General features: G+C 38.9%; 5 protein-coding genes across 12 annotated transcripts; 3 read left to right on the forward strand and 2 right to left on the reverse strand.

Annotated features, from left to right (window-relative positions):
- Positions 1-4,453: 4,453 nt before the first annotated feature.
- Positions 4,454-7,958, forward strand: LOC137743515 (uncharacterized). Its single transcript, XM_068483424.2, has 7 exons — positions 4,454-5,040; positions 5,147-5,313; positions 5,716-5,927; positions 6,224-6,481; positions 6,587-6,673; positions 6,955-7,127; positions 7,456-7,958. The coding sequence occupies exons 1-7, from the start codon at positions 4,700-4,702 to the stop codon at positions 7,574-7,576; spliced, it is 1,359 nt and encodes a 452-aa protein (XP_068339525.2). The 5' UTR covers positions 4,454-4,699; the 3' UTR covers positions 7,577-7,958.
- A 1,124-nt stretch (positions 7,959-9,082) lies between these two features.
- On the reverse strand, positions 9,083-11,293 carry LOC137743717 (protein LURP-one-related 7). The gene is made up of 3 exons (XM_068483662.2): positions 10,978-11,293; positions 10,655-10,867; positions 9,083-9,589 (listed from the first exon to the last, which is right to left on the reverse strand). Exons 1-3 carry the CDS (start codon positions 11,209-11,211, stop codon positions 9,467-9,469), a joined length of 570 nt encoding a protein of 189 aa, XP_068339763.2. The 5' UTR covers positions 11,212-11,293; the 3' UTR covers positions 9,083-9,466.
- Positions 11,294-12,295: 1,002 nt separating this feature from the next.
- LOC137743562 (RNA-directed DNA methylation 4) lies at positions 12,296-16,355 on the reverse strand. 8 transcript variants are annotated; one of them, XM_088678875.1, is made up of 10 exons: positions 16,147-16,355; positions 15,914-15,994; positions 15,365-15,450; positions 15,011-15,085; positions 14,855-14,896; positions 13,732-13,868; positions 13,516-13,634; positions 13,171-13,258; positions 13,022-13,092; positions 12,296-12,942 (listed from the first exon to the last, which is right to left on the reverse strand). In XM_088678875.1, the coding sequence occupies exons 1-10, from the start codon at positions 16,253-16,255 to the stop codon at positions 12,692-12,694; spliced, it is 1,059 nt and encodes a 352-aa protein (XP_088535001.1). In that variant the 5' UTR covers positions 16,256-16,355; the 3' UTR covers positions 12,296-12,691. The 8 variants fall into 8 exon arrangements, with proteins under 8 accessions (XP_088535001.1, XP_088535000.1, XP_068339582.2 ...); XM_088678874.1 differs by having other exon boundaries at positions 14,843-14,896; XM_068483481.2 differs by having other exon boundaries at positions 14,855-14,899.
- An 11,011-nt stretch (positions 16,356-27,366) lies between these two features.
- LOC137742779 (protein NUCLEAR FUSION DEFECTIVE 4) lies at positions 27,367-30,542 on the forward strand. The gene is made up of 2 exons (XM_068482727.2): positions 27,367-28,940; positions 29,902-30,542. Exons 1-2 carry the CDS (start codon positions 27,679-27,681, stop codon positions 30,335-30,337), a joined length of 1,698 nt encoding a protein of 565 aa, XP_068338828.2. The 5' UTR covers positions 27,367-27,678; the 3' UTR covers positions 30,338-30,542.
- Positions 30,543-64,439: 33,897 nt separating this feature from the next.
- Positions 64,440-65,915, forward strand: LOC137741552 (uncharacterized). Its single transcript, XM_068481248.2, has 4 exons — positions 64,440-64,590; positions 64,907-65,035; positions 65,161-65,337; positions 65,644-65,915. The coding sequence occupies exons 1-4, from the start codon at positions 64,510-64,512 to the stop codon at positions 65,752-65,754; spliced, it is 498 nt and encodes a 165-aa protein (XP_068337349.1). The 5' UTR covers positions 64,440-64,509; the 3' UTR covers positions 65,755-65,915.
- Positions 65,916-71,840: the final 5,925 nt, after the last annotated feature.

Raw genomic sequence — 71,840 nt, forward strand, 5'->3', positions numbered from 1 at the left:
TTTCGATGAAATGAAACAGATACACTGGAAAATTTCCCAAACAAATGGATTGCATGCTTTGTTCTCTCGTTAGAATAGTTATTTATTCTGAAGAAAAAAAAAATTGAGGTTCCACCATAAAATCAATCGGCAATATAGGAGTAGCCCAATTATTTATAGAGAGTTTTAACGAAAAGTCCGCGTTACTGTTCACTTTAATGAAAAACCACATTTTTACACTAAAAAGTCAAACCTGGTACTACTCACTTTACCTTTTATTTTGTCCTTACTGTTAAAACTCAAAGTTTTCAAGCCATTTTCGTTAGTTTTTATTTATTTATAAGTACATACAATATTCATCATTTTCCTAACGTGAGATTGATACTCTCTTAGCATATATATTCTCCATTTTATGTTTTATTTATTTATTTATTTTGCTTGTTTTAGTTGTAATTATATGCATTAGAGAAATTGGAGTATGGCCCCTAAGGAAGTTCTAATAAATTATCATTAGTGGTTTATATACGTGATCAACTAACTTATTCAAGTAAATTAACATTTGGTATCGCACAAAGATTTTTCCACTTGTCTTCTTAATTGCAACTTCATTAGGTCCAAGGGCCCAGGGTCTTGATTGATATAGTAAGAACTTCCTCACATGTCACTTTCCAATTTTTTACCAGAGTAATGTTAGGTAAACTAAAGTTGTAGAATAAATTTTCAAATTAAATTATGTGTCATTAATAAAAAATAAGCACGTTAATCAACGTTTGAGTAATAATTCAATCATCAACTTCCATGTCATTTAATTTATAAAACTTAATCTTTCTAGCATTATCCTTTTTATGAATGAGTAATGCTAGGTAGGCTAAATTTGTAAATTAAAATTGCAAACTAAATAATGCGTCACCAATAGAAATAAGCATGTTAACCAACACTTAAGTAAAAGTCGAATCATCAATTTCCATGTCATTTAGTTTAGAAAATTTTGTTTACAAAGTAGTTTCCCTAGCATTACCCTTTACAAAGACAAACTAGAACAATAATTGTTGGGTTTTTAGTCAAAATAGTTGGTTTGGCAAAAATACTTTTAAGTTCACCATGCAGTCGTTCACATAACAATTTAATGATGATATTGATAGATTTTTTTACAGAATTACCAAAATGATTTACGGTGAACAAATGGACCACCTCTATCGATTTTCATTTTAAAGGACCAAAGTGAGGAATTATACTAATCTCAAAAATCATTTTAGCTGAAAAGCCTTAGTCGCTACTTCAATCCATTTCCTTGACGACATAAGAATGTTTCATTAGCTTATATTAGAATTAATTTAGGAAACTATTATTAGCACTCCAAAAATCTCACTCTACACTCCTTACAAATGTATTTTTCTTTCTAATTAAAGAATGTTTGGAATGCAAAATAAGATATTGGAGTGTCAATAACAATTCTCTTAATTTAAACAATAAAATTCCCTTAATTCAAATAATAAAATTCCCTTAATTCAAATAATAAAATTTCTAAGGTAAACACTAGATTACTCAACATTTTCATATGATCAATAATCAATTATCAACATTAAATAATAATTTAATCATTAACAACTACATTATATGGTTTAAAAATATAATTTACATAGATGATCTCTCTTGCAGTATCTATAAAATAATAAAAATTTGATTGAGTGGATTTACCTAATTAAGCATGTCGGTCATTAGTGGTTTATATACGTGATCAACTAAATGTTAATTCGATGCATGCAAACGAATACCTCACTGAATCGCTGTCATTTTGTGCGATACCAAATTAAAGCGCCAAAACCAGCGGAGATTTATTGTTGAAGGGAGCACGGAATGATACATAACATGTCATTATACAAATGGTAGAATATGTGTGTTAAAAAGTTAATAACTTAAAAAACTAAAATTTCTCACCACTTATATAAAAACACGTAACGTATCACCCATATTCCAATCACAATAAAAAATTTCTCCAAAACTAGTAGCAAATTAAGCTCTATGAATGTCATTTTCAGCCACCTGGCATTCCGTTTTTGAATCTCATTACACTGGAAAACCACGTGTCTGAACTCATGATCTTAGGGTACATATACAATATGGAAAAATTGTTGGCGAATTTGGAAAGAGATCTTCTCCGAATCTCTTCCACCAAGACCTACAGATCAAATGATCCGGACTCTTGAAATTTGATCAAACGGCTAAAAACAGAGGTCCTTTTTAAAAGTTATAATAGTTTTAACTGTTGAATTAAATTTCAAGGGCCCGGATCACTTGATCCGTGGGTCTTGATGGAAGAGATCCAAAGAGGATCTCTTTCTGGCGAATTTAGAGTTTATAGTTTTCAATAAAATGAAACAGACACACTGGAAAATTTCTCAAACAAATGGATTGCATGCTTGTTCTCTCTTAGAATAGTTATTTATTCTGAAAAAAATAAATAAATAAATAAATTTGAGGTGCCACCATAAAATCAATTGGCAATATGAGAGTAGCCCAATTATTTATAAACACATCCTAACGTGAGATTGATACTCTCTTAGCATATATATTCTCCATTTTATGTTTTATTTTATTTTTATTTTTTTGCTTGTTTTAGTTGTAATTATATGCATTAGAGAAATTGGAGTATGGTCCCTTCAACTTTAGTTGAGTTGGAGGTTTAGTTCTTGAGCTAAAAATTTGTGAATATTGGTCTCTAAACTTGTCACAATGTGAAACAATGGCTCTTTGGGAAACTCCATTAGAACATCTGAACTTTCTTTTCCCTTTAAACCCTTTAGTTCAAATGAAAGTTCTAACGATGTTACTACCATTTATCCACACTATAACAAATTGAGGGACCAATTAAGCAAAAATTCAAAGACTATTTGTTTTTGTTTTTGTTTTTTTGTTTTTTTTGTGATTACAAATTCAATTATTATTATCCATGAATGCTAAAGAGGGTATGTTATGAATCCAAATTATGTTTTAGTTCACAAACCATTTGATTTAAAATATAAAATAATAGGAAACTTGGTTTAGAAAAAAAAAAAAAATATATATATATATATATATATATATTTGATCATAGGTTAATAGTCACTTTATTCTCAAGAATAGGCCGGTTAAAATAGTTCTCTTCAATTAAGATAAAAGAATTACTTACAAAATTTAACTCTTCATTATCTATCCCTAAACTGAAAAAAGTCAATTAACTTAATTCTATAATCGAAAATAATTTTTACCTGAAATGTACCCCTATAAATAATTAGGATTAAAGATAATAACAAAACAATTGAGCACAAAATATTTTTTTATTTATTAGGATTACAATGATCATGCATTCATACTAGTACTACCATTTTGTGGTATTCTTTTTATGAGAGGTCTCATGTTCAACTCGCATTAATGTCGCTAACGTAACATATTTGCATTGAGTTCGATACCTAAAGCAACTAACCTAATATGTAATGTAGCCAAATCCTTCATTCCCTTATAGTAGGGTTACCCAGAATGTAACTTATCCAGGTCATACGCATGTAGGGTGATCCAAAATGGACCAGGATCCTCTCCTAATCTAAGGATGAGGATCCTCATGACCAAGGGATGTGGACCGTTGGATTTTTATCCAACAGCTACAAACAGGGGGGTCCCTTTAAAGTTATAATAATTATAACCGTTGGATTTTTATCCAACAATCCACATCTCTTGATCATGAGGATCCTCATCCTTAGATTAGGAGAGGATCCTGATCCATCCAAAATGTGAATGATTTTCACCTGAAAAGAAATGTGAACGATCGTACACGTGTTCCACAAATCTCCTTTTTACACTATGAACCAAGCATTGTGGAGATTAATATATATATATATATATATATATATATATATATATATATATATTTGTAAGAATAATGTTAGGTAAATCTAAGTTTTTAGTCTAACATTACCCTTATACTTCAATTATTTTTAACACTAATCATCTTGATTTCTGAGTTGGATCCACTCTGATCCCATTAACTCTCTTATTGTCCATACGACAAACACCACTATTACCATTAATCTTACTATACCTAATTATCAATCACTCGAAGTCTCTTTACTTTTTTTTTATTCTCTATTTTCATCGTGCATGGAAATAATGCTATTGAAAAATGAAAAATTGACGTATTTGTTGACACAAATTGATCACCATACAATAGCAGATTTATCTCTATTAAAAGAGAAATTTTCAGTTGTCATCAATTCACTACGTAACAAGCGTTTGTTGAACTATTAATTCACTTTTTGAACATGCAGGAAGCGTTATTACACGAGTGATGTTGTCAAGATTGTGCATTGGGTGCAAGAAAGTTTCTCCTGTACTAAAGTGTTGGCAATGGTGGATTGTCTTGCTAATTAGAGTCTTTCACTTCTATCCATTTCATTTTGTGTTCAATATTATCATTCACCGCCATGGCTTAGGCATTTTTCTTCTGCTTTGGTGGGTCTATACTCCCAAACCCACAGATTCGGAAGAAATGAAACCCAGCAGAACCAAAAAAATTCGGCCCAAAATCCGACTATCAGGCTCATTTTTGAAACCAAACAGATTTAGGCCCAATTATCAATAAAATTACAATTTTACCCACCACCTGGTTGAGCCAATTTCTCAGTAGCTACAAAGTTACGCCGTCTCCTCCTCCCATAAACCTCGCAAAACCTTTCAGAAAAGCGAAATGTTTCTGACCATTCTCCGACGGGCAGCCGGGTCGGGCGGTCCAAGACCCGACCCTTGGAGGCTGACGGCGACAATGAGCTACTCGACGTCCAAGGATACCATGGCCAAGAAGGCGAAGAAGACGGGCAAATCCAAAAACGACCCCTCAGCTACCGCCGGCGACGACGTATCGGAGACCGACGCGGCCCTCTCCGGTCGAAATTCCCGCGCACGCCAGCTCCAAGCGGACGAGAGGGACCCGTCGCTTGATGTGGGACCCAACGGCCGTCCTCTGTTCACTTCCACTCCGACACTCTCTCAGCTCAGCCGCAAGGACACCTGCTCCTACTACAAGCTCAAGTAAAACCCTAAACCCTGATCGAAATCCGTAACGAAACCGATGTAGTTTTGTATCTGTGTGTGTATGTATGTATTTATTGGGATATGATATTTTTTTTATTTGAAGGATGGAGGAATTGAACAATGTTTTGCCCGAGGGGCTGCCATTGGGGATGGTGAAGGAGTTCGAGGATGCAATGCAGAGCGCGGTGCTCGTCCGCCAGAGCTTTCTCGATCTTCGTGACAATTTTCGAAGGATTGTGGACCCGCCATTGGACTCGGCTAGCAGCAAAGGTGTGTGCTTTGTGTTCCATTGGTTTTCATTTGATTGATGCTTTGCTTGTTTAGAGCTGGTGAAGTTTGGGACGAATGTTGTCATTCGGCACAGTTGAAAATGATCATCGTTGGTTGTAGCACACTATGATCTAACTCGACTTTAAAGTTCCGGTTTTGATAACCAAGATTTCCGAGGGGTCATTATGCTAGAAAATTGTTAATCACTGGATTTGAAGACTAGGAAGCTAGAAAATTGTATAAATTCTTTTGATTTCTTAATCTGATAAGGCCTCGTTATGCTTTTTGTATATTCTTATATCCCTTTGTAGACAATCGATGCTGTAATGCATATTTAGTTTCGTGTACATGTCGAATGATGGGTCACATGTAAGATGGCCTTATCCATGTGTGCCTGTTCAGGTACAAAAGCTCAAAAGCAGATTGTCTTGGACGGTCCCGTAAGCTGTGGAAAGAGTATTACTCTTGCAATGTTAGTTCAATGGGCTCGTGAGGAAGGCTGGTTGGTTTTATACGTCCCGAGAGGCAGGGAATGGACTCATGGAGGCTTTTTCTATAAAAACCCACAAACAGGTCTTTGGGACACACCTGTTCAGGCTGAAAATATTCTGAAGGTAAGATTGTGGAGCTTTTTTATTTTCTTTAATTAACATGCTATTAACTGATAGAGGATCGGTAATCTATGTAGGTTTACCTTTGAAGGGATTAATCTTTGACAATTGAAAATAGTGCATAAACCTTATCTGTATCAGTGATCATTCCTAAAAGCAATGATTATAATGGTTTATGTTTGAAATTTTGAATTAATGTGACGTAAGTGATGGTTCTCTGTTCATTATGCAGTTCTTGGATTTCAGCTTTTGATCATCTCCATGGCTTTATGTTCATCTAATGTGTCATTTTATTCCAGGATTTCCTGAAGTTTAACGAATCCCATTTAAAACAATTGCTGTGCCAAATACTTGATCCTATTCCTTTGGGAGAGGGTGCTGGTGTTGGATGGATGAGAGATGGAACTGATTCCATGGCAATGCCTGAAGGTTCAACTCTATATGACCTAGTTAACTCAGGAATCAGGCACACTCATGCAGCTGTTGGAGTAGTAGTTCGATTGAGGAAGGAATTATCTCTTGTGAAAAATATCCCCGTGCTTATTGCAATTGATCAGGTGCGACCAATCACTAGATAATTGATATTTTAATTTATTGGATGAATTTTGTTTCCGGAGCTGTGTTGTAAACTTTTGCTATATTTTTGTGCTCATTTTCTGCAGTATAATAACTGGTTTACGTTCAGTGAGTATGAAGAGCCAGTAACTGTTCGTTCTACTCGACCAATACATGCTAAAGAACTCGCAACGGTAGGTCCCCTATGTTTGGTTGAAATAACGTTGTGCTGGTGTATACTTGTAAATTGTAATCTTAATCTGTATGGACCATCAGAATGTCCATTCATCTATGTTTTTCTAGGTTTTGTATTACAGCTTCAAATAATCTTGTTGTCCTTCAGATGTGGTTCTTATTTGATTATTTCACTTATGCAATCAAGTTTGGGTGTACTAGTTGGTAGTAAGTTGTGGTTTGTCTGCAATATGTTGTATATCGGAAACTGATGTGCACATACGTGGTAAAATTCTTCCAGGTGAAGGCTTTTAGATCTATGCGAAATGATGACATGATGGTTGGCGCGTTTTCACATTCAACGGCGGTAGGAAAGCTTCGTCAAGACTTGCCAGATGTGCCCGTAGATGCTCGCGTCAACCTATCCCGCTACACTTTAGATGAAGCAGCCGCTGTTTGTCATTACTACCTTAGGTATGCTAGTTAATGCTTGCCATGCGATAGTCTTGCTGATCGCATATCTATTGCATGATTGTATGTTAGACTGCTTATATACTCCGGTTTAATTTGTTTTACCTCGGGTCAAGCAAATGTCGGTCAAAATTAGTGAAAGACAAAAAATTTTAATGGTGTAAGACATGGTTTGTTGCCCCATAATGGTAATGCATTAGAGTCTTTGGGTCAGTGTTTTTTTAGATGCTTAAACTTGTTGGGGGCATCCTTTCATGTCTAAAGCTTTCGTGATGCCTTTGGCCTGCAAACATTTCACATTCTCAGCCTTCCCTACTGTTTTCTATGGCAGACAGCGGCTTATTCGCCGTGAAGCATTCACAGAGGAAAACTGGAAGAAAGTATACTACTTGTCGAACGGAAATGGAGCAGAAATGAGATGGCTACTTCCTTTGATGCGGGCAGATAGTTAGTTCCTTTGAAGCGGGGAAATGGTTGTTCCTTCGGTAAGGTGACAAGCGAATATGATTTTTGTATCACAGCAGTTACAGAAGACACAAACTGGCAGAGCTGCTTTTTTCGCCTCACGGCCCCTTGGATTTTGATCTTATTCAATCATAATATGTTTTCGATCGAGTTTGTACTCGTGATCATTGAACTTCTCGCGTGATCGGAGAAGTGTCTGAAGACGTTGTATCATATGTAGATCAGTTCACATTTTGTAGTTTCGATGTTGAACTCAACTCTATTCATTTCATTGCATTTTCAGATGTATTTGAGAAACTAGTAACCTTTCTCGGTGTGTAGACAGAAGACATTCCTACTCGTCTTAATAAATTGATCGGTTCACAATCAGATGACGAGTGTGTTTGCTCCAACTGGACATAAAAATACCTCTTTTGAGCAATATTGGCAATTTCAATTGGGAAAATTGCGAGTTTGGAAGTAGCTAGGGATAGCATCCAAAGTAGCTCATTAATTACTTTGAATTTGCAAACCTTTGTACACTGCTCTTACATCTTAGGGGAAGCAAGATTCGGGTCACAATTCGTAATTTTATTTTTCTTTGAACAAACAATATTATCTACACTAACGGAGAGAGAATGAGTTTAGCCTCACAATAAACTAGTAATAATGCGGTTCAAATTCGCCTTTGACGAGAATCGAATCTGAGACCTCTTATTTACAAATCCATAAGCATGTGCAATCTCAGAAGCCACCTATCGGGTTAGACAAAAACCAAGATCCTGATTACACAACAAAGACGTAGCAATCAAAAATTCAGAACTCGGCTCCACTCGGCATGAAGGGCGCTCAGTACGTAGAATTCACATTCTCCGAACCAAAGTTTACAAGTCAGCAACTGATCACAATCAAAAGCCAAACACCGACACTTATACCAGCAACACATTGCAGTTAGTACAATCGAATGCTCACAACTGTACTCAAAATTCTTCGGGGCCAGTTCACGTATATTTTTACTGCAGATTATTATAAATTACTTTTTAAACGTTATTTTTACAAAAAAATTAATTAAAAATAGTCGTTTAGGCGGTTTGAAATATTATACACGGTTAACTAAATAAACTGTTTATGTATTTGTCACAGTTTAATTGTCTAACTGTCAAAAATACCCCTTTCAGTTCGTGCAACATTTTCTTTACGCCAAGTTCGCGCTCAATTCTAGCAACTGGTTTTTGGGGGACCCAAATTCTTAAGGGTTTAGGGTTCGAAAAATAAATTACTGTTGTGAAAGAAACCTTCTTTATCGACTTGTTTTTTTATTATTGAGAGGACATTCAAATCTGAGAAATCTTCCGAAAAAAAAGAAGTATCATTAAACCAAGAGCTAGTCAATAACCTTATTTATTGGCTTATTCGTTCTTCCTCTTCCTTAACTTGTTACCACTTTTTCCAGGTCACAGCTCAATGCGATATTTTACGTCCATTTTGGCTTGTGATTGCAGCTGCTACGCTACTCAACTTGAAACATATAAGTTCATAACTCAGACAAGTAAATGGAAAATCCGAGCCAGTTTCAACCCTTTGCAAATGAAGACCACAGTTCTTTGAAAGAAAAGCGAAAACCTAAACAACTTGATCATTGATCTTTAACAAGTGATGCTGAAGTACACCATATTGCGCCTAACAGCTGACAACGAAATATAATCTAACTCGTGAACGGGAAAAATGGTTGCAGAGCTCATAACCTACAGACCAACCAGTCTGTTTATACGCATCGAGGGCCTTAACTACTTCATGTCTTTGCATCTCGTTGGTTCTGCCCCTGTTAGGTTGTATTGTAGCACTGCTGCGTTGATAATTTTGAAACTGTTTGATGCCAGTTCTTCTATAATCCGTGATCAATCAAGAAATATTACAATCAAGGCCGCTATCAAAGCATGAGCCACAGGTCCAGGAAATATAGTTAGTCGAAATTTTCCTCTCTTTGGCATAAGCTGGTGCAATTTGTACATAAGACTCGTCTGCAATAAGACATAACGAAAGAATTCAGACTATATCTCATAACCAAGAAACAGCACCTTAAACAAACTTCTAAGATTCAATTATTGCACTACTAGGTCGCAAAATTGCAAAGTTCAAAAACGATATAATCTAGGAACTTCCGTTGTAAATGCTATTTGCGAATCAGATAATTACACACGACCATTCATGAACAAGTTACAACAATGCTCTTGTATGATGGTCAAGTAACAAAAGACGTTGCTCAAATCTTCATACACAGAACCACACATTTGTTGCTGAGATCTCAGAACTTGTTCATATCACCATGCTATGCAAAAGCATTTAAATTCAAAAGAAAGATGCAGATCCGAGGATAGACTGCATTGATAAATCAACTTTCCAAGTACTCAACCGTAGCAATGATCCCATTACTCAACTTCCCCATTTCTATATGATGACACTACCACACCGAAATGTAGACAACAACACTCTTTCTATACGGCCAATAGCTGTGCTACTCAAAATTTAGAAACATACAAATGGAACCAGTTACAAATTCCAATAACACACAGATAGAACTGGAGGTAAAGTACATGTGAAAGGCTTGTATATAACCGTCCTGAGATTGAACTTTCATTCTACAATAAGCCCATAAACTGTATATAATCGCAGTTGAGTGCTCCCTCCCCAGGTTCCATTTTCGCTTAAAAGTTTGTAACTAGTTCCATTTGCGTATATTTCTCAATAAACTTTAAGGCAACAGTCTTCAAAAACGTATTTTTGGTTAGGACTTAGAATCACAGAAATAGAAGGTTTATCAAGTTTTGCAATCAAATTCCCTCCTCCCAATAATCATATGCAAGCAACTCATACAACTGCTTAACTTAACTGAACTTTGTCAAATAAAACAATCCCTGGTTTGCTATGGCCCTTTTGAAAATGCTTCACAAGAAACCATTTCGCTCATAAGCGCTTTTACAGGAAGCAATTTTGGCTACCCATAAGGACTTTTGGCCATTCTAAACACACAAATTTCAACACTAGCAATGAATTCAAAATCCACACAACATAAAAGCAAATCATACCTGAGCAACTATCTCATTGCCTCTGTAGATGGTGCAAGATTTCTGGAAAGGAAAGCCCTTCACTTTGAAATCGCAGGCTGAATCTGCTGAGTTCTCACCAACAAGAAACACTTCCAACTCAGTTCTGGTGAGCTTATTTTTTGTCCTTTTCACTCTAAATTTCAAGTCTTTCTCCTCACTATCTCCCCCTTTGTATCCTTCCCAGCTTCCATGCTACAAATCCCAGAAAAAGAATCAGAACCCAAAAGAGAAAATCAAAAAGAAGTTTTTCCGGGAAAAATTATTTTCTAGGGAAACAAACAGGGGCCGGAGAGGCGACATACATCTTTACGGCGCAAAGAAAACAGAGGATTTCCGGCGGCGTCAAGCAGCACGTGCTTGTGAGAAGAAGTCTTCAGAGATTGATGGGTGACTTTGTAAACGGTGTCGCCGGAGGAATCGAGGAAACCCAATTCGCCACGTGGAAGGCCGGGATGTTTCTTGGAGACAAAGAGATCGACCGGGATTTGTGAGCTCGTGGGATGAACAGGGACTGACTCCGGAACGATGTCAGCCATTTTACAGAAGCAAGGGATTCATTTGAATTCAATTGATTTTTGGGAATTCTGGAAACCGGGTTGGGTTGATTTACAGAAAGCGAAAAAAAGGTAGAAAATTTTGAGTTTTAAGGAAAAATAACAAAATAAAAAGTAAAGTAATTAGCATCAAAATTAATTTTTTTTTATGTAAAAATATAATTTTTTATTAAAATAAATAGTATCGAAAACTTTTCATTATAACTCTTTTTTTATTTAGTGTGAAGAGAGACCGGTTCTTCAGCCGGCATTTTGAACTTTTTTAAACACCAAAAGGTCAAAAAAGCTGGTGACGCAGAAAAGAACAGGTTTTAGGAATGGACAAAGATTGTCTGCCCTTCAGTGTTTTTTTGTTTGTGTAATCATAGTTAAGTTAGGTAAACATTTTATATTACTCTTTATTTTTATCTTATTATCTCTAAAAAAATAATATAAAATATTAACGTGATTTAACTGTAACCATATAAAACAAAAAAACACGAGAAGACATCGGAAGTGAAAGAACAGACAACTTGTCTTTAGGGATGACTTTGGAAACGGAAAAATTCTTGAGTACGGCCCCTCGCGTAAGTATCCGTTGAAGATAGACTTTTCTGTTTGTTTTTTGGGTGGATGAGTGACAGGTGCAAGACTTTTTCTTAAGAATTTCTCCATGTAACAGGACCCCTGACATCCCGTTCTAGATGGTTTTTTTTCGCATCCCGTTGTTGGTAAGTTTCAACGTATCAAATGGTCTTTGCAATGGTGGTTTACCATGACTTGATGTATATAAAAAATATACAACAACCAAGCCTTAAGTCATCATGTGTCAACAGTTTATAAATCCTAAAATGTCATAGAGTTAGATTTTGTCTTAAATCTTCCGTTAGCTCTAAGTATTTCATATTCTTTCTTATAGTCTCTTTCAAAATCTACCTGAGTCTTCCTTTACTTCTTTAGCCATGCGCTTCCGTTTTGTAATCGCATCTTCTAACCAAAGCATATGTAAATTTTCAATTCACATGTCCAAACCATCTTATCCGATTCTCTCATTTTATCTTCAATCGCGGCTAAGTAATCATGCAAATTTCTTGATAAAATAAACTTCATTTCAACTTAATCAAAGCATTTTTAGATTTTCAACTCACATGCCGACAGATGCATAAATCGAGTATACAGTAACACAGTAAAATCTCTCGTCCATAATTTGGTCCATAAATCTCACATCCTCTCACTGGCAAAACAATGGAACGATGGACTTGCAATAACATAACAGAGGAAAGATTTCAATGGCCATACTAATAGATCCATCACTATTAGGCTGTACAAAAGGGCTTCATATTCACACATCTAACCACTAATCCATCATTAACTTCCGACATTGGTTTACTTGTCCAGGAGAAATTACCGCAACGTAAAAGGATCTTGGTAACCAAATCCTCGTTCGAAGAAGAAAGTAGATACATGAATGCCAAAGTTTCACCTATAAGACCGTATTCTGGTCTTCACCTTCATCACTTGGATCAACATGGTAATCAAAGTCATGGCCGTCGTTGTTTTCATCGTATACATAATCTTCAAAAAAGTCATTTTCATCTAAACCCTCAGGTTCTGATGATTTGTCGCTGGAACTTTCATTTTCTTCTGATTCATCATCGGAGTCTTCGTTCGCTGATTCCTCTTCTTCTTCTTCAGATATCTCATCCGGATAATCATTTAGCGGGTTGTTTTCAGCTGAAAATCACCAATCAGTTAGAGCAAGAATAAGGAGAACTTCTAGAAAAAGGATAAATGAAAGACTGTTTAAGATTACCATTTGAATCATCAGATTCATATTCAGACTCATCAGGCCCATCATAGAAATCCTCGTCATCAACTTGGACCCTGTACCGAAGTGATTATGATCAGTTTAGCAAGAGATTAAGGCGGAAGCTTAACAAGTATAGTACACAAGATACTTACAAGGGGAATGGGTTTGAAGTTTCTTCAATAGCCATATCACTTTCCTCCTTCACAGCATATAAGTCATACACATACTCATCTTCCGAATCTACAAACATATAAGAGAAATCATCATACCGTAACAAGAAAATAATGAGTTACGGGTCACCACTAGTATTCATATAAGGGCCGAAATCAATATTCAACTCTACAAGAAGCAATTACGAGTGCTGACTGCGGACTGTGGACCAAGGACAAAATGCTATAAAGTATCCAATTCTTCTACCTTGGGTCCAATTAATGTCACTATTAAATGGGTGGCAGCACCTACTGACACGTTGCAATCCATTTAAATGTAAAACCAACCTTGTTTGGAACTGTTAGCGTATAAATCTGATTCGATCTCAGAAGCAGCAAATGGGATGAACTCTCTCAGCAGAGGCAAGTAACTGTTCAAAAGCTTCTGATCCTCCAAAGATATCTCACTGTATTACAAATTTACCATCATAGGGGGTGTCATTTTCAACTAGACTCAAGTACAAAAGGGCAAGAGAATTCCATGACTAAAGAAAGATAACTTACTCCTTAGGTTTTTCTGCAACGTCAACACGTATAATATCATAGAAATGACACATTTCATGTAAATTCTCATGTGATGTTTCTTTGTTTCCTCTTCTGCTCCTCCATATTTGTTCAAAACGTGCATTTTTTGCTACAACCTATTAGAAAGGACTCAAAATGAGATAGTGGCCAAGAAAATATTGCAGAACAAATTTCCAAGCACACAACTTTTCATAAAAGAACGCCAGATTTATTATGAGAAACAGACAAAGAATACAAGAAGCATGGACAGACAAGTAGTTCATAAAACACCTAAAATATCAGAAGAAACACAAAAACTCAATGAATAAACCCAAACCAACAGACAGAACAGCATCCTAGAAAGCTGTCACCAATCAAGTAAAAACACACTAAAGGAATGTTCTTGAAATGTTTTGACAGCGAAGTCTGGAGAGAAGCAAGAATCTGACTCTATCCCAGATTCCACCCACTTCCCCTCCTTATTAGAATACTCAGTTTGACACTGGAGGATCATTTTTATATCATCATCATCAAGCATATAGCTACTTTAAACAACAAAAAACCCAAACAAAAAGAAATGAAGGAAAAAATTTGTCCACTCTGGAAAACTTAGTTTGGGATTACAAGTGTACCAATCTGGTATTACGTGATTATCTATTAATTAAAACTTGGACCATAATAAAATGGCATCAATAAGCCATATGTGGTTATTAGTTCTTATTTTCAATCTATCATAAATAATCCTTTACAAACACAATTTTTAATCTTAAAAAAAAACAAAAAAAAATCCAAGATTGTGGCCTATACAAATGATAAAAAACTTGACAGAAACTAGCATAGTTTAAAGTTGCCTGATCCTAATTTGAAGCACATTAGAACTCATTGTCTTACAATGGTTATTATCACAAGAAAAAGATTGAAATGAGAACAATGGACAATAAACAATAAAAAAAAAAAAGTATGAATGGGGCAACTGAATAAATAAGCTCATTATATGAAAATTTAGTGCATCGTTATCTCTCTAAGACATGAAAGAACAAATCATATTAATGGAAACACTAGGTATAACAAATCCTCTACGTGATGGACTAACAATACAATTAACTTATACCATATCACGTACCTCCTTCCTCTGTCTGGCTTTAGACAAAATCAGATCTTGTTTCTGCTATTACAATGGGAATGAAAGAATAAGTTCAAGTAATCTTAGGGCCAGTACATTAGAAAGTAAAAATGTAATAAAGTGCGTAAGACCAAGAGGAGGAGACAGATAGCTTACATTCTCCTTTCTCAAAGCATATTTACGTTCTCCAATCTTTGTTTTACGATCACGCACATCACCAGTATTAGGGTCCTAAAAGAAACAGTGAGACATTTTCACCAACCTCTTAGTAGTAGATGACATGGGAATCACACACAGAATCTTGCAATGGGAATAATGAACTTGCTGATTGAGATAGAGAGAGAAGGGAGATTGTGGAGAGGAGGGGGGACGGGGGAAGGGGTGGAGGGGTCACAAAGCCTTAAAACAATAAGCTGAGTTACATGGCATTCCCGAACACATGCTTATATAAATAGTTTACAAAACAAGAATAGTTATTGAACAAATTAAGAGATGGGCAGCCCTGCTCACCAGAAATGATTTCACAACATCAATACTCGTGTCAAAGCTGCTTACTGTCTCTACATGCTGTACCAAAAGCTTCTTGGTTTTCAGTTCTGCTGCATTAAAAATATAAGAAATTAGCACCACGTTTTGTCAGAGTTTTAAAAATTTCCATCTTCTAATGAAATCTGCAAAAGCACACAACCCTATTCTAATTCAACAGAGACAACGAAAAACTGAAAGAAAAAAAACGTAACCTTGTCAATTGCTAATCAACGGAACATAAAAAAAAAAAAACAACTTGATCATATTCAGCATACTCAGTAATTTGTTAATCAATAACTCCATTAACAACATATCCAACAACTCATAAAGGAATTTCTTTGTTGGGTATAACGAAGATCGCAACTATTTAGTGTACAATTTTTTAACAAAACGCTTACATCAAAGTGAACGAAAACAGTTGGATAACTTTGTTTTAGTCCAAATATTAGTAATTTTAGTAATTACAGTTCACACAAACACGCGCATATATAAAAACAACAATGCTTGACAAATACGAGCACCATTCGTTACCCTTTCCAGCTGAATCCAACATTGAAAGCTTCTCAAAATCCACCAACGGACGCTTCACCGGCCTCTCATTGATTTCCAGCCCTACATTGCACAATGTTCCGAAATTCGTCACAAATTTCCAATTTTTTCACACTTTGCAAGTTCAAGCAAGTTTATTTTCCACTTTCCTACAGTTTCCCGGCAACCAAACAAGATAAAAAAAGAAAAATGGATACAAACTAAGCGACACTCACAGAAAGCGTCAAGTGAGAACTGCAATGCCTTGCGTTTAACCCTAACGATCACCGGCTTGTCTTCCGGTGGGTTGGGCGAAGCCGAAGAGCTCTCGGCGACCACCGCCATCTGGAGCTGCGAATAGAATTAGGGTTTCGGTGGGAGTTGGAGATGACGGAGTAGAGGGACGAGGCGCGTACTGGGAATTTTGTACAAGCTTTTGTATTGTGGGTATTTCTGCAATTAAGAATTTGGAAACGAAGGAAACGGTCGGGTCGGATCTTAAATGAGTCGGGTTGTTGTGTGCGTTGGCCTGGTAACAAGTTGGGCCGGACTAGTTCAAGTTTCTTTAGATTTTTTTTGGAGGAATTTTTCTAAAAAAACTTTTGATTACAATAGACAGAAGACTAGCAAGAATATGGTGCACAATTATCAATTTATTTATTTATTATTAAATTATTTTCGTCCATAAAATTGGAACTCAAAACTTGGTTGAGAAAATGAGACTGTTTTTTTTTTTTTTAATTCAATTGTTAGCCACATTTATCAAGTTAATAATTGGATTCTAGAAAAACAAGATTTAAGTGTTGTGTATTTTTTTTTCTTTTGCATGGAGTTCTACCAAAATAAAAGTTGACTCGATATAGTGGAGTAGGTCCCGCAGGCTACCAAGTCTTTGACTAGGGAACGAGTGAATTCCCATTACCGCTGGCAGGCCAGCTGACCCGTGAGCGCAATGGGAACGGATTTTTCAAGGAAATAGGATAACAGATCGTCTGCTTGTTATGATTCCAATTCAAAGTTGATAAGTTGCTATCAAACCGGATTCTCACCTGCTTTAAGGATCGTGGAAACTTCTGTTTTCCAAATCCCAATTCAAAGCAGTTTTTCAAGTTGTTGCCTTATTTCCATTGGCTTGAGATTCACAAATCAATGAAAAGAAAAAACTAGTTTTACAAGGAAATAAAATGACACGAGAATCTCTAAGGGGGCGTTTGTTGCGCCGGACTATCTCGGACTGGATTAGCTTCAAGGACTAAGCTGGACTGGCTTAGACTAGACTAAACTGGACTAACTTAGTGAAGCGTTTGGTGCAGTATTGGACTAAGAAGCTGGATAATAACAAATTCTAATATTATATTATTTAATATATAAATTATTAATATTTTATTATGATCTTATCTTTTTCTCCATCTTTTCCTACCATTTCTGTCCCACTCTTTTCCTCATCTCTCATCGTCCCACCCTCTCCCTCTTTTTTTCCTCTTAGACCTCTCAATTCATGTCTCTTTCTCATTCCTGGTCAAACTCCTTATTGATTCCAGTCTTTATTTCGCTGTCATCCCTCCCTCTCTAGCTATGCGTTGTTCGAACGGAACCTCACGGCTTCAATTTTCCCGACGAGTTGCAGGTTTCCCGATGTGTTTTCTGGCCAACCCTCGTTAAATTGGATGAAGTTAGCACCGCCAAAAAATTCATCACCATCCCTGGATCGAGATCTTAGCTTTGAATGCTCGAATCTGTCATGGATTTGAAGAAGCCCAAACAGGCCGAGACTTCCAGGCCATTTTCCGGCCACATTCAACCACATTTTAGCCTCGATTCAGGTAAAATTGTAATATTGTCACTCCCAGCTTCAATTTGGTATATTTTATATGAAAGTTGGTTGTGAAATGGATCTGAAAGAGAGTCAGAAAGTAAATGATTGATCTAGGTGACCGGAGATGACGAGGAGTCTGTCGGGAGTGGTCGTTGAGCATGACGAGGACGAGAAAGAGAGGATAGTCTTAGCTAGTCCTATGGTTATTGGGGGGTCTCGCTAAGACCTCTTAGTGAAGGGTTTTGTCCATGCTAGTCCCCTTTAGTCTCATTAATGTTAGTCCCAGCATGGAACAAACACAGTATTGGACTAATAGCTAGTCCAGTCCAATCCAGTCCAACTTAGTGAGGGCAAACAAACGCCCCCTAAAATCTTTAGAATATATTAGAACATAAAATATATTATTATAATAACTTGTCGTACTATCAGCCATAAAATTATACATTCTATAAATTTCAACATGCTAGAGTAAGAAATATGTTAATTTCAACTACATCAAAACACTCGAATTTTTTTTTGTCAAACGAAAAACTTACATACACGAATGATTTGCATTTTTAACCTCATAAAAATGTACCATAAAAGAAAAATCCTCAGGTAATATCACCTTTCCATTTTATTATTGATAATTTTAAATTCCTTAAGTCAAGGTTCTTCAAGCAGCACACTTGTTGTACTACATCATGCATTACTAAATCTACCACACCTCAATCTTTCAAGAAAATCATAAATACATAACTAGCATTTGGTACCATCCTGGCTGGTCCTTCTTAAGATACACACTACTACCTATGTTTGGACCTTCAATCTTTGCCATATAATATGGGGCACATCTGCTAAGATTTTTTGGGAGAGAATTGCATGCTTTGTAGAAAACAAAAGTTACAAGATCATAAATTATAGGCAAAGAAAAATGGAAGTAGATCTGTGACGCCAATTTTTTGACACATGTTTTTGTAGCGTGCATTGATAATGTATTCAACTATCCGAGCTATCTAAATTTTAAGTCTTCCATCAAAGATCATGTCTACCAAAAATCACCTAAATCTAAAACTATTAAGACATTCATTTGTAGTGAAGAAAATGGACGAATACGATTCTATAAAGAAACTATAAACTCTTAATCCAATGGTCATATTTTTTCAGATTTTGGTGATTTTTTATAGACATAATCTTTGAGGAAGACCTAAAAGATAGAAAGTCCCAATTGTTGAAATACATTACGAAGTAAGTCCGATAAAAACGTGTAAATTATATATAAAAAAGTGGTGCCATGAAATTTGTTCCAAAAGAAATAATACAGTCAACTTTAATTAATATATGTAGTCCCATATCTGCAATGCAGCCTATGTGGTTGCCCAATGGGCCGATGTTAAATGGACCTTCAAATTTCAAGGGACTAGAACTTCAATTTGTATTGTTGTTAAATTGTTCTTTATTTTCCTTGAAAATATACTAGAGAAACCATATTATTGTATGTTTACAACATCTCTAATAACAATTTTTGGTCTGGACTGAGGCCAAGGCTAAGGAGAATCAATATAGTCAACTCCTGTTTCATTAAACAAGTGTCATTAAATAGGTATCTTGTATATAAATAGGTGTTGTTAAATAAAAGCATCACATGCGTTTCACATATAAACATATATCACGTAACAAGTGTTTTACGTATAAACAAGCGTCTCACATGTAAGTTAAAGTCAATGTCCCACTCAAGGCGAAGTCGATTTCGTCCAACTTAGGATACATTGACCCTTGCTCTTTTTTTCTTTTTTTTGATTTTTTTTTTTTTGTTTTTTCTAGAAGTCCTCCTATATAGGGAGTGCCAGAGCATTCTTGTTGGCATTGTTGAGAGCCTCAAATTCCTTGTTTTAGAGGTCCATCGATGGATGGGACCTGGGGATCGTTTTCAGGAGAATGTGTTGTGGTGGTTAAGATGCGTGTTGTTGCCTTCAAATCCTCTCAGAAACGTTTCAAGAGGTCCACTATGTAGACAGGTTGAATTTTCAGAATTTCTTCAAACCAAAAGGGCTTTCTCTTCCCTATTAGAATTTAAAGCGTAAATAAATAAAATACCAAATTATATATATTTTTTGTATGGATTTAAAGGAGTGTATATTTGATTAATGTGTAACAAATCGATCTAGTCTTATTTTATAAGCAACATTCTACTCTAAATTAATTACATAGATTATGAAAAGAATCAGGTGAGGGAGGGACGAATTTTCGAACTTGGTGGTCCTTCAGATTCTTCTTCTACATAAATCATGGTCTGCAAACGACTAGGAAATTTAACGTCTGTCAATTAGTGGTCCTTGAGCTTAGTGTACCTGTTGGCTACCCCACATTTATCAAGTTAATAATTGGACCCTAGAAAAACAAAATTTAAGCGTTGTGTATTTTTTTTTCTTTTGCATGGAATTCTATCAAAATAAAAGTTGACTCGATCTAGTGGAGTAGGTCTCGCAGGCTACTGAGTCTTTGACTAGGGAATGAGAGAATTCCCATTACCGCTGGCAGGCCAGCTGGCCCGTGAGCATAATAGGAACAAGCTTTTTCAAGGAAATAGGATAATAGATCGTCTGTTTTTTACAATTCCAATTTAATGTTGGTAAGCTCCTATCAAACCGGATTCTCACCTGCTTTAAGGATCGTGGAAACTTCTCTTTTCCAAATCCCAATCCAAAGCAGCTTTTCAAGTTGTTGCCTTATTTCCATTGGCTTGAGATTCACAAATCAATGAAAAGAAAAAACTAGTTTTACAAGAAAATAGAATGACACGAGAATCTCTAAAATCTTTAGAATACATTAGAAAGTAAAATATATTATTATAATAACTTGTCGTACTATCAGCCATAAAATTATACACTCCCTTAATTTCAACATGCTAGAGTAAGAAATATGTTAATTTCAACTACGTCAAAACACTTGAATATATATATTTTTTTTTTTTTGGTCAAACGAAAAACTTACATATACGAATCATTTGCACTTTTAACCTCTTAAAAATGTACCATAAAAGAAAAATCCTCAGGTAATATCACCTTTCCATTTTATTATTGATAATTTTAAATTCCTTAAGTCTAGGTTCTTCAAGTAGCACACTTGTTGTCCTACATCATGCATTACTGAATCTACCACATCTCAATCTTTCAAGAAAAGCATAAATACATAACTAGCATTTGGTACAATCCTGGCTGGTCCTTCTTAAGATACACACTACTACCTATGTTTGGACTTTCAATCTTTGCCATATAATATGGGGCACATCTGCTAAGAATTTTTGGGAAATAATTGCATGCTTTGTAGAAAACAAAAGCTACAAGATCATAAATTATAGGCAAAGAAAAATGAAAGCAGATATGTGACGCCAATTTTTTTACATAATTTTTTACACACGTTTTTGTAGCGTGCATTGATAATGTATTCAACTATCCGAGCTATCTATCTTTTAAGTCTTCCATCAAAGATCATATCTACCAAAAATCACCTAAATCTAAAACTATTAAGACATTCATTTGTAGTGAAGAAAATAGACGAATATGGTTCTATAAAGAAACTATAAACTCTTAATCCAATGGTCATATTGTTTCAGATTTGGATGATTTTTTATAGACATGATCTTTGAGGAAAACCTAAAAGATACAAAGTCCTGATTGTTGAAATACATTACGAAGTGAGTCCGATAAAAACGTGTAAATTATATAAAAAAAGTGGTGCCACGAATTTGTTCCAAAAAAAAATAATATAGTCAACTTTAATTAACATGTGTAGTCCCATATCTGCAATGCAGCCTATGTGGTTGCCCAATGGGCCAATGTTAAATGGACCTTCGAATTTCAAGGGGCTAGAACTTCAATATGTATTGTTGTTAAATTGTTCTTTATTTTCCTAGAAAGTATACTAGAGAAACCATATTATTGTATGTTTACAACATCTCTAATAACAATTTTTGGTCTGGACTGAGGCCAAGGCTAAGGAGAATCAATATAGTCAACTCCTGCTTCATTAAACAAGTGTCATTAAACATGTATTTTGTATATAAACAGGTGTTGTTAAACAAGGGCATCACATGCTTCTCACATATAAACATGTTTTACGTATAAACAAGTGTCTCACATGTCAGTTAAAGTCAATATCCCACTTGAGACGAAGTCGATTTCGTCCAACTTAGGATACATTGACCCTTGCTCTCTTTTTTTTTTTTTTTTGTTTTTTCTAGAAGTCCTCCTAGATAGGGAGTGCTAGAGCATTCTTGTTGGCATTGTTGAGAGCCTCAAATTCCTTGTTTTAGAGGTCCATCGATGGATGGGACCTGGGGATCGTTTTCAGGAGAATGTGTTGTGGTGGTTAAGATGCATGTTGTTGCTTTCAAATCCTCTCAGAAACGTTTCAACAGGTCCAGGTTCACTATGCAGACAGGTTGAATTTTCAGAATTTCTTCAAACCAAAAGGGCTTTCTCTTCCCTATTAGAATTTAAAGCGTAAATAAATAAAATACCAAATTATATATATTTTTTGTATGGATTTAAAGGAGTGTATATTTGATTAATGTGTACCAAATCGATCTAGTCTACATAATTAAACGATAAGGATTATTTTATAAGCAACATTCTACTCTAAATTAATTATATAGATTATGGAAAGAACCGGGTAAGGGAGGACGGACTTTCGAACTTGGTGGTCCTTCAGCTTCTTCTTCTACATAAATCATGGTCTGCAAACGACTAGGAAATTTAACGTCTGTCAATTAGTGGTCCTTGAGCTTAGTGTACCTGTTGGCTATCCCACATCGTGAGGAAAAGAAGAAATAAAGAGTTTAAATATGCTTACCCTATTCTAATTAACACCGGTGATTTTTGTGATAAAAATTGCATACCTAATAGATTGCGCAGATGGTAATTTCTAAATTGAGGATAACATTAGTGTAGTTGGAATAGGACCCTTGACCCTTGACCTGAAAAATTCAAGAGTACTTATGTCTGTAAGTTATAGCTTGACTGAGGGTGGTTGGTCCTATATTAATGAATATGTTAATATGTATGACCTTTATGGTCTGCAGTGATCGATGGATTGATCACTAACTACTAGAGGTAGTTGGGTAGTGCAACTTCCACTATGGCCAAGATATAAATGAGGTCCAACCTCCTCCGCCTAAATAATAAGGAAAATCAAAGCACTTAATGAGCATGCAGAATGTTCTTATATGTACATGCTAAAACTTCAACTCTACGCCGAACTCGTCTCATTTCTCTTATATAAAATGATAGGCCATACACGAATTTACACAAGTCTATAATATACTGATTTCACGCAATGTCAGAAACTTTTGACATTAGAATACAAAAAATAGTTGGTGTTTAGTATTATTATTGTCTAGAGTCAGAGGCAACTGTACATTGGAACAACGGTAGTTCCAGAACGGTTTAGGAAATATATTTACGAAGGTCTTCTGAGAATCATTCGAATCTCTAGTATAAGTTTTTTTTGTGCCTACCAAGTGTTTGATCTTAGACATATCTCGACTGGTTTTGTGGACAACGCTCGATAAATTATCTCGATATCACTTATCAGATTACTTTAACATTATGTCATATATGTTGATATGAGTGCAACATGGTTTGGTTAAAGTCAAAATAATCAAGTTTTTTTGGAGCACGTGGGCTTCGTGATGATTGGGGTTTCCCAATTGATGTTCTTTTTCCTTTGCGGCAAGTTTGGTTTAGTGAAAGAGAGTTTGATTTATTAGCAAAGTTAATCATGATCATTTGCCGATCCTAGTTGAGAAAACCCAATCAGCTCCATTGAAGAGGGACACCCACTTTCATTGGGTTTGGCTTAAGGTCAATGTTATGGCATTGCGTGTGGGCCTAATCAATTGAGCACCAGTATAATATGGTAGTGGCAGAGTCCCTAATCTAAAGCTTAACTATTAGTTTGGGAATTAAAGTTTTGCTTGAATTCGTCCAATATATGCAAAAAGCAAAAGAATACGGAGAAATTATTACTGTTCTTCTTAGGTGGTTATCATGATTGTACTAAAATTAAGCCGCCTTTGTTATGTTAGAAATTATACATAACTGGTGCATGTTTTTCGATAACTGTTAATATTAGTGAGAAACACTTCAAGAATCAAATTATAAATTAAAACAAACCGGCCCTTACATATCAACTGTGAATGTCAAGGGCAGTAAAATTGTGTTCATTGGTTTTTTTTTTCAAAACCGTGCTTTAAAAGTTTCTGACTGTGAAATGTGAGTTTATTTGTGAAAACCCCTAGACATAAACTAAGGCTATGTGTATTAGCCATAACGTAGGTTGTCACGTCTCAAAGAAAGAGTTCATCTTGAGCACAATGTTCTGGTAGCCAGGGAAGTATAAGCCATGTCAGTATCAAAAGACAACTAGCAAGGAGGTCCAAAGGTAATTACATAGGGGAAGGTAATTATGATTAATTAGCATCCACTTTATCAAACCCTTAATAAGAGGAAAAACTTCTTAACACATGATTGGATAATTTTCGGAAGCATGACATATATGACAACCCTCACTCAAAAATTTTAATTTTTGATTAATTTGTCTATCAAGAATATTTATTATTTATTATCCTTAAAATAAAATTAAACAAAAGGCCAAAGAAGTAATTCAGTTTTTTTTTTTTAAAAAAAAAAAGGAATTAATTGTGAGACCCATTTCATATCGAACTTCAACAATTCGAACCATTTTGTTTTGTAAGTCTCGATTCATAGATCATTCTTACAAAAATTCGATTTAATCCGAAACTATTTGCCTATTTATTTATCACAATAAAATTTCAATGTTTCTTAAAACACAGTGTTCGTCAATTTCTTTAAACTCAATTAGATGCCTCAAATATTTTCGATTTGGCTAATATTTTGTTAGGATGATCTATGAGGTGCAACTTAAAAAAAGATAATTTAAGTTTAATGTAGTGTGGGCTCATAACTAATCACATTTAAGAAAAAATGAGAATCTCTTCCGTTATAATGCTTGTCTAAAAGGTCTCTAAATATATATAGCCGTCACTACATGCCATTCTTTTTACTATGTTCACATTCTCCTCCTATTCTACATACAGTAAATTAACTAGATTATGACATACACATGGGCAATTCCCATTCTTTAGATATATATGAAATCTTTTAGCTAACTGGCCTACATGCTCTCATGGATGATGTCACGCGATTAATTTGTAACATACATTAACATGGGCCTTTCCCTATCTCTTGTCTTTAAGAAGATGCATGGCCCCTTGTCTTTTCATGGTATGAGAAGCACGAAATCTAGGATATAGAATTTGATGGCATGGTCATAACCTTACCATCTTGTCTATATCACATAATGTGTATGTAGTTGCACCCACCAACTTGCACACGGCTCATTCCAAAGCTGTACTGTACGAGATTTTTTTTTGGGTGAGATCTTAACGCAGCTATGTGTTGTAGTTATCTTCTCAAGGTTTTAAACCTACATACTTATGTTATAACTGAAGATTATATACATGTGGTTGTATAACGGTCATACTTAAAAAAATTTTAATAAACACTATCTTAAAATATTAATTGTACTAGTGTTGGCGTGAGTCAACAATTTATATTTAAAGTATAATTGTAACTTTTGTATTGTTAGAGATTTCCTTCTTGATTAATCATACAGTTACCTTATGAGGAATTAGCCGCACCCACAAATGATATAAATACTACGATTGTTTTAGCTTTGCTCACTTCAGTATAGCATATTTCTATGGGGCCTTACAAAAAAAAAAAGAATTAGGGATTCCATGTACGTAGACAATTCTACTTGTATACATCAAGCCTCATGGAGAGGATAATACACAACAATTCAAACCGTAAAATTCTCCTACTATTTTGTTTCTACAATTTTATCTACTATTTCAACTTCAACGGATTAACCAATTACAAAACTCTCTCTATGTATATGCATCATGATTGGTGCTTTGACCTCGAGAGCGAGTCGCTCGCTCAAACGAAGGTGTGCTAAGAGCCTAAGATGACTTTTGTCAACCGACAGAGTAATTGGACTATCATGTGCTTTGTTGGGGGTTTTTTTTTGTCCATTTGGCGTACTAGCAGCTTTTATTAAGTTAATTTTTTGCACATTTTCTCTTATCAATGAAGCTTATGTTTGACAAAAAAATAAAAAGAAAATTAATAAAAAAAGTTTGGAAATTTTGAGTTTTAATGATAAGGATAAAATAAAGAGTAAAGTAAATAGTACCAAGATTGACTTTTTAATGTAAAAATATAATTTTTCGTTAAAATGAATAGTACCGCAAAATTTTCGTTAAAACTCTCAAAAATAAAATCTTCTTTATACTAATTTCACGAGCTCTTTTACATCTCATTGCTTAATTATTAACACTATAATTCATTGTTTATCTGTTTCTAGCTATCACACTGAAATAAAAACCATTGATTGTGAATGTGGTGGTCATTAGAGAACCACATGGCATAAGCACAACCACTACTATACCTAGCTACTCTGCATCAAGAAAACTTAAAAAGCAAATCAACCTCTGATTGTTTTACTCTTACCCTTTTGGTCGGTTGCAAGTGGCCAAAATCAATGTGACTTTTACAAGTGATAGAAAAGAGCCATCAATCCAATATACTAGTTACTTTACCTAACTATTTTAACATTAATTTGAAAAAAAAAAAGAAGCCCTACTCCAAATAAGGACGATTCAAAAGTCTATACCGAAATTCAGTTAACATGAGAGAATCAATCGATTATATTCAAAATTCATGGGGAACTCACTTATTTATTCATTCTTTAATCTTAGTAAGCAAATGATATAAAATCAATACAAATAATACTCATTCCTTAGAAGGAACACATGCCCTCAGTTTTGTTTGAAAGAAAGTTACCCTTTATTCTTATTTGATTATTTTTATGAAGTTTGCCCTCAGTTTTGTTTGAAAGAAAGTTACCCTTTATTCTTGTTTATTTTTATGAAGTTATAGGGTCATATGGTTTTTAACCAAAATTATACCTTTTAAATCAACGATGGCAGAGGACTCAAATGTAGAGCCTCATTTAACATTGAGAAGAAGCATTAGTTAAAGTATAAGATGACTAGATTAAGGACACTTTTGGTTAGAAATGTGTGTTGGGCGGTGCACTCAGGTTAGGGATAACCTGGATTTTATAGCCTTCGTTTTGAAGCTTTGTTTGGATAAGAAGCAATGAGAAAGTCAAGGTCACAAAATTGGGAGGAAAACTTACTTCACGAGTAATGCGAAATTTAGTTAAAGGATGATGTTAGAAAAATTAAATTTTGTAATTAAATGATACAATGGTTGATGATTGAATTATTACTCAAATGTTGATTAACGTTTTTATTTCTTATTAGTGACACATCATTTGATTTGCAAATTTGATTTAAAAATTTAATCTTTATTTTATTATCCTTAGATAAAATGTTAGAGAGAGAAGGCGAAACAAGCGTGTAGAAGTCTCTTATACCTCTCTCCGTTCTTTCATATTTTCTGTTTCTACATGACTTTGAAAGAAAATAATTGGGAAAAGACTAGACCAAGAAGAGAGGAAAGATATATTTATAAAGTAAATACAAAACCTACCATTTTTTTTTCATTTTAGTTTTTCCATTACTAATGGGTTGATGAAATAATGAAAATAAAATAAAATAAACGTTCAATTTCCCTTCCTAACAAAAACAAATTTTAGAAGAAACCCTATATAGATGGTTACACACTCACCCTTCCTAACCCCAGTTAGCAGTCAATTTTGTAACTCAGAAAACGAATGGACATATAAACTCCTATGGTCCTCCTCAATTTGCCAGCATTTCTGACAGTTGCTTGCTCTTTTCACACTAAACCCCTCTCCTCGTCCTACCACCTCTCCAAAGCCTAACATATAGGTACACGACGCTTTATAAACCAATATTATGCACCTGCAAATCACCAGTAAACAAACAGAAATCCTAATTGCATCAAAACCCACCTCATATTTCGTCATGTCATCATCATCTTCTTCTTCTTCTTCTTCTTCTTCTTCTTCTTCTTCTGCTCTCCAATGGCTAAGCCTTGTGGGAATCATATGGCTTCAGTCCATCAATGGAACGAACACCAACTTCCCAGCTTACTCCTCCCAGCTCAAAAACGTCCTCTCCATGTCCCAACTACAGCTCAATAACCTCGCCTTCGCCTCAGATGCCGGAAAACTCCTCGGATGGTTTTCCGGCATTGCTGCCATCCACTTACCCCTGTGGATAGTCCTCATGATCGGTTCGCTACTGGGGTTTATCGGGTATGGCGTCCAGTTCCTCTTCATCACAAACCAAATCCCATCGCCATCCTATTGGCAGATTTTCCTGTTAACTGTTATGGCTGGAAATAGCATTTGCTGGATCAACACTGTGTGCTATGTTGTCAGCATTAGAAACTTCCCATGTCATCAACAAATTGCCGTGGGGATAACAACAAGTTACCAAGGATTGAGCGCCAAGATTTATACAGATATTGTTGGCGCTGCATTTTCGTCTTCGCCTCACAGAAGAGCCAAGGCCTACTTACTTCTCAACTCTCTCTTGCCACTTGTTGTGTGTGTTATCGTCGCGCCATTGGTTAGAGACATTGATCTGATGGGAAGGCAAAGTAACATGGAAGCCGGGTTTGTTTTTATGTTCGTCATAACAATTGCTACAGGAATCTACGCGGTGATTAGCAGTTTAGGGTCGATTTCTAGCGGGTTCTCTCCTTTGCATAATGTAATAGGAACCGGATTGTTCCTATTAGTCCCATTAGTAATCCCGGTTGTGGATAAAATGAGAGAAGTATTTTCAAAAAAATGGAACATAAAAAGAGAGAGAAGAGTGTATAATTTTACCATAGATGAGAAGAACAACGAAACGGGGAGCTTAGAGAATGTGGGAGTGAAAGAGGGAGAAGAATTAGATGCTAGACAAGTTCTTGAAGTTGGTTGTAGGGAGGAGATTGGAGTGAAGTTGATGGTGACAAGGATTGATTTTTGGTTATATTTCTTTGTTTATTTGTTCAGTGCAACACTTGGGTTGGTGTTCTTGAACAACTTGGGACAGATTTCAGAGTCCCGGGGATCGTCTAGGACTTCTTCTTTGGTCTCTTTATCCTCTTCATTTGGGTTTTTTGGCCGTCTCATGCCTTCTCTTTTGGACTACTTCTTCTCAAGGTATTCCCTCCCTCTCTCATTTATTTTTACTTTAATAATTTTAATAATGTTTTTTTAATTTATCAAGCGATATATTTGTTAGATGCTAGAACCCACGATGTGTGTAAGAGCAACACTCTTCATCATCATTGTGGTAGATGACCACTTGCATAATTTCAATATTTGTTGAAGGACATCAATTATGCTCTATATATTAAGACTATCTTTAACCCTTGGAGAAAAAGCTTAAAAATTTAAGTTAGAAAATTTTAAGTCATAACCCAGAAACTGCTTTTTTTCTTTAACTCTTGTGGCTTAAAATTTTAGTTCGAAAATATTAAATAATGATTTTAGCCTAACTTTTTTTTTCGGTAACATTTTTTGAAAATAAAATTTATATAGATTATCCTAATTTATTTTGATGAACATTTTAATCTAAAAATATTTAAATTCTGATAAGTAATTAAAAATCATACAATTACGTATAGTTATAAAACTTTAATTTAAATTTGATTTAAATTATTTTAGACATTAGATTTAATTTTGGACCGTCAAATTTTTTTTTTTTACCATTAGATTTGATCTCATTTGATCATAACCGTTAGATTATAAGTAAAAAAACAAAAAAAAAATGTTTGAAATATAACAGTTTGGTGGGTTCAAAATAATTTAAATCAGATTTAAATCCTCAGAAGAATCTAGCCCAAAGATATATTTTTTTCTTGAACTTATTTTAGCCCAATGGTTGGAGAAGGAGTGGGGGGAGGGTTTAAAGCTTATATTTTAATCTTTATCTCATGGGTTGGAAATAGTCTATTCATGTTCACTTGTTCATAATTCACATATTTGACATGTTATATTGTCCCACGTAACAGTGGTTGAGATTCAGACTGTGTGACAAGCGAATAATTTGATAAATTGAAAAGACATTTGATATATGTGGGTGATGTAATTTTTTTTTTTTATCGTTCCATTTTTGCAGGAGTAAGTATATGATTTCAAGGCCAGCATTAGTAGTTGCATTAATGACACCAATAGCAGGAGCCTTCTTCTTGCTTCTCAACCCAGCCAACCTCTCACTTTTCATCAGCACAGCAATTATAGGAGTCTGTACTGGAGCTATTACTTCAATCGCAGTGTCCATAACCACAGAGCTGTTTGGGACCAAGAGTTTCTCAGTGAACCACAATGTGGTGGTGGCCAACATATCAATCGGGTCTTTTGTGTTTGGATACTTGTCTGCTATTCTTTACCGCAAAGAAGGAAATCATGACGGTGACGGGAAGTGCATGGGAATGGCTTGCTACAGAAGCACTTTTATTATATGGGGCTGCCTTTGTTTTCTGGGAACTGGCTTAGCTTTAATGCTCTATGCACGAACACGAAAGTTCTACTCCCAAAGATCATTAAATATGTGATTTTTAGGGTTTTAATGCTTTGGCATTTTTCTTTTTCTTAAGAAAACTTATTGGTAAAAAGAAAAGAAAAGAAAAGTACAGATACTAATACAGTGCAGAAACCGGTTAGATGTTGATCTAACTTTGTAAGCTGTAGATTAATGACAAACCAGTATTGTAACTATTGTTACACAAATATTATTATTTTCTGCTTATATTTTGACAAGTATATATTGTTGTTGATGAACTCCTAAGAGTACTGCATGTACTTAAAGAATTCATACTGCATAGCCAAAAATAATTGACGATATTTGTTGAGAATACGAATATCATTTCGGAAAAAAAATTTAACTTTTGGTTTCTCTGACAGTTGAAATAATTTTGAACTTTTTTTTCTTTTATTATCAATTGATTTTATGATATTAGTTAATTTGACGATGGATACTCGTATTTTAATACATGATAGACTTAATGGTTAGGTAAAAAAAAATTTCCTTTATCTAGTTATTATGGTTTTGCAGCATTATTGGAATAATTTGCACGGTTGCAGTTGTAAAATCGTGCACGGCATTAACTTCACTTTTGACCCTAACAATGTCATGATTAAAAGGCCCCATGTCTGCTATCTCAAACATTAGAGAAATTTTTTATTGTGTTCGAAACACATATGGTTTATCATATGTTTGTAGAAGTGGTGAAAAGTTTTATTTTTAAGTTGTTAATTTTTAACACAAGTATCTCACTACTGGTGTAATTTGGTGTCTCACTCCATATTCCGAACACACTGAAAAATCTCTCTCAAAATTATACCTTCTTTATGTTTTCATTTTAATTTTTGTCATGTGTTCCTCAATTTAACTCCTTATTTAACCTTTTTAAAGGTTTTATAAATAAAAACTACAAATTAAAGAAAACAAGCATCGAACAGCCTCCAAACTCCAACGCCAAACTATGCTGACAACCACCCACCCAACCACACCATCTCGTCGGTGACGCTGCCCTTATGGCCAAAAAATCCATCTTACTTTTCTCTCTATTTCTCTCGTCGTCCTTTCTCCCTCTTCGTCTCTCTTTGAACATGCAAAATAGATTGTGATCGAACCAGCCTGTCATAGAATAAAGATTTTCTGTGAATTTCGGAATTTAGAGATGATGAAGAGATCTGATCGATAGAATCGAGATACGAATCGACATGTCAACGACAAACGCCAAGACATGAATTGACGTGAAGAAACAATCGAACATCCAAGAGACTGATGCGGCTTTGCCGGCGATGGAAAAATAGAGAAAGAAGAAAAAGAAAAAAAATTTGCCGTTGGTGATGAAGGGAGTTGCGGCCGACAAAGACGGTTGGGGTGAGTGGTTGTCGTAGCTGGTTTGGGGATTCAACCGACAAGACAATAGGGTTATGGACATTGCCTACTATAAATATTAGATGGCAAAGAACAAAAAGTGGAAAGAATTACCACAAAAACAAGAGTGAATTTCCTTTATGAAAATACCACAAATATTGCATGTACACGATACATGCTTCAAGACTCAGAAAGAGAGATGCATGCGCGGACCTACTTTTTTCCTTCTCTTTTGTATTCCGTGCGCGTTAAGGCAGTAGTCATAACGTAACGGAGAATAGGGCACGTGGTCTCTTGGCTCTTGAGTACTATCTGATGACAATTTACATGACACAAATTCGTGTTAATGAACTAAGGATAGAACATTACTTGGCTGTTGCAAATTTAGCAGCAATATTTCTGCTTCTACCCAACCACATAGATGGACATGTGCGCAATTTGTGTTAAATTTCAATTATTTAGACACATGGTCATCTGTAGTTAAGTAGAAACAGGTGTTGTTGATGAATTTGCAGCAACCAAGTAATGTCCTTAAGGATATGTAGACAAAATTTTTGATATTTTAACATGGGACGCTAGTGTGGTGCGGTCGGTATGGTATGAGTTAATGGACATGCATGAGAGGATCCAACAATTTCTGTACAATGGTCTAACGATATTGTTGCTTATGTATTGACTACATCATCAGTTGGTAATTTCTTGTTTCCATGAATTTTTGAGGTTCGCAATTTCCCAACACCTTCCATTTTCTTACTTTCTTGTGGCTGATCGGCTGACCTAATGATAACGCCATCTGACCTACAGTAACTCCTGAGAGTCTTACACAGACACGAGGAGCAACAAACGGCCAAGGTGTCTGTAGACAACCTAACCTAATTGTACTTCTATCCACACTAATACACTGCGTTTACATTTCACAGTGGCAACATGAGCTTACCTGAATCCGTTCCGTTGAAACAAAACATGTAAGATAGAAATGAAGCAATACATTGCAAGATATATATTTGAACTCAACCTTATTAAAGAGTGTCTAAACGACATATCATTCAGATACTGAGAATGTGTCAGCTTTCATATTTTTCATCGTGTTAGCTCTTCAAAAATTAAGTATAGGGTTCTTTTTCGTTAACTACAAAAAGGAAGGATAAAATAAATCGATCTTCGAATGTCAAAAACAAGTCAGAGTGACACCCTAAAAGCCTTTTTATTGTTAGCGGTATAAATAGTTGACTAAGATTCTCCTTATTGTTAGCGGTATAAATAGTTGACTAAGATTGCAAATAATAGCTGATTATAATTGCTGGATTAAAGAGTTAGATTCACACTACCCAAAAAACCTTAGATGGAGGATTTTGGGAGAAGGATTGAATTGAAAAAGGACAAAAAAAAAAAGTGATGAAGAACTCAAATCCAAGAGAAAGACTTAGTCACGACAAAGAGGACTATTATTCACCACAATAAATTAAAAAAAAAAAAAAATGACAATGAGCGTTGTGGGGGCGAAGAGAAAAGGAGGGGAAATAGCATAAGTGCTACTCCTTCCTCCTTCCCTTACGATGACGTTTTCTTTAGATTTTCACAACATAAGGTTCAAAATTAAAATGTAAGCACTACAATTGCTCTTTGGTTAACATATGGTTTTTCATTAGTTGCTGTATCAACACCATATAGCTATATAATTAAACAACACGCGGAATGTAAGTAGAAGACCCGAATTACTCTAATTAAAGCATGTATTAAGCTCATGAGTTTTTTCCCTCACTTTTATGGAAACTATCTCAAAGATATACAAAAAGTAAGGTATGGTACACCATCAATCAACATCCCAAATATAACTACTACCAACTTCCTCTTGTATATAGTAGTGAGCCTTTTCTCTATGAATTCTATTACAATCACTCCTTATAATTGTGAGGTAACAGAAAATTCATAAAGAGTTTCACTTTTGAGAGAATCCCCTCAGAATTTCTCCAATCTAAAAAGAAAAATGATACAACCACTCGGTGCCATCTTCCATCCAAATTTAAAGGTTCAACAATCTATAACCCTGATTTCTTTGAGTATTGTAATTTCATACCGCTTGTTTATTCTCCAAAGGAACATTAACAAACTATGTCGAGCTATGAGATACTCTCTCTGTCTCTCAGATAGTAAACAACGAATAATGGACTCAAAATATTCTAGCTCAAGAGGCTAAAATATTTTCATCAAGAAAGAGGACCGGATCTCGTTTGGCAACGAATGAACTCAAATTCTTATTGCAAAGCGTCTATCTTTGTGCCGAAGGATTGTCGGCGTTGATTGCTCAGTATGAAAACCAAGGTACCATCAAGGGTGTCAAAATCTGTGTTGCAGCTCCATCGGTAAACCATTTTATTGGATGTGTCATTATTAAAAGTAGGGTGGATAACAACTCAGCTGCTGTTGGTGTTTAGCTGTTGCTTTCGGTCCTCCATCATCTATTGTTTTTATCCATTACTTTCGGCCCTTCTTCACTGTAAAGCTAAAGTTAGATAATAGATTAAGATTAGTGGGATTGGAGGTCATCATTATGTTGGCTTAGCTGCCATGGTCCTCCTTTCTTCTTCACGTTTTTCTTCTCCCATATATGTTGCATCGTGTAATGGTTTTAGATATGAAAAATACATCAAACATTCAACATGGTATTAGAGCGGGCATCATCCTGAGCCAGTTCTGTATATCGAACCTGCTGTGTTTATTTTTCAAAAACAATGGCAGATGGAAGTATCATTGCTTCTTCATCTGGAAGCGCTTCTGAAATGGATATCAATCCAAACCAACGACTCAGTTCAGTATTATTGAATGAGTTTAATTATTTGCCATGGGCAAGGGCTGTTAGTCTTGCTCTCGGTGGAAGATCCAAACTCAGTTTCATCAATGGCAGTCAACCTGCACCAGATGCTTCTTCTCCAGAATATGGAGGGTGGCTATGTAAAGATCAACTGGTCATGTCATGGTTGTTAAATTCTATGGAAAGGAATATTGCTGAAATCTTCAGCTATTCCGAGTCGTCTCTCATCCTTTGGACCACCGTGAAGGAGATGTATGGAAATCAAAACAATGCAGCTCGCATCTTTCAACTCAAGAAGGATATCTCCAACATACAGCAAGAAGGTAAAAGCTTTGTTCAACATCTTGGTTCTTTGAGAAGCATGTGGAATGAGTTAGATGTGTACAGACCTCACACAACTGATCTCTCTGTGCTCCTTAAAAGAACTGAAGAAGATAAAATTTTTCAATTATTGTCTAGCTTGAGCTCAGAATATGAGGATTTGAGAAGTCACATTCTCATGAACTCGGAGCTACCATCCTTCACTAGTATCTGTGCAACTATCCAACGTGAGGAAGTAAGGAGAAAAGTCATGAACAATGGTATAAAAACCAACGTGACAGAAGCTAAGGCTTACCTGACAAATGAAAAAAGATATAAAGGAAAAAACCCTCATTTAAAGTGCCTACATTGTGACAACATCGGGCATGTGAGAGACAAGTGCTGGATCCTACATCCAGAACTCAAACCTGACTTCATGAAGGATAAATCCGCACCAAAGACAAGTCGAGCACACCCTCGTGCCAACACTGCAACATCTTCATCTATCAACAATGTTGATACCTATCAACAGTTCACTGCAAATCCTGCCATCCTTTTAAATGAGTTCGCAGCGTATCTCCAACAAAAGAAGGGAAAAGAGGATGGATCGGTTGATCATGAAGATGGAAGTACTACTGCATTGATGGGCAAATTTGCAGGTTTTTTAGCTGATGCTGATTATGTACCTCAGACAGACTTGAAAGGTATTGTAACTGCTTTCCAAACTGCTCTTAAAATAAATGAGTTACATGATTTTTGGGTTGTAGATTCTGGTGCCACAGACCATATGACTAATCAAATGTCAAAGTTACATAGATTTGAGAAACTACATAATCCTTCACATGTATCTGTTGCTAATGGTGAAGGTGCTAGGATTGTAGGAAAGGGAAAAATCCACCTGATATCTGATCAAATAGAGTCTATGGCCCTATATGTCCCATCATTTCCATTTCAACTTCTCTCAGTGGGAAGAATCACAAATTCCTTAAATTGTTTGGCCATTTTTTCACCAAAAACTGTCATTTTTCAGGATTGTATAACCAAGAGGACGATTGGTGAGGGGTTTTACCTTGATGGTCTCTATTACATATCAAAAAGCTCTTCCTGTGGGTTCCATGCCAAGTCAAAGTCCATCCATACCTCCATTCAAGCTTCCACCTTGTGGTACCAACGACTAGCTCATCCATCTCAACCTATCTTATCCACCTTATTTCCTGACTTAGGCAAAGAATCAACCCACTGTGAAACTTGTCATTTGTCAAAGGCAACAAGACTACCTCTAGGGTCTTCGATGTCTAGAGTTTCTCATCTTTTTGAGCTTGTACACTCTGATATATGGGGACCAACAAATGAATCTTTTGATGGTTATAAATATTTTATAACTTTTGTTGATGATTATTCAAGAGCCACCTGGTTATATTTGTTAAAATCAAAAAGTGAGGTGATGGAAGTGTTTAAGGACTTTCACAACCTTGTCAAAAATCATTTTTCTTCTCAAATCAAAACCCTAAGGTCTGATAATGGCACAGAATACATGTCCCAAGTCATGACTCAATATTTGAGCAACAATGACATCATACATCAAACTAGCTGTGTTGGCACACCCCAACAAAATGGTGTTGCCGAGAGAAAAAACCGAGATCTCCTTGAAAAAACTAGGGCATTGATGTTACAAATGAATGTACCAAAACGTTTTTGGTCTCAAAGCGTCATGACAGCAGCTTACCTGATCAACAGATTACCTAGTAGGGTTTTGGGGTTCAAATCCCCAATGGAGATAGTCAAGAACAGAAAGGTGGACTTGTCTCACCTTAAAGTCTTTGGATGTATCTGTTTTGTTCATGTTCAGTCATTACATCGAGACAAACTTGATCCTAGGGCAACTAAATGCATTTTCCTTGGCTACTCGTCCACACAAAAAGGGTATAAGTGTTATAATCCACAACTTAAGAGATTAATTGTTTCAAAGGATGTTCAATTTCATGAAACCAACTCTTATTACAGTAAGTCTCTGGATAGTACAAGTCAGGGGGAGATTATCTTGGACATGTTTCCACTGCCAAGGACTGAGATACTCAACAATGCGGGTGATCAAACTCACACAATGGATCTTGTGGCTCTAAATCAACCGAATTCATATGACGACAGCAACATGCCTGTAGAAGATGAAACTCTACGTAGTATTGGTCCTGAAGAACCTTCAGAAGAGTCTCTTCCTACCATACCTCGACGAAATCCAACTCGTGAGAGGCACCCACCAGCAAGACTGCAAGACTTTGTTACGTACAAGCTCAAGCACCCCTTATCCAACTACTGTTCTTATCAAAAGTTGTCACCTAATTACACTGCCTATTTGAGTAATATATCTGCGCATGAAGAGCCTCAATCATTTCAAGAAGCTAACCAATCCCAAGTGTGGCAGCAAGCAATGCAGGATGAACTGCATGCACTCGATCAACATAAAACCTGGAGCATTGTGCCACTGCCCAAAGGAAAGAAGATAGTAGGCTGCAGGTGGATATACAAGATTAAATTCAACTCGGATGGGTCTATTGAAAGACACAAGGCACGATTAGTGGCCCGTGGCTTCACTCAAACATTTGATGTGGATTACAAGGAAACCTTTGCCCCCGTTGCAAAGATGAACACAGTGCGCGTACTCTTGTCTGTGGCTGTCAACAAAGGATGGCCTATGTATCAAATGGATGTAAAAAACGCCTTCTTACATGGTGAGCTTGAAGAAGACGTCTACATGAGATTACCACCGGGTCACTCTCAAAGTCATAAACAGGATGTTGTGTGTAAACTGCACAAATCAATTTATGGTCTTAAACAATCACCGAGAGCCTGGTATGCTAAGCTCAGTTCAGTCCTTATCAGTGTTGGTTTTGGAAGAAGCAATGCGGACTCCTCTTTATTTGTACGCTCAGGCACCGCTGGTACATTGGTTGTTCTTGTGTATGTTGATGACTTGATCATCACCGGAGATAACCCTGAAGAAATCAAAGAACTCAAGCACTCCCTTCAGCAACGCTTTGCAATAAAAGATCTTGGTGTTCTAAGATACTTCCTTGGCATCGAAATGGCTACATCTCACAAGGGCTTCTTCCTTAACCAGCGCAAATATGTTCTGGATCTCCTTAAGGAAGCAAACATGAGTGATGCTAAACCGGTCCCTACACCTCTTGACATTAAACTTAAGGTCAGCTTAGAGGGTCAATCTCTTCCAAACATAAGTTATTATCAGCGGTTGGTTGGTAAGTTGATATACCTGACCATCACAAGGCCCGACATTACCTATGCTGTCAGTATTGTTAGCCAATTTATGCACTCTCCCACGATGGAGCACTTTAACCTAGTCAAAAGGATACTTCGGTATCTAAAAGGTTTTGTGGGACGTGGTATAATCATGAAGAAAAATGCAAGCACTCAGATTACAGGTTATTGTGATGCAGATTGGGCTGGCAATTCCATTGATTGTAAGTCTACAACGGGATTTTGCACGTTTGTGGGAGACAACCTTGTCTCATGGAAAAACAAAAAACAAACTGTCGTTGCAAGATCCAGTGCTGAGGCAGAATATCGGGCAATGACATCTACTGCGTGTGAACTAATTTGGCTCAAAGGTTTACTGTGTGACTTAGGTGTTTTCAATCATCAATCCATGTCCCTTTTCTGTGACAATCAGGCTGCAATGCACATTGCTTCCAACCCAGTTTTTCATGAGAGAACCAAGCACATTGAAGTCGATTGTCACTATGTTCGTACACAAGTTCAATCTCAGGTTATCCAAACGCATTTTGTAAGGAGCTCGGATCAACTTGCGGACCTATTCACAAAATCATTGGCCTCTCATCAGTTTCAGCTTCTTCTTGGCAAGCTTGGATCTATCAACCTTTTGGATCCAGCTTGAGGGGGAGTATTGGATGTGTCATTATTAAAAGTAGGGTGGATAACAACTCAGCTGCTGTTGGTGTTTAGCTGTTGCTTTCGGTCCTCCATCATCTATTGTTTTTATCCATTACTTTCGGCCCTTCTTCACTGTAAAGCTAAAGTTAGATAATAGATTAAGATTAGTGGGATTGGAGGTCATCATTATGTTGGCTTAGCTGCCATGGTCCTCCTTTCTTCTTCACATTTTTCTTCTGCCATATATGTTGCATCGTGTAATGGTTTCAGATATGAAAAATACATCAAACATTCAACACATTTACTCTTTGCCGAGATAGTCTTCTATTCTGCCGTGCTATTGAGACAGGGTGCTACCATGTCATGAAAATTCTCGAGTTGTATGAGAATGCATCAGGGAAAAGAACAATCTGGAGAAAAGCGAAATTTGCTTTAGCAAAAAATGTCAAAAGACAAGTGCAAACAAAACTTGCTACTATGGGGTCAAGCGGGTGGAACGCCATGAAAAATATTTGCGAATGCCAACAATAATTGGAAGAAACAAAAGCTAATGTTTTGGGTATTTGAAGGACCGACTATGGAAAAGACTTAGAAAGAAAAAATTACTAAGTGCAGCAGGAAAAGAGATATTGGCCAAGACGATGGCCCAGGCAGTCCCAAACTATACAATGAGCTGTTTCCTTCTCCCTAAGCTTTTTTGTGAAGATTTAAACAGAATGATAACGTCCTTTTGGTGGAATGGAGATGAAGGGGAAAGGAATATGAATTGGTGCTTGTGGGAGAAATTGTGCATACCAAAGGCGGAAGGAGGACTTGGGTTTCGAAATCTATATGCATTCAATCTTGGAATGCTAGCAAAGAAAGGGTGGAGATTGATTTGTGCTCGTTGGTTGCAACAATAATATGTAAAACCATTTGTGAATGACAATGAATTATGCCGAGAATCTTTGAGAGAATAGTTGACTTGGTAATCAAGTTAATGAAATCTTTTATGATTCTTGGAGCCTTAAAGGAATAAACATATTGGAGTCCTAATTACTTGCAATCAATTTATGGCCCTTTTATTAAGAGAATACAAGGTATAAGAGTCATGATGGGACTCTAATTGATTAGAAAAGATTAGGGTGGATATCCTTTCCGTTAATAGGGTGGAATTGGTTGAAACCCTAGCTATATAACCAAGAGGCAGTCCCTACTTCCATACCGTTGAAATCTCACAATACTACAAACCTATTTCGCTAGTAGAATTCATAAAGAGGTATTGGAAGTAGAAGACTACTTCTGTTATTCATTCAATGGCGACTCCATCAGTTAAGTCATCCTTGCGACTAATGTGATGCTATGATTTGGTTGTTACTGATCTGTTTTTTCATGTTGGTAATCCTAACACTGTGTTGGTGATATTGTTGTTGGATACCTAATTAGACTTGACTAACATTATAAGTATATAAAACTATCTTACTTTTAATCATCATCTGCTGCAATTGCAGCAGAGTTTTGTTCACAGATTGCAACACGCGCATGCAAATAAACAAAGCAACTGGAAGTTGCATTCTTGCTGTCTATGAGTCATCTGTCAGTATACACATGCAGTGGCCTTGCTGTCCACTATGCATAATCATACATGCTTAACGTGGGAACCATATTCCAATCTGTAAAGCACAATGCACTGCATGTGGATCATCATGACATGGAGTGGATGAAACAGCAGATTGACTTGGGTTAACACCAACAACTCAGTAACTGATTTCCACGATAGATGGAAATCAGATGAAATCTGTATATATATAATCCAATTCCCTACTTGTGAAGTATCGTTCTGAGATTAAGGGTTCTATCACCTTTGGAACATAAGGTCTTAAACAAGTAGAAGAATTGCATTTCAACAAAGAAGGATGACTGCTCCAGGTATCATAAATAAACTGCATGAATGTAATCTGGGATACTTGTTATACATCAAGTTTATATTTATATCAGTTTCTAACATTTGGTATCAGAGCCAAATAACAAGTCCCAGATTCGTTTTACTGCTTTATTATTATGATAAATGTATGATGATATATTTGAAATGTATTTTATATATCTCTCGAGTAGTGCAGTGCTTGATGTACTTCTGATATTCATCAAAGTGAATATTGTTATTGTATTCCGTGGCTATTAAGGGGTCTTAAAAGATTCATAGCATGTTCATATATTTCTCAAAAGGGAAATATATATAAATTGCATGAAGGTTAATAAATTGTATGAATCATTCCTTATAAAAGTTTGCAATTGTCTAGTCCAAAGACTTGATGTATCATTGCGATTGTGGAATATTATGGCCAATATATGCAATATGGAAGGCAGTTTATGATTTTCACTCAAAGGTGTGATATAAACATGCATTTAACAATCACTAATGATTGTTTCAAGTTTTCCATGTCTTCTTAAGATAGTCCTTACAGTTCTCCAGATGATTTCAACTGGCGTATCAGGATAGATTTAAGGACTGGGAATCTTCACGTTTTGAGATTGTGCCGCTGCTGTGTTATGCGGGCAGAAGCAGATGCTGAGGTATCACTTTAATGCTTTCATTCTTTCCCATGTGTGCTGTCAGAAGCATTCCCATGTTGTTACTGTTAAAGTATAACCTTCAGACTTCTTTCCCATGTGTGTTACACAAGTCTTTCCCATGTGTGCTGTCAGAAGACAGCAGATGGTGCTGCCATATACTTGATATAATTGCATGAAAAGATCTTGTAATGATGGGTGTACAATAAAGAATGAATGGTTGCTTATAGTTTTAACTAAAGGTATGTTATAAGCATGCATTTCAACGATTTTTCCATGTCTTCTTCAGTGAATACCTCGGCTATGAACTTGTGCTATTTGTTTATTATGATAAGAAATCCTAATGCTTTATGCATGTATAAAATTCGTATGATGATTGCTACAGTTTTTCTATAGCATGATTAATTGTTCTAATGCCATATGCTGCTGCCAAAGTTTTATTCACAGCAGGAAAAGGAATATATGGTTTGAAGATTAAAACACTGTAAGCTGCGCTTTTATCATTCTAGAATTGGTAGTCATGGTTGTTTCAGATTCACAAACGATGATCGATATCTGATTGAAATCTGGTATATGATTGAAATCAGTTTCTTGATATCTAAATATGTATTGGCAATAGGCATTGGTGTAGATTGTAGCTTAGTAAATTTATGTTGAACTTGAATATGGCTGGTAGGTTGCAAGGTTCCTGATACATGTGAAAATAATCTATAATTATAACTTACTTGTGTAGAAAATTGGTTTTTCAATTGACGTTTGGATGATTTCTACAATCAAATTGAAATGCTAAAGTTTTATGCAGGTTTTCAACACTAATAATCTCTATACTTGAACAAATGTTTGAATAAATCTTCACCAAAGTGGGAATTATTAGGAAATTTTGTTCAAGGGATTATTAATTGAATTTTGTGAGTGACAATTCATTGCATAAGACCAATCTTTCAAAAGAAAGAAATAGTGAATGGCTTGAACTGTGATGTAGTGTGTAGTATTTTATAAAAGTTTAAAGTCAACTTTGTTCCCTTGTCCAAAGACATGATTTGAGTTGTAACTTGAATTTTTTGTGAAATAGCTCTGCAAATAAGGATGCATGATTAAGATTGCATAACTGATATTTTATGTCTCTTGCCCAAAGGTGTTACATAAAATTGCATGTCATGGTTATTCACTCAATGACTAGTTTATCTGCATAAGGCAGAATTGAGGCTCAGTTGGAAGCATTAGGCAAACTCATTGGAGTTTGATAAAGGATCGAATATGATTGTATCATATTTGATGTTGTTTCATATATATATGCAATGTTTGAAATGATGAATTACTAATCAAACCGAGGTTTAATGAGCTGGTTATTGTAAAAGGCTTATCATTGGAGCCAAACAATGGCTTGACAATGATGTTTGGTTTGATCAGTGGGAGTGTAAATAATAGACATGTTAAATATGTTTGTTTGCTCTGTTAATATCATGCATGAGTAGTTTTGGGGGATGTGATTTCAGAGTGTTAGTACAAATTAAGAAGTACTAATTTTCTGGGGTTCAACTTTTGAAGCTATTCATGGCAGATGTGAGTTGTTGTATGGTTGACATGACTTGAGTGATCACAAAGGGATTGGCTTAATACGTTGGACAAGGAACATGATAAGTGGAAATTCAAAAGTGGGAGAATGGTACCTAAACGTGGGTTCAAACCAATTAGGAGTCATAGCCATGTCAATAACTGATCTCCTAGAATTAAGTGAAAGGGAGACAGATTGATGGACATCAAATATCTATCAGTGAAAGAACATGTGAGAAAGGGTGAAATCACGATTGAGCATATTGAAACAAATTCAATGATAGCTGACCCTTTGACTAAGCCATTGGCAGTAGGAGTATTCAAGGATCATGTCTCTAAGATGGGAGTGCTTGAATCTCTAGAATCTGCTGAAGTGTGGGAGTGAGAAAAACTTGATGTAAGTCACATGTATATTTCAAATATGTCTTCGAATGTTATTTATGTTGTTCACTATCAAGACCTACTGAATCATATGCGCTTGTTGAGCCTATTGGTTGTCTGAGTTGCTGACAGTATGCATGTATATGTCTATTCTAGTGTCTTGATGATTGGACATGAATAATTCGAGGGATGCAATTCGATGAATGCATCAGGATCTTCCAAAGTTGATCCATGAAATGACTGTTTTGAATGAATGAAGGAATTTAAATTCATTGAAAAGTCTAAAGTTTCTTTCTACATATTAATTTTAAGTATTTGTGGTTTCAGGGTGCTTGTGTTGTCTATAAACACATGATTTTCTGGAATTCAAATATTTGAATTAATTATAGTAGTTGAAAGGAAGTTAGTATGCGTGAAACTTGATGTGATCACATGAGGTATCAGTGTTGTGAAAGGCATGACTTTGATTATAATGTTTAGTCTGTGTCCATGTGGGAGAATGTTGGATACCTAATTAGACTTGACTAACATTATAAGTATATAAAACTATCTTACTTTTAATCATCATCTGCTGCAATTGCAGCAGAGTTTTGTTCACAGATTGCAACACGCGCATGCAAATAAACAAAGCAACTGGAAGTTGCATTCTTGCTGTCTATGAGTCATCTGTCAGTATACACATGCAGTGGCCTTGCTGTCCACTATGCATAATCATACATGCTGAACGTGGGAACCATATTCCAATCTGTAAAGCACAATGCACTGCATGTGGATCATCATGACATGGAGTGGATGAAACAGCAGATTGACTTGGGTTAACCCCAACAACTCAGTAACTGATTTCCACGATAGATGGAAATCAGATGAAATCTGTATATATATAATCCAATTCCCTACTTGTGAAGTATCGTTATGAGATTAAGGGTTCTATCACCTTTGGAACATAAGGTCTTAAACAAGTAGAAGAATTGCATTTCAACAAAGAAGGATGACTGCTCCAGGTATCATATATAAACTGCATGAATGTAATCTGGGATACTTGTTATACATCAAGTTTATATTTATATCAGTTTCTAACAATTGTTAGCTTAATTCTTATGTAATTCTTACATAATAAAGGAGAAATACTTCCCAAATGAGCAGTTTTTGGAAGCACCTTTGCATCCTAGCTCTTCGTATTGCTGGAAGAGTATATGTGCAGCAAGAAATGTACTTAAAATGGGATCACGTTGGCAGGTAGGAGGTGGCACCACCATCTGTATTTGGGACGACCCTTGGGTGCTGCTTCCTTTATCATTTGGACCCTTCTCTCCCAAGCCACCAGGATGTACGTTGAGAATCGTAAACAAACTTATCAACCCCATTACACATCGTTGGAAGATTGATTTGCTACCATCTCCGTTTTCGAAGGAAGAGGACACCTCAATTCGTTCCATCCCGTTAAGTATCCGCTCTCCACTGGACAAATTAGCGTGGTGTTACGAGAAAAATGGAAGGTTCACAATGTGCAGCGCATACCACCTTGCTCGGAAATGGTTACAACCATCTAACCATGGGGCCTCTTCATCAACACAGCAAATTGCAAACAAGCTATGGTCCAGGTTGTGGAATGCAAATGTCCCACCAAAGGTGAAGGTGTGTTTATGGAGGGTTACCAATGATTTCATACCTGCTCGAGCACTTTTGGCAAAACAACATATAACAACGGACTTGGCTTGTGTCTTATGCTACAGTCATGGAGATACCACCATCCACCTTATGAAGGAATGCCCTTTTGCAAAGTGTGCCTGGCTGGCGTCAATTCTTAGACCATTATTGAGGAATGTACACCACCAAAGCATTCTGTCATGGATAGATGATGTGGCAAGTTTAGTTTCAAAGCAAAATTTTGAGCTTTTCCTTATGATTTGCTGGTCGTTATGGGGCGCAAGAAATGGCAAGCTATGGAATGACAGGACGGACCCTCCTGATGTTAGTGTCAATCGGGCTACAATGTGGTGGTATGAGTTCGCTCGAACCTCGGTGCCAGGTCACGGTACTCGGGTACAAATTCTCTCCAAGTGGGTTGCTCCACCATCGGGGCGCCTCAAAATGAACATTGATGGGGCCTAGAACGGGGAACGAAATGTGGCCGGGTTTGGTGCCATTGTTCGTGATGAAACATGTAATTTTGTGTTGGCAAAATGTGGCAAGGGAAGAGGATGTTTTTTTCTCCTCTCCAAGCAGAAGCAATGGCCTTAAGGCGGGTTTGTCTTGGGCAGTTGACAGGGGTTTTCAATGTATTTATTTTGAAAGCGATTCACTTCAGATTGTGGAGGAGTTGTGCGATTTATCTCTAAATTTGTCATTCATTGGGCAAATTGTAGAAGATATCAAGGTGCTCCTCCGTTCGATCACTGAAGGTAAAATTACCCACACTCGTCGCCAAGCAAACTCGGTTGCTCACAGCCTTGCACGTGTTAGTCTCTCGATGCAACAAGATTGTATATGGGATGTTACTCCCCCAAGTATTGTCACTGACTTACTTGTGGAGGATAATGTAATGCCGTAACTGGCTCTGGATGTAACTTTTGTACTGCACCTCTTTTGCAGTAAATGAATCTACTACCATATCTTTTCAAAAAAAAAAAAAAAATTGATGAGTATGTCGGGAACATGGTCCGATACATCAAGTATCATAATATAAGTTGTTGGATACTTGAAAAATAAAATTTTCAACCACTTGTGTTATGCCACTTTTGATACTGGGCCATGTTCCAACACACAAAAAAAATATATCCCGTCTATGACTCTCATGGCTACAAATTAATTTGGTCAGGAGAAATTAGTCCAACAGATTAAACTACCAATTTGTTTGGAAAAAATCAAACTACCAATTTGATGTCATAAATATTATCTATTGATATCAATTTATTACTTATATTTTGACACGTGAATTAGTAATGTCATTGAATTCACTGTGTTAACATCCCATAAGAGTTGTAATCACCGTGCCAAATCTTTGTACTTGAGAGAATTAAATTTTTTTTTTTCTGTTGTTCTGTGTGCTTGTGTAGCTCTGTTAAATCAAAGTTTTATAATGATCATATTAAAAATTTCCATTTAATCAAATTGTTACTCTAAGATGTATACAGTATTTTTCCTATCAATGGTTACATATCTTTGTAAGTATGCTGCCAAACAAATGATTTGTCTTTGGTGTTTATTTTTTGCCTAGGAATTAATCCTTTGGATGACTAAAAGATTTGTCTATGTGGCATGTTCCTTTAAACTTTATGTTTGTTGTCATTGATAATATAATTTGCATGTGAGTGTACTTCCTCTCTCTCAATATATATATTCGACAAACGTGTACAGGACATGCTTGTAAATCCCATATCTATTATATTTTTAGCCAAAAATATCACCTGCAAGTCTTGCATGTAAAAGTGAGAATGAAATTAAATAATGGCCAACTAGCTATAATAACATATTTTGACATTTAGTTGTAGAATGATCAGTCGTTATTTTATATATTATCGTTGTGTTACCATTAGTTATATCATTGTTGTACCGTCAATATAAATATAATCAAAATGTTCTCATTACTGAAAATTGATCATTTTTGCAAGCTAAATGTCAAAATATATTTATTGTAGCTAATTCCAGAAAAAATAATCATTATTGCAAAGCAAATGTCAAAATATATTTATTGTAGCTAATTCTTCTAAAATTACTTATTATTAAAAAAATATTTAATGGTAAGATTTGCCAGTGTGTTTTGGAGATATCTGAAAGAATATAATTGAGAACGTACCTTGATATATCTGAAGAGCAACTTGTCCAAATTATACGTACTAAATGGAATATCATAAACTATATTATATGGATGACACGAGAAGGATATAATATTTGGAACTGAAATTCCACACTGTATATATGCTAGCTACGCACAATTAATCAAATTCCAGAACTCAATATCAAAACGCCCGCAGCCTAATAAACAACTTGACATGGCCTTATTTTTTTCTTATGCTTGACATATAGGAGACATGTACAGCTCATCAGGAGTGCATGCAACTGCACTGGAGACTGGCCTCGCACATTATATGGTATAGTTATTGTTTGGGCCCAAAATATTTTGGTTAGGCCGAGCAGTCAGATGTGCTCGGCCCAAGGTAATAACAGATGCTATGGGCCGAATAATAAAACCCGGGCCAGCTGGCAGGGTCAGCCGGATCCTTTCTCAAGAGGTCCAGATAAGTAGGAAGGATTGAGGAAATCCTGGTGCGACCAGGATTCTCGACCAGCAAGAAATAAAGCCTCAAAAGGAGGAAGATTCAGAATCCCAGTGGGAGTAGGTTTGTTCGAACCAGAATCGAAATGGGACAAGGACTCCCAATCCAAATCAGATGAGGTTTCAAGGAATGGGGTACTATAAATACACGAGATCATGCAACATTCAAGGACCTTGAAAATCATCATACAATTGCCCTGCGCAAAACCTCTCAAACACCTTGAGATTTTTCCTTTTCTTTTTCTACCGACACACCTTCAGTTTGGATAAACAGCACTGTGGAAGCGCCCGGCGAGCACCTTCAGTTTGGATAAACAGCACTGCTGCCGCAGAACCAGCCGACCGAGAAGCACCTTCAGTTTGGATAAACAGCACTGCGTCGAGGTCGACCGGTTATCTATCTAAGTCTCGGCCGAGAAGGGTTTTCGAACCTTTATTGGCAGAGGTCACCTTGCTAGCCCTCTCGGCAAAGTCAGGTGTTACGAATCACATTGCTCGGCGTACAGGGCGCCGAGTGGCTTTATGATTGGATACTCGCAAGTGGGTTTCAGGGTTCGGCATTCTGACGGTCGAACGACGTTTACCATCAAGACCTACATCACGTTTGAGTATCTGTGCCCATACAGGTTGGTCTCGATTCGACGTGCTTTTACTCTCACGAATAAAATCACAGTGACCGAATCGGGCTCTGACGATTTGTGAACTCCGCAGAATCAGCAGCCTTGTCTTCAGGCTATAGAACCCAGAGACCGAGAGTGTTCCTTCCTCGGTCGCAATCGCAAGATAGAGAAGTCAGCAACGCGCTCAGAGCGACATCAGCAAATTTTACTCTTCGGCCGAGCTCGGCCGACGAGTTGGCACGCCCCGCATTCAACCGAAGGACATAGTTAGCTTATTAGTTATTCGGCCTGCGCGCCACGTAGGTTTTGTAATTTTTAGAGTCAACATTTTGGCACGCCCGGTGGGACTTTTGTACTAAACCTTCGGAGTTCATGACCATTGAGACACGGTCCACGAAGCAGAAAACAACCATGGGAAAGTCAACGACTGACTTGCCAGTGCAAGGCCTTGGGCAGGATTTGCACTCTACAAAAAATCCGATCACAGTTGCGCCGCCCGAGGCCACAAGTGTAATACGCCGAGAGAATGAAATCTGTCTCGGCGGGCAACCTCACAACCCAGCAATCCCGAATCAAACGGCTGGAATGTTCATGGAAGGGATTGTGGAAGATTGTGACGACGATGGTGGAGAAGGTTCCGATCCACCAACTAGGACATTCATTCGGCGACGACTGGAGGAACAATATCGTCAGGTCGAGCAGTCGATCGGTCAGAAGATGAATGATTTGCTAGAAGCAATACGTAGTAACAGCGATACACAGACCAGAATGCTCGAACTATTAGTTAGTAAAGCTTTCGAAGATGGCCAGGTCGGCCCATCTCGGCAGCTTTCGACGAATGTGCCAATACCAGCCTAGAGAGGGCCCGCCCGACCGCAACCAATCACCTTAGAAAGAAGAGGTGGACCAGGAAATAGATCCGAGGGACCAAGCCAGGGAGAAGAAGCCGCTTCCGTAAACATGACCGAAGTCCAGAGAATGATTGATTCGGCCTTGAAGAAAGGGCCGAAGTTTCCAAAATTCATTCATCCATACCCGGCTTATGTAGAAAGGTTTGAATACCCACGAGGATTTAAGATCCCTGATTTCAGCCTCTTTGCCGGGGAGTCGTCTTTATCCTCATTAGAACATGTGGCTCGGTTCACAGCGCAGTGTGGAGACGTCAATAGCGACTTCTACAAACTACGTTTGTTTAATTTTTCACTGACAGGTTCAGCTTTCGCCTGGTACATTAATCTTCCACCCAATTCTGTGCAGAGTTGGGAAGAGTTGGTCGAAAAATTCCATGAACAATTCTATCGGCCAGGGATGGAGATATCCGTATCATCCTTGGCCAGGATGGCTCAAGCATCCGACGAGTCTCCAATGGAGTACTTAACAAGGTTTAAGTCGGCCAGGAATTGGTGCCGAGTACCACTCCCCGAAGTGGAGTTCGTCAGGATCGCCCTTAACGGATTAGACGTGGAGTACAAAAAGAAGTTTCTGGGGGCAAATATTCGGGATATGTACGAACTTGCTCAATATGTCGAACAATATGATTATCTGCTCCGAGAAGAAAAGATATTGAAGTCACCATCCCGGGGGACGTTGTATAAGAACCCCACGGTGAGCTATGCATCGGCCGAAAGTGAAGACCCTCAGTATGTTAGTGTGGACGCGGCCGAGATAATAATAGACAAACCTTATGTTTGCAAGGCTTTGGCGCAAGTAAATACCAAAGACGCCAAAACCCGTTTGACCGCCGAGGAAACGGGCAAGTCATCAAAAGTATACACTTTTGATATCACCAAAGCTGATGCAATTTTCGATCAGTTATTGGCAGCAAAGATCATCAAGCTTCGGCCAGGACATACTATCCCTAAGGCCGATGAATTAAAAGGAAAGATATACTGCAAGTATCATAATTCTAATAAGCATGCAACCAATAATTGTGTTGTGTTCCGGGACACAATTCAAAGCTGGATCGAAAAAGGAAAGTTGAAATTTCCGGAAAAGATGGCGGTCGATGTCAATCCTTTCCCTTCGACGACGATTGGTATGGTGGATGCTCACCTTCCTAAAAATAAAGGGAAGGCCGAATACGTACCGGTGCAACATGTCCATAAACGGAATGGCCGCACAAGACTACAGCTCGATATCTTTTCGAATGCACCACCAGCGGAACAATCGGGGCCACCCGCCGATGAGCCTATGACAAGGTCAAGTTCCGGCGAGGCTCATGGATCAAAGGTGTTATGTGACCATTGCAAGACACCAGTTGAGCCTGGGAGGAAGACATCTTCAACACCACCCGCGGCCCCTACAACATCGTCGACAGGGTTAAGTCCACGACATCAAGTGTTTGATCGACTCGGCCCACAAGTACGGCCGAAAGACCAGACCTCGGTCAGGCGGCGTCTGGATTTCAACGCACCTTTCTACAATGAGGATTATTACTCGCGCAATGCTAATAGTTCGGCCTCACCAGCCGATCGCAAAACTTTCAAACCACCAAGGACATCGGATCAACGCTGGTACAGTTACAATTCTCCGACTGGCTTATATACGGCGTTATCTAAATCTCAAAAACGTCGCCGCCAACGGATAGATTGCATGGCTCGGCGACGAGAAGCGCAGGCCAGCCCGGCCAACCAGTGGCAACCAAAAAAGGCCGTGGAAGATATTAGCGAACGGCCAACCCCGACTATCATGACCGAGTTAGCCGAAGGGAAGAAAGTGGCGGATGTTGGTTTCGAAACCACCATTGAGGAGGCTGAGAAACGTATTAAGATCCTTCTCCGGCCTGGGGAAACTAGAGCTCGGCCAGAACACTTCACGCAAGAGGCCGAAAGAAAACTTTCCCCGTTACCACCGCGCGAGCCGTTTATTAAAATTAGGCGCAACTTACACCCCCCATTCCTCGGTGAATCCTTGGAATACATGCGCGAGTTTCATAAGAAATACTCCGCCAATGACTTATACGGACTACCCAAGGCGTGTCAGGAAGCCCTCAGCCTAGCTCTCACTTGCCCCGACGCCGAGCAAATCATTCAGAAAACCTCTGACCCAGCGATTAAGGCAAGGTTCCAACATATACGGGAGGCTCGGGTACTTGGTTTTGAAGTCGATCCCTATACAGATATCGACACCTCTGAATTACCTTTTTCGCTTGATGACCTTCAGCATTTGCGCTATCATTTCGAAGTTTTTTCGGCTGTATCCCTCTTCGGCCTCACGGCCGACGAGGAAAAACGGATAGCACGGTTGGATGCATATTTAGACACGAGGAACGCCCGTATTGCCTATGAAGAACGAGCCCGAATAACGAAGGACCACCATAAGTCTTCAGCAGTCAACATGGTCGAGGAAAATAGCCAAACCACACTCGACGTGGTTAACACGTCTCAGATACCGGCTCTTACCGAGGAACTCAAAAGTCTGATCGAAGATGTTCCGGCGACCGACGCTATGGTTAGTTCTGCAGAAGACGACGACCGCGATCCAATGGGTCCCTCGGTCCTCGAACAAATGGAGATCAGTATGGTCCACGTCCTACCAGCCGAATTCCAACCAAGTGCCCCCCAGTCGAATTTCTTGGATGGGGACGTGGTCACCGAGGAGGCAACACAAGTAGATTTCGTCACAAACGACGACGACCGAGAAACCCGAAGCACGGACAACCTTAAGGCGGCTTTGGCCGAGCTATTTCCTCGCTCCCCTTCGGTTAATCTCCAACACCTGAAGCCGTTGTACGTCACGGCTCACATCGAAGGATTCCCTATTTCCAAAGTGTTTGTCGACTGTGGAGCCACAGTCAACATTATGCCAATATCTGTCATGAAGGCTTTACGCCGTTCTGATAATGAACTCATTCCGTCAGGGATCACTATGAGCAGCTTTGTTGGTGACAAGTCTCAAACCAAAGGAGTGCTACCTTTGGAAGTTAGCATTGCCGGTCGTCAACACATGACGGCATTCTTCATAATTGATTCCAAGACCGACTATAATGCATTACTTGGCCGAGACTGGATCCACCAAACCAGTTGCATCCCTTCATCACTATACCAAGTTCTCATCTTTTGGGACGGCAAATCGGTCACCGTCCATCCGGCTGATAATCAACCATTTGAGACCAACATGATTCAGGCTCGCTATTATGACGATCACGTCGGCTACATCACCCTCCAGGGCCTCAACGAGGATGGGCGGCCGACGAGAATTTCGGTACAAAAAGTGATTGACGTCGGCGCCGAGACTGTCTAACAGGATTCGGCGAGACTTGGTTTGGCGAACTTGGACATCAATGCCGATGATTGAGCACACCACACAAGAACGGCGTCGGGCCGCGGTTTCATCTACAATGGAACGTCTGCTGGCCCATTGGTACGCCATTACCAAGCAACCACATTCTGGCATCAATTTGGTCGAATTTCTGGCCGAAGCAGATGACGGCCCCGTTCTAACTTTCGATAAAGTTCAGGCTGCGCCGGCCGAACTCGAAGACCATCGGCCTCAAGTCAAGGACCCGTTAGAAGAAGTTAACGTAGGCACGGCCGATGCCCCTCGAACATTGTTTATTAGTGCGTTACTTCCCCCGGCCATGAAGGTCGAACTCCGTGAGCTACTCCATGAATTTAAAGATTGCTTCGCGTGGAGCTATCATGAAATGCCAGGCCTCGACCGAAACCTTGTGGAGCATGAGCTACGCATCAAGGAATGATGTAAGCCTTTTCGACAGCCTCCTCGCCGATTTTCGAACGAAGTGCAACTCGGCATTAAGGAAGAATTAGTTCGGCTTCTAAAAGCCGGGTTTATTCGGACCGCTCGGTATGTCGAATGGTTGGCCAATATCGTCCCCGTATTAAAGAAAAACGGTGCCCTTCGCATTTGCATCGATTTCCGTAATATAAATCTGGCTACTCCCAAGGACGAATATACAATGCCGATCTCAGATTTATTAATTGATGCCGCAGCTAATCATGAACTATTATCTTTCATGGACGGTCATGCGGGTTACAACCAGATTTTCATCGCCGACGCTGACGTCCACAAGACGGCTTTCCGTTGCCCGGGGGCACTTGGTACTTACGAATGGGTAGTCATGCCTTTCGGCCTTAAGAACGCCGGCGCCACATATCAACGAGCCATGAATATGATCTTCCACGACTTAATCGGTACAATCGTCGAAGTTTATATCGATGATGTGGTCGTAAAATCCAAACGTCGTCAAACACACCTGGACGACCTGAGGCAAGCGTTCCTTCGCATGCGCAAGAACAACCTCAAGATGAACCCGGCCAAGTGTGCTTTCGGTGTTTCGGCCGGTAATTTCCTAGGATTTTTGGTGCACCATCGCGGCATCGAGGTCGACGAGAATAAAGCCCGCGCCATCATCAGCGCCCCACCTCCAACGACAAAGAAACAGCTCCAGTCGTTACTCGGGCAGATAAATTTCCTCCGTCGTTTCATCGCCAATTCGGCCGGTAAAATGAAAGCATTCTCTACGCTCCTTAAGCTGAAGGAAACCGACCGATTCGAATGGCGCGAAGACCATCAAACTGCGTTTACGCAAATCAAGGTGGCCCTTTCTACTCCACCCGTGCTCGTTCCACCTTGTCGCAACAAACCCCTTAAATTATACATTTCGGCAGCCGCCGAATCCATTGGTTGTCTCCTCGCGCAAGATAATAATGGCGGGCGAGAACAAGCTATCTTTTACCTTAGCCGAAACTTGAATTCCCCAGAGCTCAATTATTCACCCGTCGAAAAACTTTGCTTAGCTTTGTTTTTCGCCGCATCCAAACTTCGGCATTACATGCTCCCCACAGTTACGCAGGTCATCGCCCAAACCGACGTAATTCGTTACATGCTGACTCGGCCTATTGTCAAAGGCCGAATCGGGAAATGGACACTCGCCTTATCCGAGTTTAGCCTTCAGTATGTACCCCAAAAGGCCGTCAAGGGGCAAGCCCTCGCCGATTTCCTGGCGCAACACCCATCCCCTTATGGTTTTGAGGGGGGCGACGTCGACATCGGTTTCGTCACCACACGCGATAACCATTGGACTATGCATTTCGATGGTTCCAGCACTTCGACCTCGGCGGGCATCGGCATTGCAATTCAGTCGCCCGACCACTGCCGATGGTATTTTTCTCTCAAGTTGGATTTCAGCTACACGAATAATCAGGCCGAATATGAAGCCCTCATTATCGGCCTACACGTTTTACACGATCTGCGGGCCTCTCGTGTTCTTGTCCTCGGTGATTCCGAACTTGTGATTAACCAATTGAACGGCATTTTTCGTTGCATGAGTTGTACTTTAGCGCCATATCACATGGTCGCCATCTACCTGGCCGAGTCATTCGAACGGATCACGTTTGAACATATTTCACGAACCCACAATACCGATGCCGATGAACTCGCCCAGATCGCCTCCGGAGCACAACTCATGGGGGGCAAGCTCGGCCGAATCGCAGCCACAGGCCTGCAATCGTACCCGACCTTGATCGATCGGCAAAACTTCCAGCGCACACACGTAATACGTACTAGAGTAATGTCACTCCCATCCCTACTAGAACGAGGTGACCCCGTGGAAGTTTGTGCTGTCGAGGTAGAACCAGATGATTGGAGAAAGACGATGTTACAATACCTCGATAATCCCAACGGGAAACACGACCGGAGAACGAAGGTCCTTGCCACAAACTACGTGTCGTACCAAAATGAGTTGTACCGCAAAGGCGAGGACGGGTTACTATTATTGTGCCTCGGCCCACATGAGGCCGACCAAGCAATGGCCGAGGTACATGAAGGTATTTGTGGGGCACACCAGTCTGGACGAAAGATGCGCTGGCTGCTTCGACGACACGGTTATTTTTGGCCCAGTATATTAAAAGATTGTATCGAATATGCACGAAGATGCGTACCATGCCAAATTCATGGACATGTGCAGAGAGCCCCGGCCGAATTACTACACTCGGTTACTAAACCATGGCCATTCAAAGGTTGGGCAATGAACGTAATTGGCAAAATCACGCCATCATCGGGGGCAGCAAAACACGCGTGGATAATGGTAGCAACTGACTATTTCACTAAGTGGGTCGAGGCAAGATCATACGCCGAATTAACGGCCAAGGAAGTATGCGATTTCGTAGAAGAAAATATTGTGACCAGATTCGGCGTGCCAGAAACGATCATAACTGATAATGGCACTATATTCACGGCCGTTAGGTTTAGGGAGTACGCAGCAAGTTTGAACATCCGACTCGAACAATCTACGCCGTACTACCCACAGGCAAACGGGCAGGCCGAGGCAAGCAATAAAGTGTTGATTGGCATCCTTGAAAAAATGGTAAAAGAGAAACCTGGTTTGTGGCATTTGAGGTTGAATGAAGCATTATGAGCATACCGAACCTCACCTCGGTCGGCTACTGGAACCACCCCTTACGCGTTAACTTATGGACACGACGCGATGTTACCGGTCGAGTTAAGTATAAGCTCGTTAGAGTAATCGAGCAGAGCGATTTGTTCAGTATTGAGTATTGTCAAGCGATGCGGCAGGAATTAGAAGATTTAGAAGAAAGTCGAATCGACGCGGGTAACTTATTGGTAGCGCAAAAGAAAATTGCCGAGCGAGCGTATAACCAGCGTGTAAGACAAAAAACGTTCGGCGAAGGTGAATTGGTTTGGCAAACTGTGTTGCCTATCGGGATTAAAGACCCCAGATTTGGGAAGTGGTCGCCGAATTGGGAAGGGCCATTCATCGTTCACAAAGTCCTCGGCAAGGGGGCATATCATCTAAGAGATCGGACGGGTTCAGTTCACAAATTACCGATTAATGGAAAGTTTTTAAAGAAGTACTATCCAATTACATGGGAAATGCAGGAGTGAAAAACGTTGTATTAATAGTAAAACGACCATTGTATTAATATCAAAAGTCATTACAAGAAGAACAAATACTAATACAATGATAGGGTCCTAAGGGGTCGATGGGAGGAAGGTTTCGAGGGCAGCTTTTAGCTCCAGCCACTTGGCTTCGCTCAAAATTATCTCAGCCTGCCGGGTTTTCTTGTTGCATTGCAGTTGCTGGATACGCCGTGCACCGGCAGCGAAGGCCGTTAGCCGAGTCTTGTTGGCCTCAAAGTCCTTCTCAAGCTCAGAAGCAGCGGGCGACCTTTGCCGTTGAAGGTCAGAAATCTGATGGTGGAGGTCAGAGATCTGACGATCGAACTCGGACATCTTGGCTTTCTTCGCCTTGAGTGCCTCCATCTCCACTCGGCCGGCCTCATGCGCGACCTTGGCCACCTTTAAGTCGTCCTCGGCCTGCAAGGCTCGCTCGAAGACAAGAAAGTGTTGCCGAGTTCGCTCCAAGAGGTCGGTAAGGAAAGAGATACCCTCCGGGCTCAGATGACCACCGCTGGCGAGGTCATTGAGACACTCTCCAACAGAGTCAATGCCTTTGCACCGGAGAGCTTGAGAAGCAGTCAGAGACAAGACTTCGTGCAGCTTCACGAAGACTTCGGCGGGCGTGGCTCCCACCGATTCGGCCGGAGCAGCAGAGGAGCCGGCCTCACCGGTCGTGCTCTGGAGTAGAGCGTCAAGCTCCATTTCCCACGACGGCTGCACATAAGAGGAAAATTTGGTGAAGAACAGTAAAGACGTGATGTAGTGCATAAAGGAAAAAGGAGAATGTTTTAGACCTGCCGAGAGGAGACTTCGGCCATGCCCTCTGGGTCATTGCTCGAACCCAGGGAACTTAATGGCCGAGCCCAGTGCCTCAGACAGGTACGCAATTCACGCGGCCGATGGAGGTCATCTACATTTGATGGCCACGATGGCGGCCAGGAAATATAAACAACGCCCCTCGGCGCATAAAATTGCCGGTGAAATGAATGTTCGGGCACCTGACATTTAATGGTCTTAAAAACATGTATCAAAAGAGAAAATCAACACAAAAGAAGAAAGACTTACAAAGGCCGAAGAGACTTCCTGCGGAGGAATGGGGAGATCTGCATCCTGCGGATGAATCGGCGACTCGGCCGTAGCCTCAGGGTCGGCCATGGGTCTCTTGCCGCGATCCGCCACAGGAGGAGTCGGTCGAGCGGCCGCCTCGACAACCGGAGGAGGACAGACGGGAGGAGAGCTGACTGGTCGGCGACGGCGTTCCAGGGGGACCTCTTCGCTCTCGCTCTCGACATCCTGGACAAAAAGAGATTATTTTACGACCAAAAAACCTGAAGGAACAAGAGTAGAAGCAGAATTATACCTCCAAAACGACCGTTGGAGTCGGGGGTGTTTCGGCAGGAGCAGCCGATTTCCCCATTTCGGGCGCCACAACCGGCTTTGAAGTTGGAGCGGATGCGGGTGCGACGATTGGATCGGCCTGGGAGACGGCTGGAGGATTCGAGGTTGGAGGTGCCTGGGCAGCCGGCACAGATGGAGAGCCGGCAGGAGCGGGCGTCCCAGTAGTGTCACTGGGGACGACATGAATCTCCCGGTCGCCCTTCTTCGCCAATTTCTTGACGCGTTTAGAAGGACGAGGGGCCTCTTCCGCCGGCTCGGCCCCTTGGTGGGGGCGTTTGGCAGGGATCGACCGCTCGGTGACAAGGGTCCTCTTCATAGGCGCTTTCTTCGCCTTTGCCACCGCGGCGACCACTTCCACCGTCCTCGGCACGCGAACCCCTGAAAAGCGAAGTAATTAGCAACGAGGATCAAGTGGTAAAACAAAGGAGGAAAGAAGAACGGAAAGACTACCTTGGGTCGACTCCTTAGGCTGTGTCGAGGAAGTTGACCTAGGGCGGTCGCCGAAGATCTTCTTCGCCAGATCTTCGGCCGGGGCGCCGAAGAAGTTGCCGGTATACTCCTCCCACCAGTCCCCGAAGGTATCAGTTCCCAGGGATTCAGGGACCGCCGGCCGAATCCGGAATTTCCTGCACTTCTCTTGGAACTCCTGGTCGGACGTCTTGCACTCCCTCTCAGAGGAACCGGTAAGACGCCCCCGGCTTAGGAGTGACCGAGAAGCGAGCAGGGGGACGGGGCTGCCTTGAATATAGCCGAGCTGCCGGGCGACAAAATGGGGGTGGTAGACCTCCCAGCCAGCTCGGCGGGCATCGCAACCCAGTGGAAGGTCGCGAGCCAAAACAAACGACCCCCAGCGCTGACGAATGTCCGCATCCTCGGACGCGGCCCACGCGGCCGTAGGAAGCTTGAGCGAAGAAGGGTACTCCTGGCGCCGGCATACCAGGAACTCGTCATCTGAGAGGACATCTAGGCCGAGGAAGTGTTTGAAAACCTCGTCGGCTCGGTGAGGTGGTGCCGGTCGAGATGCCAGTTGAGGACCGAGGGCGGCCGTTCGCTGGAAGGCAGGGACCTCCGGTCGAAGAGTAGAAAAGTAAACCTGCAACCAGAGTTGGAACACCCAGAGGGGTCCGTTCTGATGCGGGTCGATCTTGCCAATGGTCGCCTCGGCCAGGCAACGGTAGAGATTGGCGAGTATGGCTGGACTGAGCGCCAGCAAGCGACCATTAGCCAGTGCCTGGGCCACCGACATGTTCTCCACCAGGCATTTGTTCGACCGAGTACAACAAATGAATTTGTTGTACCAGTAGAAGAGGAAGGCCTCGTGCTCTCCCTTCCTGAGGCTTTCCTCGCCTCGGCCGGCGAAATGAAGAATGAGAGTGTTGTAGTTGAAGAAGTTCTTGTGGAGCTTTTGAACTTCTTCCCTTGAAGGCTCCCGATCACCCCGGCTTAGCGTCTCGACGGCCCTTTCGTCGAATAGTGCCTTCAGGTCGAGAGGAGAAGGGTATCCGGAAAGGGCGACGTCAATAGGAAGGCCGGTCGAGGAAGTCCCAAGGATGGCCGAGACGTCGAGGATGGTGGGGCCAAGAGGGCCGAAAGGCAGGACCATGGTGTTGGTGGCCGAACACCATAAACTCAGGGCCGCCATGAGCAGCTCCTTATCCATGGCAATCTCCATGGTTGACAGAATAATGGCATCGTAGATGCCGAGAGCCTTCCACTCCTTGGAGAAGAAGGAGCTCATTCGGTCGACCCAGGCGGCCCAGGCCGTGGTGGTCGAGGGCCAAGCTCATTGAGGACGAGCCAAGCACCATTTCGACCAGTCAAACCCTTGAAGCAGGGGGGTTAGACATTGCTCCTTGAGCAAGTTGGTGACAGACGACGGCACTGCGTCTTTGAAGAGGGGACCCAAAATCTGGTGGGTGGTGGCCATATCCTCTTGAAATCGCAGCGTCTTGACGGCGCTTCGATCGATGAATGACTTGCACTTATTGATCTCATCGGAAAGCTTCGAAATAAAGGAGGCCATTTGCAGAAGGAAGAACTGGAAAAATTGCAGAAGGGCTGGAAGGTTTGATTTGAGCAAACAAAGATGAGAAATTAGAGATTATGGAGTTTCTGAAGGCGTAAGAGGCGAATGGCAGAAATGTGGGTATTTATAGGCTTTTCAGAATGAATATCAAACGTCTGGAATTCAAAAGCGCTGGTTCAGATTGGGGGGAAATGAAACCGGGAAAGTCTGCAATCATTTCGGATATTTTGGGAACCTGCGAAAATGGGATCGAGGAGTCGAAAATCCAGGATGCACGATGGCGTGTGGCGACAGGTTCAATGCATTTAATAAGGATGAGACGGTTCAATTAGTGCACGGTTTCGAGGCCCATGAGTGAAGCTTTTGAGAACGGCGGAGAATCGACACGTGGCCACGCATTGGGGGCAACGAGGAAACTGCAATCATGTCTCATAAATATGCAGGAATAATGATCATTAAGGGAGTAAAGTTCAAAAAAGCAATAAATGTTTTCGCTTCTTCAAGGTCGAGGCCCGACCAAGAGGTGACAGTCGGCGACCTCAGAAGCGAGGGGGCAATGTTTGGGCCCAAAATATTTTGGTTAGGCCGAGCAGTCAGATGTGCTCGGCCCAAGGTAATAACAGATGCTATGGACCGAATAATAAAACCCGGGCCAGCTGGCAGGGTCAGCCGGATCCTTTCTCAAGAGGTCCAGATAAGTAGGAAGGATTGAGGAAATCCTGGTGCGACCAGGATTCTCGACCAGCAAGAAATAAAGCCTCAAAAGGAGGAAGATTCAGAATCCCAGTGGGAGTAGGTTTGTTCGAACCAGAATCGAAATGGGACAAGGACTCCCAATCCAAATCAGAGGAGGTTTCAAGGAATGGGGTACTATAAATACACGAGATCATGCAACATTCAAGGACCTTGAAAGTCATCATACAATTGCCCTGCGCAAAACCTCTCAAACACCTTGAGATTTTTCCTTTTCTTTTTCTGCCGACACACCTTCAGTTTGGATAAACAGCACTGTGGAAGCGCCCGGCGAGCACCTTCAGTTTGGATAAACAGCACTGCTGCCGCAGAACCAGCCGACCGAGAAGCACCTTCAGTTTGGATAAACAGCACTGCGTCGAGGTCGACCGGTTATCTATCTAAGTCTCGGCCGAGAAGGGTTTTCGAACCTTTATTGGCAGAGGTCACCTTGCTAGCCCTCTCGGCAAAGTCAGGTGTTACGAATCACATTGCTCGGCGTACAGGGCGCCGAGTGGCTTTATGATTGGATACTCGCAAGTGGGTTTCAGGGTTCGGCATTCTGACGGTCGAACGACGTTTACCATCAAGACCTACATCACGTTTGAGTATCTGTGCCCATACAGGTTGGTCTCGATTCGACGTGCTTTTACTCTCACGAATAAAATCACAGTGACCGAATCGGGCTCTGACGATTTGTGAACTCCGCAGAATCAGCAGCCTTGTCTTCAGGCTATAGAACCCAGAGACCGAGAGTGTTCCTTCCTCGGTCGCAATCGCAAGATAGAGAAGTCAGCAACGCGCTCAGAGCGACATCAGCAAATTTTACTCTTCGGCCGAGCTCGGCCGACGAGTTGGCACGCCCCGCATTCAACCGAAGGACATAGTTAGCTTATTAGTTACTCGGCCTGCGCGCCACGTAGGTTTTGTAATTTTTAGAGTCAACAGTTATACAACTATATTGTGGTGTATTGATAATAATACAAAGTCATATGAACAAAATAAAGACACAATTCATTGATACGAGACGTTATAGTTGTGATGTACTTGGCATAGAAGTTCTTCTTCCATGTCACTTGGTATATGCATAAAATCATGCGAAGAGTTCTATATATACTCACATGGGCATATTTATGATCTGAAACAAAAAAAAGACTTGAGAGTGAAATATTTGGTGCTTGGAATGCACAAGGAAATTACTACGTGCCGGTGCCCCTGTATAAGAACATCATATATGTTACAAAACAAATTAATGGAGACACATGCACCATATAGTAACACTATTAATGAAACTTATCTGCTTCTGAGGCAATATTAATAGGATAATACTTGCATTCCTATGTGAGAATGTAAGTGAACTAAATGCGAATTAAATGAGAGTAATAGTTTTATGTACAATGTTTGGTTGTAATGATTAAGTTGGGACCCTGTTACAGAGATTGACGGTTGATAGAAGCCCAATTTACGAGAGATTGTTTAGCGTGCAGGAAATATGGTCTGATACAACAAGTATTATAATATAAATGGTTAGATACTTGAAAAAAAAAAATTTCAATCACTTATATTATAACACTTAGTGTACCAAGAATATTTCTGGCACACCGAAAAATTTGTTCCTATTTACATATATGAACGATGAAAAGCACTGAAATAAAAGCAGTATGTTAAGGACGCATTCAAAAAGGACAAGAGGAAGGGGCAACTGTGGGTGGGGTATATAATGTTTGGTTGTAATGATTAAGTTGGGAAACTCATATGAATAGATGGTTGCCTGCTTATGTATGCTGAATGCAGACAACCTTTCGGAGCAAGTAGCTAGCACTCCAGCGAACACATGAGCAGCTGAGCTACCCACTAAATTCCCTGCATGCTAACCAGAACCACCAGAGGGAAGAATAAAAGAGTGAGTTTGCTCACGTTTAAGTAAAATATTGTATGTATACAGTATTTCAAATAACAATAGCTAGTTGGTAATTTCCATCAGATTTGGTCGCAACATTTGAGCTCGTGTTGTATGCATTATATGCATGCATAGGTGCTGCTTAAGAACTCCATCGCAGTTAGGGTAACGATGAGGACCAAGAAACCAAGAATACATAACATTAACCAAATAATACTATATGAAGGCCACATCACGAAAAGACTACCTGCATCGTGCCAAATCTTATTTCTTGGCACTCCGAAGAAATTAAGCTTCACGTACAGAGATGTATTTATAAAAATCTAGTCTTCAATTAACAGGAGAGCAATCTTAAACCCTAAAAACAAATATGAATTTTTATCAAAAATTCTAGAGAAAAGAAATTGAAGGTGCCGAAAACAGGAGGAGAAACAATAAAAAGGCTACATAAAATATGACACACTTGGAAAAGGGTTTGCTGTTTGGTATGATAGGCATGCATTGCAATCAAATGGCGATTTTAAAAAGGAATCAAATAAAGAAACAAATGCCAAATAGGCTTGTGCAGTTGTGGGGGGGGAGAGAGAGAGTATATATAACTGTATAATTCCTTCCCGTGAGGAAGGTTTGGAGGCATTCAGAACACAAAAACTGAACATGGTTTGACGCTTCCCTTGCTAGTTTCGATGGTGTCCCAATCACGAGTAGATTCCTTCTTCTCACGTTAACCCCACCCACCATCACCCGATATATAACAAGATATATGGGATTAGTACACCATCACGTAACTTTTTGTATAAATAAAATAAGAATATATAGACAAAAATTTACACATATTTTTATTTTATTAACATAAAATGTCACATTAACTGTATATCGTACTATAGAACTCCTTTTTCCACCACCCTCGCTTGCTGATTGAGTCACTACTAGACATTACTGTTATCCCATGCAAAATGTCTGCTTCATAAATTCCATAAATTATTTTCCAAAACGTCCCCACGCCCTCCATTCCCAGCTGGCTTTCTCATTCTCAATGCTTCTCTATAATTATTACTTCTCATTCCATGCAACCACATTTCAAGTTTTCCACATCCATGATGTTTATGTGGGAATGAGAGAAAAATATGCTGGAGTCTATACGTCTTTATATAAATCTTAATATATATTAGTTACATTATTACTACGTAAAGGGAATGAGATTGTTAATTAGGTTATCATGCGGTGAAATGTTCTCCAACTTAAGTGTTTGATCCAATTTACTATTTATAAAAATTGAATCTAAGATTTTTCGCTTACAAGTAAAGAAGAATATCATTATATTGTGATATTTGTAACATTTGTAACGTGAACACTTCAATAATGAAACAATATAAAAATTCCTAGTTCAAAACGTAAAGACAATACACATTGACAAAAATTCATTTCTATCCAATTGGCAATAAGGTTGATTATTTAAGATATAAAATCAGTGGCGGAGTTAGGATTTTCAAATAATGGGGTCATAATTTCGACAAAAAAAAAGAGTCAATGGACCATTTCTGCCAACAGTTGTCAAAAGCTTACACCAACTACGTCGACAACTACTATGATAAGTAGAGATTTGTCGAGGGCAATTGTAGGAAACCGTTGAGCAAAGTTGAAGACTATCAAGGATTGTCAACTGAAGCATGTCATCAAGTACTTGGTTCACACAATACATAGAGCATAGCACACAAAAAGAGAGAAAAGGAAGAGGGATGATAAAAGAAAACAAAATTAGGAGGCGGAGGAAGTTATGATTTTGTTTGCTATAACTATTTATAGGGGTCAAATACAAATACACAGCCAAATATACATAGGGATTTTAAAGTTGTAGAATTCATGGGCAATCAATGATCCCATATTGGCTCGGCTATTGTATAGAATGGTCATACATAACTTTGATTTTAGGTTTGAAGAGTCAAATTATGTGGCCCAAAATGTGCTTATGTCCTAACATCTAAGCGATTAACTAATTCAATACTAGAAACTAAACTGTAAGTGATGATTCCATACTTAAATCAATAAATCATGTCAATATATGGGATCAAATTAAAGACACATTAATTATAAGTGAGGTTTTCACAATGAATCATGCCTTTAAGAGAATTTGAAATAGTCAACATAAACTCCTTCAATATTATCTTTTCACTAATGAGAAGCGCAATTTGACTTTTTTTGGAACGCCAACAATATCCTAAGATTATATATGATGTTGGAGCACTTACATTATACATCTTTCTCACATGTTCTACTATTAAATATTATGAAGATTTTATTATATTTATTATTTAGTAAAAGTGAGTTGAGGTTGATAGTAATAATCACTAGTAACTTCTCTCTTCCCCCCCCCCCCCCCCACAACTTGTACTTTATAAGTACATATATTCATCAGCAAGAAGAGAGAGAGAGAGAGAGAGAGAGAGAGAGAGAGAGAGAGAGAGAGAGAGAGAGAGAGAGAGAGAGAGAGAGAGAGAGGCCATGGTCTCCAAGGTGCAGATGAAGAGAGCGCCAGTATCCAAGAAACTGCTAACCCTTCGCTCCATCTCTAAGTCTCATGCGGTACTACTCATGTGTATTCATATATATATATATATATATATATATGTATGTATGTATGTATGTATGTATGTATGTATTCATTTTCTCTACTTATATAATACCCTATTGAATTATCATCATAATGATCTTCTTCGTTTTTCTTGAAACCAAGAATCCCGGGCTTCTCTCTGATTTCAAACTAAGGCTATTTGAAAATTTCTACAATTCATTTCTCTTTTAAATTCTAATCTTAATACTTACAGCTTACATACACAGATATGTATATACAGTACTCACGATTCTTGACTATCCATGTGTTTTGTGTGTATGTGTGCAGCACAGTAAAACCTCAATTATATTGGATGCATCAAAGTACATACAAAACTTAAAGCGAAAAGTGGAGGAAATGAATCAACAGATGATTGCCTCAACGGAAACGTCAACTTCCCAAAACTCCTTCCCTGTGGTAGCATCTAAGTTCCATATACCATCCTTATTTAGTTTATTACCAAGGGATTAATTCATTAATTTTTAATTAATAATTTTTCTAATTGGGGTTTAATTCTTTCTTTTCATCATATGTATCATCAGCAACTCAAAGTCGAAGCTGGAGAGAGAGGCTTTCAGATTAAGATGTTCACTGAAAAAAGATGCAGTGGGTTACTTGTTTTCATATTGGAAGCTTTTGGAGAGCTAGGCCTTGATGTGCATCAAGCTAGGGTTTCTTGTTCCAACAATTTTCTTCTAGAAGCTGTTGGAACAATCAAGGTAAGAATAATAAAAAGTGATGAATCTGTCTCGTTTTATTCGTATTCATATATGTACACAAATATTCTGATCACATGCATCATATAATTAAGGCTCACACGTACTTAAACAAATGATGGAACATAAAATACAATTTTTTTATAGGGAATTTATTACTTTACATGAGCGTATATATATAAGATCTTTTCCCTTTTCTCCTCCTTGACTGCCTCGAATCCGTTGGAAAAATTGCCTCTCTTTTGAATCGTATGATTTTCCTAATTTGAACATGTTTGAAGATTTATTCTCTTGAATTTGATGTTGTAGGATAATCCAAGTGCTGACCAGAAAGATGTTGAGGTAGTGAAAGAAGCGATGTTGCAAGCCATTCAAAACTGGAGTGAAGTTACCCAACAACAAGAACAATGCAAGGATTAACTCTTTCATCCTGATCAAGTTAATTACAAGAATAATGCAAGTTTTATGGCAAGCATATATAGGTTGTGGATTTGCTCAAGCCATAAAACTAACGAGAATTTGTATTTACCTTTTTCTTTTTCTTACCAAATAAACTATGGAGAGATTTTCAATGACCAGAACACGGGGTGTTATTGTAGAAACTTATGATTCTGTGAGAGAAAAGATAAAGGTAGAGAGAGAGAGAGGATTCTAGAAAGAGAAGTGTATTGATTGAATGAATTCAACTTACTGTCTGAAAGAATACAGTATCATATAAATAGGTACAATTAGCTTAACAGCTAAGTAAAGTAAAACCTTTAATTACATATAGGTTCTATTATATTCCTAACACACCCCCTCAAGGTGAAGGGAGGAGATCGAACTGAAAGCTTGGAAGCCAATTCGGCAAATCTATCAGAGGGCAAAGATTTAGTGAAAATATCTGCAATTTGAAGAAGAGAAGCAACATGATGCACACTGACTTTGCCACAGAGAACATTTTCTCGAATATAGTGATAGTCGATTTCAACATGCTTTGTCCTAGCATGAAATACAGGATTGAAGGCCAGTGCAATTGCACTTTTATTATCATAGAAAATCGCAGGAGTTTTGAGAAGAGGAAAGGAAAGATCCTGCAATACTTGACAAACCCAACTGAGTTCAGCAGCTGTATGAGCTAGAGACCTGTACTCGGCTTCAGTAGACGATCGAACAACAGTGCATTGCTTCTTTGCACTCCAGGATATGAGATTCGGTCCAAGAAAAACAGAGTAGCCACTGGTAGATCTTCTGTCAACAGGACAGCCAGCCCAGTCAGCATCAGACCACGCAGTGAGGTATTGAGGACCTTTTGTTAGCCAAAGACCGAAATTAAGGGTACCCTTCAAATATCGAAGGATCCGTTTAACTGCCTGTAAGTGGACTGTCCGAGGAGAATGCATGTGTTGACAGACTTGGTTAACCGCAAAAGCCAAATCAGGCCGAGTCCATGTTAGATACTGCAAGGCTCCAACAGTGGAGCGATAAAAGGAAGGATCAGAAATAGGAGAACCAGAGTGATCCAGTTTCGCAAAACCAACAGGAGTGGAGCAAGGCTTGACGCCAATCATATCAGATTTCTTTAGCAAATCAAGAGTATATTTAGACTGATGCAGGAATAAACCTTTGGCAGATCGGTGAACCTCAATATCGAGAAAGTAGTGAATATCACCCAAGTCTTTCACAGGAAACATAGTTTGTAACTGAGTAATAATGGATTGACAAACTGTGGTAGAACTACCAGTGATGATGATATCATCAACATAGACTAGGATGAAAGTAATGGTAGAATCCTTTTTGATAAACAGACTGGAGTCAGAATGTGAAGAGGAGAAACCTGAAGAGAGGATAGCCTTGTGAAAAGCATCATACCAAGCACGAGGTGCCTGTTTTAAACCATAGAGTGACCATTGGAGTTTGCAGACATGTGTAGGTTTGGACTGATCAACAAAACTAGGAGGCTGGACCATGTAGACATCCTCCTTTAATGTACCATGCAAAAAAGCATTACTGACATCAAGCTGATGGACAAACCAGTCATAGGAAACAGCAAAGGATAAGAGAATTCGGATAGTAGTAGGCTTTGCAACGGGACTGAATGTCTCAGAGAAGTCAAGACCCTCTTGTTGATGGAAACCTTTGGCGACAAGACGAGCCTTATACCGTTCAATAGAGCCATCGGGTTTATGTTTGAGTCGAAAGACCCACTTGCAACCAACCAAGTTCAAATGAGACTGAAACGGAACCAATTCCTAAGTGCCTGTGGATTTCAATGCTTGAAACTCATCCTTCATAGCTTGCATCCAGTTGGGATTTTTTTAAGCTTGTAAAAAGGTGGTAGGTGTGGAAGGAAGACAAGCAATAGAATCAACAGAGGCTGGAAGGGAATGTTTTGTTGCTGTGAAGACCTTTGGTTTATGAATTCCAGCCTTAGCTCTCGTAATCATAGGGTGTGAATTAGGTAGAGCAGGGGCAGGTACAGTAGTAGATGGTAAACAGGGAGTGGACTGATGAGAAGTGGCAGTTGTGGACGCATTACTGTTAGGTACAGAAGATGCTTGATGTGGTGATGAACCAGCAGGACTAGCAAGCTGTGAAGTACTCGGTGAAGGGCTTGGTGAAGAGGAGACATGAATAGTGACAGTAATAGGAGAAGAGCTGAGAGGTGAAGTACTCTGGGGTAAAGTAGAGGTAGAGAACAAGCCTTGCTTAAAAGGGAACAGGTGTTCATCAAAAGTAACATGCCGTGAGATATACACTTTGTTAGCCACAGGATCAAAGCAACGATAGCCACAATGATTGAGACTATAGTCGAGGAAAACACACAACTTGCTCTTCGGATCAAGTTTAGTGGACGAATAGGGCTGCAGCCATGGGTAGCACGCACAGCCAAAGGCTTTGAGAGTGTGATACTTAGGAACAGCATTGAAAAGTTTTTCCCAAGGGCTAGTAGAAGATGCTTGAGGAGGCAGTCTATTTATAATGTAGACAGCAGTCTGAAAAGCCTCAACCCAGAATTTTGGTGCCATTCCACTCTGAAAGAGAAGGGTCCGACCCATTTCAACAACATGCCTGTGCTTTCTTTCTGCGCAGCCGTTTTGTTCAAGTGTATGCGGACAACTTAACTGATGTGTAATACCCTGTTCATTGAGAAAAGTCTGAAAATTCTTGCTTAAGAACTCACCCCCTGAATCTGACTTGAGACATTGGATCTTGCAAGAAAAGAAATTTGTAACTTTAAGAACAAAAGTCTTGAAAGTGGAGTAAACATCAGACTTATAAACCATAGGATAAAGCCAGCTGTATTTAGTGTAGTCATCGACCAAAATGAGGTAATACTTGAAACCAGTACATGAAAGAGTGGGAGAAGGACCCCAAACATCTGTATGCAGTAAGTGAAAAGGCCTAGTGGAAGTACAAGGCAAAGTAGAAAATGGTAATCTAGATGCCTTCCCCAACTTACAATCAGTACAAATGGACCCTGAATTTACAGAACCAATAACATGTAGCTGATGTTTATGGACAACATTATGTAAAACTAAGCTCGATGGGTGACCGAGTCTTTTATGCCAGAGATGAACATCTGCCTTAGCTATCATCAATGCCGTAGGCGAGAGAGCAATTCCTGAGGTTTTATTGGATGCAGTCCAGTAGAAAGGATATAAGCCACCTTCACAAAGGCCCTGGAAAAGCATCTTCCCAGTTCTTAGGTCCTTGATATAGAACCCAAAAGGATCAAAAGTCAGAGAAGCCCAATTGTCATAGACAAATTTGTAAACGGATAACAGATTATGGGATGCTTTGGGAACCAACAACACATCATTGAGCTTAAATGTAGCATTGGAAGTACGAATTAAGGCAGATCCAGTATGAGAAATATACAGACCTTTACCATTACCAACAAACAGCTGATCACTGCCATTGTAGGGAATTGCAGAATTAAGAGAGGATGGATTAGGTGTCACATGATGAGAGGCTCCACTATCAGTCAACCAATAGCTCGGTGGAGGAGAAGTCGCAGCCGTCATGCCAACAGGAGGTCCATGATTTGATCGTTGAGATGCAAACTGAAGGAGCTTCTCACAGTTGAGAGCTTCATGACCAAATTGGAGACATAATTGGCACTGAAGAGAGTGGCCAGAAAAGGAATTGTTGAAATTCTGACCAGAGAATGTGGATCTGGAATTAAGACCAGGACCAAGAAGACTGCCAGAATTGTTGTTGTAATGACAATTGCCTCCAAAATTGCGATTCGAATTGGAGCGATTTTTGTTCTGAAATCAACCACGGCCTCTGAAATTATTGGAACCAGAAACACCAGGTTGAGCCGTATAAGCATGAAACGGTGCTGAAGAAGAAGACGGTTCTCTGGTTTTGCGTTTCAGAAGAGAAATCTCTTTACTCAGGAGTAATCTATGCAGCTCATCAGGATTGACAAAGTCAGATCGTGTTTCAATAGAATCAATAAAGGATTCATACTCAATGGAGAGACCAGAAAAAATGTAGGCCACAAGATCTGAGTCAGAAATCGGTTCGCCAACCGCGGCAAGTTTATCAGAGATTTCCTTAAGAGAGTTGAGGTAATCAGTCATTGAAGAATCTCCTTTTTGGATAGTCTGAATCTTCGAACGAAGGCTGTGAATGTGAGTACGAGATGCACCAGAAAACCGCCGTTCAAGAGATTGCCAGAGAGATCTAGAATCGTCCATGCCAACCGTCAATGGAAGGAGATCTTCAGATAATGTTGAATTAATCCAAATCATCAAGATTTGATCACGATCGCACCAAGTCTCAAATGCGGGATTAGAAACTTGAGATCCAGACGAATCAGTCACAAATGAAGGAGGACACACATCAGTTCCATTGGCAAGCCCTAAAAGCTTGAATCGTTTCAGAACAGGAAGAAAGAGACTACGCCAAGTTATGTAGTTGTGGCCAGTGAGTTTCGTTGCAACCATGCCAGTGATATTCTGAACAGTGATCGAAGAAAGAGACGGATTGGACGCATTGGGCACGACATTAGAACCAGAAGAACCAGCCGGAGAAGAAAGATCCGCAGAATTTACACCAGTCGCCATCAGAGAAGCAAGATTGGAGAAGAAATTTTAAGAAATTGAAGAAGGTCAGGTAGATAAGATCTGTTTGGGAGAAGAGAAAGGGTGAGAAAATTCAAGAAGACAGAAGCAGTGGATCTAGGTCATTAGACATCGGCGAAGATACCATGTAGAAACTTATGATTCTGTGAGAGAAAAGATAAAGGTAGAGAGAGAGAGAGAGAGAGGATTCTAGAAAGAGAAGTGTATTGATTGAATGAATTCAACTTACTGTCTGAAAGAATACAATATCATATAAATAGGTACAATTAGCTTAACAGCTAAGTAAAGTAAAACCTTTAATTACATATAGGTTCTATTATATTCCTAACAGTTATATGTTAAATAATAAGTGGTGTGAAGTTTTTTTTTTTTTTTTTTTTTTTTTTTTTTCAAGTCTCTCCACTTGTGTAATGACCTATGGTGTATATGTCCGTGTTTCGGACACACTAAAAAATATCTCCAAACCGTGATCATGTGGTTGAAGGATGAAAGGATATGCAAGCTTTGGTGCTTTAATGATCTTTTTTATTCGTATAATTTCATTATATATTTTCTCCTTTTCTGGTCGTATAGATACATATAATTACATATACATTAATGAATTGGAAATCCATAATAAGTGGATGATCATAAGAACGTGTGTCCATTTCGATAGTAACTGCTTCAAATGGTAATAAGTCCTTACTCACGATCTTGCTAATGGACATGAAACAGAAAGAATGAAAATCACGATTTGCATTAATCCCACCAAGACTTTGCAAGAAACTCCAATAATTAAAAAAAAAACACATGAGCAGTCATTAGGAATTCTCCCAGTTTGTGTCCAGTTGCCAACCACCTCATTTGTAGGGTAAGTCTCTTTTTGAGTATCACGTCTCACAAAAGTATGAGAAACTTTTATATTTTGATCCCATCCAACCAATGGCAGATAAAATTCTAACATCGGATGGTCCTACTTAATCAAGGGACATTAGATGCTAATCCGGCGGCGGGTCTAGGCAAAGGCCTAGAAGGACGAAGAAGATTTAAGTAAACTAACTATATGTATCATACAAGTAAGTGCCTATTTACGCTTCCAAAAAAACTATACTTGTATTGAAAATTTAGGGCTTATTATTTAATTAAGTTTATTATTTAATTATAAGATACAAAATATCAGAATTTTTGCTTTAGTATTTTAGTAAATTTGATGATATGAGATGAAAGTTCAAGTGACTATGAGTCCATAGTATTTTATGGAATACTTTTCAGAGGTCGTATGAATTTATAAAAATAATTGTGTTAACATACGGCATAAAAATATTGGTTGAGTAATACACCATCCCTTTGCTAATTAATTAAAATGTTAGGGTGGCATAACTTGATTAGAAAACAATTAAAAGAAAAAAGAAAAAGAATGAAAAATGGGAATTGGTCACATGAGAAATGGAG

Source organism: Pyrus communis, chromosome 11, assembly GCF_041283825.1.
Source record: "Pyrus communis isolate YQ-2024b chromosome 11, ASM4128382v1, whole genome shotgun sequence".
Lineage (NCBI taxonomy): Eukaryota > Viridiplantae > Streptophyta > Magnoliopsida > Rosales > Rosaceae > Pyrus > Pyrus communis.

Excerpts from the sequence above, each read along its gene's own strand:
- LOC137743515 (XM_068483424.2), top strand. The coding sequence starts at position 4,700 with ATGTTTCTGACCATTCTCCGACGGGCAGCCGGGTCGGGCGGTCCAAGA. Across the intron at positions 5,928-6,223 it reads AGGCTGAAAATATTCTGAAG|GATTTCCTGAAGTTTAACGA; the intron begins GTAAGATTGTGG and ends ATTTTATTCCAG. Across the intron at positions 6,482-6,586 it reads TGCTTATTGCAATTGATCAG|TATAATAACTGGTTTACGTT; the intron begins GTGCGACCAATC and ends CATTTTCTGCAG.
- LOC137743717 (XM_068483662.2), bottom strand. The coding sequence starts at position 11,211 with ATGGCTGACATCGTTCCGGAGTCAGTCCCTGTTCATCCCACGAGCTCA. Across the intron at positions 10,868-10,977 it reads TTTCTTTGCGCCGTAAAGAT|CATGGAAGCTGGGAAGGATA; the intron begins GTATGTCGCCTC and ends TGGGATTTGTAG. Across the intron at positions 9,590-10,654 it reads GCAATGAGATAGTTGCTCAG|ACGAGTCTTATGTACAAATT; the intron begins GTATGATTTGCT and ends GTCTTATTGCAG.
- LOC137743562 (XM_088678871.1), bottom strand. The coding sequence starts at position 16,255 with ATGGCGGTGGTCGCCGAGAGCTCTTCGGCTTCGCCCAACCCACCGGAA. Across the intron at positions 13,093-13,170 it reads ACTTCAAACCCATTCCCCTT|GGTCCAAGTTGATGACGAGG; the intron begins GTAAGTATCTTG and ends ACTTCGGTACAG. Across the intron at positions 12,943-13,021 it reads TGAATCTGATGATTCAAATG|CTGAAAACAACCCGCTAAAT; the intron begins GTAATCTTAAAC and ends GGTGATTTTCAG.
- LOC137742779 (XM_068482727.2), top strand. The coding sequence starts at position 27,679 with ATGCACCTGCAAATCACCAGTAAACAAACAGAAATCCTAATTGCATCA. Across the intron at positions 28,941-29,901 it reads TTGGACTACTTCTTCTCAAG|GAGTAAGTATATGATTTCAA; the intron begins GTATTCCCTCCC and ends CCATTTTTGCAG.
- LOC137741552 (XM_068481248.2), top strand. The coding sequence starts at position 64,510 with ATGGTCTCCAAGGTGCAGATGAAGAGAGCGCCAGTATCCAAGAAACTG. Across the intron at positions 64,591-64,906 it reads CCATCTCTAAGTCTCATGCG|CACAGTAAAACCTCAATTAT; the intron begins GTACTACTCATG and ends GTATGTGTGCAG. Across the intron at positions 65,338-65,643 it reads AAGCTGTTGGAACAATCAAG|GATAATCCAAGTGCTGACCA; the intron begins GTAAGAATAATA and ends TTGATGTTGTAG.